This window comes from Prunus avium, chromosome 2, assembly GCF_965620075.1.
Source record: "Prunus avium chromosome 2, drPruAviu1.hap1.1, whole genome shotgun sequence".
NCBI classification, from domain to species: domain Eukaryota; kingdom Viridiplantae; phylum Streptophyta; class Magnoliopsida; order Rosales; family Rosaceae; genus Prunus; species Prunus avium.
In genome coordinates, this window is record NC_142285.1 from 2,638,211 (window position 1) to 2,709,408 (window position 71,198).

A 71,198-nucleotide genomic window follows, 5' to 3' on the forward strand; every position below is an offset into this window, starting at 1 on the left:
TATTCTTATTTTCTTATTTAAAGAATAAGTGCCATAAACTTTCAAGAGAAATGCTAACGGGATTTACTCAAAAGAGAATTTTTACATGGACTTACTAATTTGACCCGGTTTACACAATAAATATGGGATGACAACAACTCCAATGTGTGATTCTCTTTTGAGCAAGATGGTTTATCATTTGGAACTTTCAATTATTAGACTATACTTTTGGTCCACAAAAAATGTCTTCAGAACATTCATCAAAACCAAAAAGAAATAAAAATAAAACAGGAAGAAGACCAAGACCAGTTGGAGAGAGAGAGAGAGAGAGAGAGAGAGAGAGCATATGTGAGGACAGGAAGAGTCTGTTAAGGCTCGTGTGATCGATCATCTACTCCATTCTTCCTTCCCCAACCAAAATCACACCAACCCAATTCTCTGAATTAAATTCTCACTCGCCCCTACTCTTCTCACTTCAACATTCCCTCTCTGCTTCTTGAAAGAGAGAGAGAGAGGGATAAACTGAAAGCAAGCAAGCAAGAACCAACAATGGCAGCAGTCACCAGCTTCTCCAACTTCTCCACTACCCAAACTCTCTTTCTCCCTTCACCAAACAACCCTCAGCATTTCTCTATATCCCCAAAAAGCCTCACTCCCACTCTCATTTCCCGCAGTAAAGTCACCATAACTCCCTCCGTCTCATTCACCACCTCCCGCCTCACCCGCTTCTCCTTCATCGCCAGCTCATCCGCCGCATACGGCGGTGGCCCCCCTGCTGGCGGCGGGGTAGGCGGCGGAGGTAACGACAATAACAATCAGGACAACGGTGGCGGTGATGACGGCGGTGAGGACCGGGAGCGGAACAAGGTGGAGGCCGTGGCGGCAATAGCGGAGGCGGGGCGGTCGTCGGAGAGCCTGCCCAAGGACTTGGCGGCGGCGATAGAGGCGGGCCGTGTGCCGGGGTCTATTGTGAGAAGGTTCTTTGAGCTGGAGAAGTCGGCGGTGTTCAGGTGGCTGCTTGGGTTTGATGGGTTTAAGGAGCGGTTGCTTGCGGATGACTTGTTCTTGACTAAGGTTGCTATAGAGTGTGGTGTTGGAATATTCACCAAGGTCTGTGCTGCTTCTAATTTGATAACTTCTAATCTGATAAAGTTATAGAAAAGGTGAAATCTTGACCGTTGATCCATACTTTGGCATCTACAATTCTTATTTGGCGCCTCAATGGAAATGGTGGCTCTGTTATGCATCGGATATCTTTTAACTTTTGAATATCGAATACAGATCAGAGTATCTGCTATGTATAGGTAGGTGTAAGCTGAGCTCTTTCAATGTTGCTCATTTTTCAGACTGCTGCAGAGTTGGAGCGGCGCCGCGAAAATTTTACCAAAGAGCTGGATTTTGTTTTTGCAGATGTGGTACGCCTCTCATATAAATAAGATCTTTGATTTTGTTGTGCTGCAGAATGGAAAACTATTGCCTCCAAACTAAGTAATTTTCATCAGCTTCATAGATGAGCAGCTTATACAACTGATGTTTGTATAATTGGGCTGAGCGACAGTGTAACAGTAAGAAACACTGTCGGAATCTGGGATATGTCATATGATATAAATATTAAAATTAAATAAGTTAAACTCGGAAAATCTGCCTTTCAGTTGAGTTTTGGGTTGTGAATTGGAATGGATGCAGAAAACTATCTTTGGGTTGTGAAATGGTATTCGTGTCTTTGGTCATTTTCCTTTGAATAGGAGTTGCTTGATTGTAGGATCCTCAGTTTCCACTCTTGTGTTTTTCTTTCCTTGCATCCTTGCAACTTGATTCTAGGTGTCTTTTTATATTCGTATGATCCTTTTATTTATTTTTGGTTGGCATTTCTGCTATCTGTGCTCTAAATTGTTTGCTTCAATTGGAAATTGGACTTAGAATTTGTTAATGGGGTTGCAATGACAATATCAACTGTGTTTCTGAAGTAGAGTTATAAATTGCAGGGATTACTTATCATTTAATTGCATTTTACTAGTAGGACGTGGTGCAATGTACATCATTTAAATTTGTTTACTCATTTGATTACTCCCCCATACTTTCAGAAGTCTTATTAATCTCAAAGGAAAGTTCCTTTTCTAGTCATAAGCTTTCATATATGTTAAACTTTGTGTTGCTTGGAGTGCAAAAGATCTGCAGCACTTCTTCAACTTTGTAACAACTGGAAGTTTTCCTCAATTTTGATGATAGCTGATGTGTTCCGTTTACCATTTCATGCTATCTATTTTTGCCTTTTTTATCTGTTGGGTTTCTGGTTTCTATTTGTTGCACCTTTTTGCAGCCTTACTGTTAATATATTTGTTTTTAAATCTCAGGTGATGGCCATTATAGCCGATTTTATGCTTGTTTGGCTTCCTGCTCCTACTGTTTCACTTCGACCTCCTCTTACAGTCAGTGCAGGGCGTCTTGCTAAGTTCTTCTATGGGTGTCCTGATAATGCTTTTCAGGTTAGTGCTTGCTTCATTAGTTTTGGCCTTTTAAGTTGCCACTTTGTCATATGACTATAACAAGTGAGTCATCACTCCTGTCTGCAGGTAGCTTTGGCTGGAACATCTTACTCACTCTTACAGAGAATAGGTGCAATAGTGGTATGTGCTATCTAACAGTTTAGCAGTCATGTTCATGTCTCTAGTGGTACGTGCATTGGAGTTTATAGTATTTTGATCTTATATTCAGAGAAATGGAGCTAAACTATTTGCAGTCGGGACTGGTGCATCTCTGGTGAGTGAAATTTTCAGCAATAACCAAATACTTTCCATACCTATTTAACCCTCTGTAACTAACTCATTATATTATAGAGCATGTACGCTTTAATTTAACGTTGCATCAACCATTACAACATTGATGAAAAATTCTATACAGGCCTGGGCTCTTTATATTCTTGTCATATTATAGGGTCTCCAATACTAACCCTAAAGTATCTTCTGCATGTTGTATTGGAACACTTATACAACATGCATCATAAGCAAGGCTGGATTGTCCTTTTACTTAGCCATAAAAAAAATATATAATTAATGAGAATATTGTATTTAAAGCCCTGAAGCATCATGCTATGCAGGAAAAACTACATCAACTTTTGCTCAGCCACATAAACTAACTCTGATAGCAAATTGTATTGAACACATAGGATACTTATGTAGTATATGTCTATCAAAATGATTCTTTACTGAGCATTATAATCCTCGACTGTTTTTAATTTAATGATAGTGTACCTTTGGTTGTTTGAGCTTGGCTTATCTAAATTTCAACCTATACATTGTGGCAAAAGGAAACTACACCATTGGTAGAGCTCCACTGATTTGAATTTTGTATCAACATTCAACAATAATAGAGATGTAAATTTTTTTCTCCAAATAATATACAAAGGCACAAGCTTCTCCAACCAGTCTTATAAATAAATTCTGAGGCTCTAGTGTGCTTTATTGCCATTGAAAGTACATTTCATTTTCAATTGCTGTCTACAATGTTATATGTATTTAGTGAAAGAAATGGGAGTATTGGTACATTACTAGATTGTTTTTGTCTCGTGTTATAAGTTTTTCATTGCAGAAAGCACATATGAAATCTGCTTCCCACTCATGTAATGGCTATACATGTGTCATGATGTTATGTGGTTCCAGTTTGTTATATGGTTGACAGTTTCAGTAGGCTAGTAGCCGTTTGGTGTCATATGACTGATTACAATTTTTCAATTTCTTTTAGGTTGGTACGGGTGTAACAAATGCATTGATTAATGCACGAAAAGCTATCGATAAATCTTTTGCTGGTGAAGCAGAGGATGTTCCCATATTATCAACCAGTGTAGCCTATGGAGTTTATATGGCAGTTTCTAGCAATCTAAGGTACACAGGTTTTCTGCAGATTTAAGTAATCTATTTATTATTTACTCTAACCTTCATGAACTGACAGCATAAACCATTAACAAACTTTTCAAGACTGACTGAAGAAACTTGGTATTTTAAAGAGTTACTATCATATCCATGGAGAATAGTATCTATCCAAAAAAACCATTTGTGGCATTTCTGGATGGAACTGGGCCTTTCTAGTTATCGAGAAGCTTTTTATCTTAAGAGCACATGGGGAAAAGAGAAACAAGCTCTTCTAACTATTTGAATCCATATATAGTCTCCAGAACATGTTGACAGAAGAAACCCTTTATAAAAATCATACACCAGTTATTCCTATGCAAAGACACGTGCCACCATAAACATGTCTTAAAAAGAAACTCTTTAACCTCTCAAAATAGAACAGTTATTTATGTGAAAGGACACATGCTTTCCATTATTCTAACAATGGATACAAGATGTGCTGCAGCAAAGGAAGGATCTGCAGAAGACACCTTGAAGAAGGAAATCTTCTGTTTACCATTATTTAGCTTTTTGATTGAGGGAAAAAAAAGAAGACCAATGCTATGATAATTGATGTTGGTTGGATAGGGGGGATTAAAGAAACATGCATCTCATCTTTAAGAGAAGGACTAAGAGATATCCTGATTATTTCATTGACTTATTATTTTATTTGGCAATGACACTACTATTTAATCATTGCTCATAAAGAGTTGAGGCTAGTCGGAAATGATAATAATTTATTTTTGTTATTATTGGAAACGTGCATAATGATATACCTTTTGTTTTAAAGGTACCAAGTTCTCGCTGGAGTAATCGAACAACGAATTCTAGAACCCTTGCTACACAAACACAAGATTATACTGAGTGCAATTTGCTTTGTTGTTCGAACAGGCAACACATTCTTGGGGTCCTTGATGTAAGATCTGAGTTCTCCTTTAATCTCATTATGTTAGTTGGTTGTGTTTTCCTCTACAATTCTCATGATTCTTTATATTGTGGAACAGGTGGGTTGATTATGCACGGTGGGTTGGAATTCAAAAGATACGAGATTAGAGCATAGGGTAGATTACATGATTATTGTAAGTAATTTTATTTTTGTGTGGATATTGATTTTGTTTATGGAATTACAGTGCGGTAACCTTCCGATAAAAATGCAAGAGATGGGCATTTAGAAAATAAACTAGCAACCAAGAGATATCGCCTATATATGCTTGCATCGTGGTGGGGTGGACAATCAGACCAAGCATGATCTTTGCCAATTAACCCATCTGTTTTCTTTATTTCATTTTTGTTTAAATATTGGCATATATAGATTATAATAGTTTAGACAGATAATTGAACTCTTAGAATGTCATATATATCCCCATTTGTAATCCAAATGGCTGTAAATTCATCCATCATATATAGAATCTCTTATTGATGAACTGTTTAACATATAAAAATGGTAAGGACATGCAATTCAACATATAATCCAATAGAGAACAAAAATTCAGAATCGGCTAAGAGTCTAAGACCTAACACAATTGAGATGACATGCAAACACCAAAGAATATAAGTTATTCCTAATGAACCAAAAGAAACAAAGAAAACAACAAACAATGTAGATGTCAGCACAACCATATTGGTCATCAACAATTCAGTGCCAAACCAAGGGTGCATATCTTATTTGATTGATGATGCAATAAGAATTCTGTATATGAATATGTAATATCTCATTGCTTGCTGGAGAGGCGGGTTAAGCCCGGGCAGTGAGCCTGCCTCATTGCACCAAAGTTCAAATTCCCCTCCCCGTAGATTATATTAATTTAGAGTATATTTTTGTTTGTAAAATTTGTATAAAAAAAACTATCTCATTGTTTGCTGTTCCTTCTCACTGTTTACAAATGCCTAGTGAATTGACATGACCCAATAAACAATCCTTCTTGCTTTGATAGGCAGAAAATTTAAAGCAAATGGTTGTCCAAAGAACTGACGAAACTCTATCATAGATATCTTTCTGAGTCCTTTCTGCACCACTGTCACCAGCTGCTGCAGAGGAAGAGGATTCTTTTCTTGAAATTTTGAGTTTGGGCCTATTTAACTCCCATTGCTGCTGAAAGTAGCAATGGATGGTTTCAACTCTTTCTGCAAAGAGGACAATACCATTGTAGGCGTCACACTCGAATCAAGGAGCAAACAAAACATCTGGAGAGAAAAAGAGCATGGCCATACGAGTTTACTATTCCCCTGCTGCGGTTTCTTGAGAAGCTTGAAGGGATGGGAGTTTGAAGACTATTCTGGCACAACACAACATCCACTTCCGTAATCTGTATATAGCATCTGGATATTGGAAGCGTTCCTGCCAATGCAGAAGCACATTCTTTAAAAAAAACACGGTAATCTGTATATAGCATCTGTATTTTTCAGCATGATTCAAAAGATAATTTGGTATTGTCCTTTACTATTATTGCTACAGATATTTGCGTCACACTCCTTTTCTGTCATATTATTGAGACTCCTTTTCTGTTATATTATTGCGAGTAGTTGCAAATATAATATCTCAGTGCAAATATCAAGAATTTGTCATAAGTATCTGGCAGGTTGAGTCGATATTTCTGTTCAAAAGAACAAAGAACAACATTTGGTTACATGATGTCCTTTAAAAACTGAAGTTGTCCCAACATTTGGTTACAAGTCCTCTAAAGATTGTAGCCAAGCAAACAAAAGAAAGAAAAATATGGGTAAAAGTTTTCTCAGTACAGAGATGACAAAATATTATAAGGCAAACCAAATGGCAAAATATTAAACATCTGAAACTTGCAACAGAAAGTTAGTGATTTACCATCTTCAGTTGATGTTACCACGATATGAAATGACCTTGTTGCTATCCAGTCCTTTCACAGCTCTTCACCCTGCAGCTCCGAAAGCAAGAGAGGCAGTCCCTTCTTTCAACCCTCTCACACTGGACCAGACATCATACGAGGACTGGGTCATGAAGATTGAAGAAGTCAAGAGGGTACAATAGCACAAAGAAAGAGCCAGAACCAGAAAATCAGTAAATTACTTATTTTTTTGAAATGAAACTAAGGTAAACTACTCGCAATAATATGACAGAAAAGGAGTCTCACCATAAAGAGTACAGGGAAAGTGTTGATAATGTTTGAAATTTGAAGTACCTGGGGACAGTGAGAGTCGGAGTTGACCATGTCCATGTCCTCCCATGTGTGGGTGTGGGTTCTCATCATCTTCAAACCGTCTTCTAATCCATTATTTCTATGCAGGGGATGTGGGATATTTTGGGCAGGTATCGTCCTTTACTACCAGGCTGGCATTTATCTTTTAGCAGAGGACACCGACTGATATAAAGTTGCCTCAGTGAAATAGGCAACCCCTCCGCTGGAATATGTGCCAGCTTTGGACAATTCTGGAGTTGAAGAGATCGAAGAGAGGTGAGGAATTGAAAGCCCTTGCTCCTCAGTTTCTTCAGATTTGGGAAGCCCCCAATTGAGAGACGAGTGAGAGTTTTGGGGAGCAGCATCTCCATATCCATCTCCCTGTAACTGTCGGGTGGAAATGAAACCACACTTGGGTCTACACCACTGATGGACAATTTTGTAAGAGAGGTGATTCCATCTCCCTGTAACTGTCGGGTGCAACAGCTCCCACAGCGGCTTACAATTCTTGATTCCTCCAATATTCAATTCCTGAAGACAGTTGAGATTGCGCATGTCCGGTAACATCTCCAATTTGTTGCAATTTTCGATTTTGATTTGTCTCAGGCTGGAGGCGGCTGTTGTTGTTGGCGAAAGCAAACCCTCACCACTCGGCTCGGGATGGAAACCAGACTCCCACAACCAAAAATCTCTAAAGTTTGAAGATTGGTGAGGTGGCATAGGCCCTCTGGTAACGATTTCAGATTTGGGCATAATTTGATGCTAATACGTTCAAGACAATAATTAGTGTTGTCGTGGGCTAACCCATTTAACTGCAGCTCTCTACAATAGAATATTTCAAGGCTTTTAAGCGCCCTGGGAAACAACTGGCCTCTCAATGATAACGACGTTAGAGATTCACATCTCGATATTCCCAAGTGCTCAAGAGAAATATGAGAAGAAGACGAAGACGAAGAACTATCCTCCTCTTTCTCTACTAATGATTTCAAACTTTTACACTGAAATATCTCTATTCTTCTTAGATTTGGGGGAATCCGGTATTTTGCGAAATACAGCAACGAATGACACCCCAGAATCCATATGACTTCAAGGGAAGGAGGCAGACCAACATCTGGGAAAGAAACCAGATTTGAGCATCCAACAATTTGAAGGTGTTGAAGAGCCGTTAGGTGATGCAACCCTTCTGGTACCTTCGAAAGACTTGCACACTTGTTTAAATGTAGATATTTAAGCTTGCAAGTCAATATTTGCAATTGCAGCAACTCCTCTGCTTCTTTTCCCAGCTTTTCAAGGAGGGAAGAGTTGCTTTTAATAACCAAATGATCAAGAGAAATCAAGTATTGCAATACTCTATCCTCATTCTTCAGTGAAGATGTCAGCTCCTCACATCCGCCAATCCTCAATTTTGCAACCTTCCTTAATCCTTTGGTGAATTCCCCTCTTTGGAACCTCACCTCTGAAATATATGAAAGTCCCAAGGACTCTAATAACTCAAACTCAACCCCACTTGTCTTCACCACCGCTTTGCAGCCTTCAATCCATAATCGACCAATTTGTTTATAGTTGGAAATTGAAATCACCAATTCCTCGCATTTAATAATTGTAAGTGTTTCTAATGAATCAAGGTTCTCGAGCAACTTACCCTCCAATTGAGGACAATTGCTGATTGAAAGAAACTTCAAGCAAGGGAAAACCTGATCTTGTGCGAAAGGAAGCCATTTCTTCCAGTGTTGCATATCCTCAAACACAAGAGTCTCTAGTACTGGAAAAGGCAAGCTACCCTCCCCATAAAACTCAGGACCAACACTTTTCACTGCAGCCATTCCTGTAATATAAAGTTCTTTGAGCAAAGGCAGTTGCCCAAGTGGTGGCAAGATTTGACAATTTTTACATTTGTCTAAGCGTACATGCACCATAGTGGAGAATAAACGATCTCCAATCCATGTTGAAAATTCTAATCCAGCATAACCCCTGATGATGAGTTTTTCAAGCATTCTATGAGGTTCTAATCTGTCAAGCACACCTAATTGAGTTTCTCGTGTGTTATCCGACCATTCTAGCACCAATTCATCTACTCTCTCCTTGGATTTTAAGTCAGCCTTCCGTGCATCCTCAGCATCAATCACATTCTCCAACTTTGAGAGCGATAATGTCCCTCGGAGATGGGATAGGGATCCAATCTCTCTTATCCCTGATTCATCACTACCTTTACCCACCACAAAATTAGGCAAAGATTGTAGATTTGTCAACCGACCTAGTTGCAGAGGCATTGCTTTTAGTGAAACTACATTTGAATTGTTGAGATGACGCAGATTCACTAGATTCCTCATGTTTCTAGGTAGTGCCTTCAAATAACGACAATCTTCAAGTATCAATGTCTGTAAGTTGTAAAGAGTGGTTGTTGATTCAGGCAAACTTGTTATCCTTGTGTGAGAAAGATCAAGATACCGCAGATACTTCAAATTACCAATTGAATCTGGCAGCTCATGAGCTATTTCATAGCCATTCAAAGAAAGCACCCGTAAGTATTGCATCTGAGTTAATAAATCAAAAATTACCTTACGAGCCAGATATCTAGTCTGCCAAGTATTTGATAGTGAAAGTGGCAGGAATGTTCGCAAACGTTCAACTTCGCGAAAGGCCTCGAACTTTTGAACTCCATCATAGTCACCAATCATGAAAGACGAATGACGAAAGCATTCAGATTGGAAGTTATCACCTTTCTTGTCCTCCAATCTTTTTTTTTTTGAAATAAACCGATTCATTGCAGTGAAGATTAGCTGAGGCAACAGTCTTGGGTGAGGAGTTCCTGAACAAGCTCAGGGGCCTCACCAAACCAAAAACAATCTTGGTGCAAATGAAAAGCAAACAAGGCAAGCCTGTTAGCGACACGGTTACAAAGCCTAGGCACATTGGCCACGGAAGATGACTGGAAGTGAGAGAGGAGCACACAACAGTCATCAATCAAAACCCCCCCACTAGAAGCAACAGAGGTATCTTGCGAGACAGCTATAGCAAGCTTGGCGGAGCCGCACTCGAAACAAACCCGTTGGAGATTCAACTCCACAGCCAACCGGATGCCCGCCAGCAAAGACACAGCGTGAAGATGATCAAGAGACCCAATATTCCTAATTTTTTTAGAACAAGCCGCCAGAACGCTCCCTGACTCGTTGCGGATCACCACCCCAATACCCCCACAACGATCGGCAGCAAGCCACGCCCCACCGACGTTGACTTTGGCAAAACCGTCCCTAGGCGCAATCCATCTGTGAATAGGCTAAAGGGGGACTGAAGGTGATTGACCCAAGAGCAGACTATGAAACTCCTGCAACCACGAAGAGGCCTGAAACACTAAACCCGTGGGACTAGTACCCACACACTCCCAGATACGAGAATTACGGTCTTTCCAAAGAGCCCAAAGAAGCATAAGAGCTAGAGCAAACGACTGCTTAGAGAGAAGGATAGAAGCAGCCTTTAACCAATCTGACATGCTCGACGCACGGAGACGAGACAATGTTGTTAATTATTATGTTAACTCGCAATTGTACGGGGCAATTAGTAGTATAGCAAGACAAGTACGAGGTCGTACCCACGAAGACTGAGAAGTTCAAATTAGTTATGTACGTAGATTACCGAATTCAAGAAGTTAGGAAGTTAAGTCTAAAACAGAAATTAAAGTGAGAGTGATTGTGATTGTGAAAGGAAGTGAGCAAACTGAAATTGCAAATGAAAGCAAATAAACAAGTGTAACAAAGAGTGGTTTTAAGAGTTGGAAAACAGATTTGGAGACTAGGGCATTCGAATCACCATAACAATTCAATTCTGGGTTATATGGAGTCAAGTAACAAGTCTAATTCAAATTCAAAGATTGATTCTAGCTAAAGTATGATTAGGCCATGGTGTTTGGTCCTAACCTTGTGTTCCTAATTCCCTAATTTGATCATTTGTTGTCTAACCTAAAATTAAGCATTAGGAACCCATTAAGCATAGAAGAACAATTTAAACAACCAAGCATGTATCTAATCCCTGTTGTCGAATGTCCATACATACTCTTCCTATTCATAGTTCAATTCGAATTAAAGCATGGTGTCTACTCTTAATTCAAACCAATATAGTTAACAAACAAGTTCTAATGGTGATCAATCATTCAAACAAGCATGTTAACTTATAAGCATAATGAATAAGAACATGAATCATGAATCAAACTTGAAACTCCAAACTTATAAACCCAGAATATTCATGTTAGGTTACATCGAAGCCCTAGTTATGGATTTAGCTACTCATAATGGAAAAGAAACTAAAATAGAAATGGGAAAACATAATGAATGCCATAAGAGTAGAAAAACCCTTTTCTGAAGTTCTTGTAGTGTCCAATGCTTCTCCAAGAGCTTCTCCACGTCTAGAAGGATGTATGAAGGATATGGAGGTGATTTGAGATGAGCTTGAGTGAGTGGTGATGGCTGAGAAAGAGGAAATTCGTAGGGAAATGGAAGGGAGGTTTTCTGGAGCTGTTTTGGTGATTTTGGGGCAGTTTAGAGTATTGGGTTGATTGCTTGAGTGTTTGGGGTTGTGGGAATGTATGAGGATGATTTCTGGATGATGGAAGTGTGGAGGATGGCTGAAGTGAATTTTGTAGCTTGAAGACTCCTCTATTTATAGGGCTAAGAGGGAGGAACATCATGATGAAATCCAACACCACCATTCCTCATTTAATACAACCCATAACTCCCACTTCATCTTGTCTATGTTAGTGTGGTTGGAATCAATCCCATCCCATACTTCTTTTGCTGCACCTCAAGCTTTCTTCACATGGGATCAAAGGTGATCAATTGTGGCTGCCTTTTGCTGCCAACCCATGTGGTCTTCTTTTGGTTGTTGAACAAAAACGAGTCTTCTGAACCAGACTTGGTGTAGGAAGGCCAGAGGTTTCAAAACTTATCCAATGGGGCTCAAATTTGGATATGTTATAGTAGACACCCATTGGAACAACTTCTATGAAGAAAGTATTCCCATCGGAGCAGTAGAAGTATGCGTTTTGGGACTTACAATTTGGCTGCCGAACAGAGACTGGAGTTGACTTCATTTCATTTATGCTTTACATGCATGCACATGCTTTCTCTATAATAACTCCAGCATGTACCAACTTGATCCTTTAGACTTTCATAGCTGGAATGCCTCCCCACTTCACTCATTATGTTGGATCCAAAGTCAGTTGCAGCATGGGTGAGGCACATGGAGGCACATGACAAAGCTGGCAGCTGCAAATCCTCCTGAGCAGGGTTGAGTGTTGGGTGGGCTGAGCACTCCACAAATGTCCAATTGGGCTGAACTTTGGATATGTTGTACTAGACACCCATTGGAACAAGTTTCATGAAGATCTTCACCTCATCCAAGCCCCATAGCATGCTGATCCAAGGCCAAGAAGCTGACCTACGAAATTGGGCTGGAAAGGAGTTGTAGCCAAAATGTGTTTGTCTTTAAGCCCTTCTTCCATTCACCCAAATCAAGCCTTAACATGCATGGATTACATCATTTCCTATCCAAAGTCATCATTGTTACCTAAATGTCAATTAACTGAAAGATAAACACAAAAAGGATTAAAAGCACAAGTTTAACTCAAAAACATAACCAAATCATAAGCTAGAAGGGTACAAAATGATATACAATTATGAACCGATCAAATACCCCCAAACCTAGATTTTGCTAGTCCTCGAGCAAAACAACACAAAACAAAGTTAAAAACAAAAAGTTAACTAAACCACTTTCGTAGGTAACTCGATTGCATTGAGCGTATGCAACAAGCCTTTAAACCTCTAGGCATCCCTAGTAGGAGGAGTTGTGTCTCCTGAGGGTTTAACAGAAACGATACCCACAAACGCATTACTAACTCTACAAAACAAAGTGGTTAGTAAAACTTGAAATCAACTAATGAGAACAAAAGAAAACTTTAGTCATACCTCCAACACTGTAGAGTTGCCAAGATAGGTGATCAATCAGTGTGTAATGTGGAAGCTATAGCTCAAAGGCACACGGTTTCAAAGCAAGCACACTCAAACCTTGAATAAAGAACATGCTTCGACTCTAATTCTCACAGATAACACTCAATCACTCAGAACCAATGGTTTTATTCTCTCAAACAAGCTTAAGTGAGTATATGACATAGAAGCACAATATTTGGTTAGATCTCATGAAGGGAATCAAATACTAAGAATAGAGATACACACATACCTACCAGCACCCATGAATACATCCTCAAAGATCAGCTAGGTCTTTCACAAGGTTTGTAATGAAAGGTAAGGTTAGGGGAAATGGAAGAATTGGAAGGAAAAACAGGTAACTTAAGAACATACCAAGGTTGCATTCTTCATTGATCTGCAAGGTAGCATTGACTTATAATGGCATGGCTGCAAACTTCATGGTACCACCTGGCATAGACTTTATTTATTTATTTATTTATTTTTTATTTTTATTTTACACTTAGATCAAATCGAAACACTTTCATCTTCGTTGATTTGATCTGCATCTTCATTAACTTCATTGCACAGAATCACACCATCTTTCATTTAGGCACATGGCAGCAACTTCCTTGCTTCAAACTTTATCTTGGCACACCTTGGTATATTTCTAAGCTATAGGGTATGGCTACAATAGGTGAAGTATCTCAGATTGAGATACAAAGGTAGGGAAATGATGAGGGTGATAGAAGAAAAGGCTTTAAGTGTTTGGCTTCAAGAGGGTTGATGGAACACACATATAGGTAGGGTGAAAAGAAAGCACATCGAATGGTTATGCACACATAGCCTAGCATCACTTCAATGAGTTCATTCATGAATGAGAGCAAGCACATGATATCTGCAAAAGAGAATCATCCTTAGTATTCAATCAAAATGGAATAATGAGATCATTTAGAGTGAAATGAAGAAAATAAATTGGGATGAGAAATAGAAACACTTTAAACCCTCTCAAGAAAGCAATTGGGCTCAATATAGCTCACTAGGGTAGTCTCCACTATTCTCCTTCGAGAATTTGAGCATGGTACTTTAGCCACCAGAATTCTAGGAGCCAAAGCTTTGTGAAGTGCAAAATTCTGATATGAAAACCTCAATGGCAGCTCCATAGCATCGATTATATGACATTAAAAAAAAAAAAAAAATTAAATTAAAAAAAAAAAAAAAAAAAAAAGTGACAAATGAACGAAAATTGAAAACACAAATGAATGAAATTTGAAAACCTTCCCCCCAGACCTGAATTGAACATTGTCCTCAATGTTAAAGCAAAGTAAAGATGATTGAGAACAAGTAAATGATAAAGGGAAAAGTTAAGAAAAAGTTTAGAAGAAAAAAAAAAAAAAAACACAAATATACAAGCAACTCACGGATGACCAGTTAAGGGCCTCAGAAAACACAGCCAGGGGATCCGGGAAGGTTGGAGGGGTCACAATGGTCCCGCTTAAAACCCAAACTTCTTAGACACCGAAGGTGTCGCCTAAAGAACTCCTAGACACTGTATTGACGGAGGTGCTCACTGGGGTTACCAAAAGTTAGCTCATATGAAAAAAAAATTATTTAAAGAAACAGAAACATAAAACGACTAAAATAAAAACAAAACAAGTAAAGAGAAAGGATAGAAATGCTCCCCCTTGATGCGATTAGGTCGATTGCTACCAAGCACCTTCTTCTTGAACACATGGGTTGCCTCCCAAGAAGCGCCTTAGTTACTGTCTTGGCAAGACATTATGTGATCAGCTAAGTTGATGGTACAAAGGGAAGTTGATCCACCACATGGCCTGTTTGAATGCCAGCTGAGATTCCCTCATAGAATGGCTTTAAACGTTGTCCATTTACTTTGAAAGTTGAGCCGTCTTTAGGGTTTTGAATCTCCACAGCTCCATAGGGAGAAACATTGACCACGGTGAATGGGCCTTGCCATCTAGACTTCAATTTTCCTGGAAAGAGACGCAATCGTGAGTTAAACAAAAGAACTGACATACCTTTGGAGAACTCTTTCCGTTGAATGTTTCTGTCATGGTAACTCTTGGTTCGTTCTTTGTAAAGCTTTGCATTCTCATAAGACTCATGTCTAATTTCTTCCAATTCATTGAGCTGAAACTTTCTTGCATGGCCTGCCTTGTCTAGATCAAAATTTAACTTCTTGATGGCCCAAAAAGCATTGTGTTCAAGCTCCATTGGCAGGTGACAAGCTTTCCCAAACACAAGACGATAAGGGCTCATCCCAATGGGAGTCTTATATGCAGTCCTATAAGCCCATAATGAATCATTGAGCTTGGCTGCCCAATCTTTCCTTGTATTGTTCACCACCTTCTCCAGGATGTGCTTAATTTCTCTATTGCTTATTTCCACTTGACCAGAAGTTTGCGGATGATATGGTGTAGAGACTCGATGGGTGATGTTGTACTTCTTCATGAGTGCTTCGAATGGCTTGTTACAGAAGTGGCTGCCTCCATCACTAATGACAGCCCTTGGAGTACCAAACCTTGTGAAAATATTATCCTTCAAGAACTTGAGCACCACCTTATGATCATTGGTTTTGGTGGCTATGGCTTCCACCCATTTAGACACATAATCAACAGCAACAAGTATGTAAGTACAACCAAAGGAAGATGGGAATGGTCCCATGAAATCAATACCCCACACATCGAAGAGCTCCACAACAAGTATGCTATTCAATGGCATTTCATTCCTGCGACTTATGTTCCCCATCCTTTGACACCTATCACACTTAACACAAAAATTAAACGCATCTTTGAATAGAGTGGGCCAAAAGAAACCAGATTGGAGAATTTTAAGTGCTGTTTTCTTAGCTCCAAAGTGACCTCCACAAGCCAATTCGTGGCTATGCCTAAGTATGCTTTCTTGCTCTTCTTCTGGAACACATCTTCTAATGAGTTGATCTGGGCAATGCTTGAATAAGAAAGGTTCATCCCAGACATAATGTTTCACCATGGAAAAGAACTTCTTCTTGTCCTGAGAAGTTAGATCATTTCTAAGAACACCACAAGCAAGATAATTAACAAAATCAGCATACCATGGTTCTTTGACTTGGGCAGCATATAGTTGTTCATCAGGGAAAGTCTCATTCAAGGGTAGCACAGCTTCTCCTTTTTCTTCAACCACAATTCTGCTCAAATGATCAGCTACCACATTCTCACATCCCTTCTTGTCTCGAATTTCCAAATCGAACTCTTGCAGCAAGAGAATCCATCTAATCAAGCGTGGTTTTGCGTCCTTCTTAGTGAGCAAGTATCTAAGAGCTGCATGGTCAGAATAAACAATTACTTTAGAACCAACAAGATAAGAACGAAATTTTTCTAAAGCAAAAACCACAGCAAGGAACTCCTTCTCTGTTGTGGAGTAGTTGATTTGAGCATCATTCAAGGTCCGGCTAGCATAATGAATCACATGGGGGAGCTTGTTCTTCTTTTGACCTAAAACTGCACCAATAGCAAAGTCAGAGGCATCACACATTATTTCAAATGGTAAAGACCAATCTGGAGCTATGATAATAGGGGCTGAAGTTAGCTCCCTCTTCAAGGTAGTAAAGGCTTCCATGCAAGCTTCATTAAACTCAAAAACAGCATCCTTAGCAAGGAGATTACACAATGGCCTTGTAATGCTTGAGAAATTTTTGATGAACCTTCTATAGAATCCAGCATGACCTAGAAAGCTTCTAATTCCTTTCACAGAGGTAGGGGGTGGCAGATTTGAGATGAGATCGATCTTGGCTTTATCCACTTCAATTCCCTTGCTTGAAATCACATGGCCTAGCACAATGCCTTGTCTCACCATGAAGTGACACTTCTCCCAATTCAAAATCAGGTTTGTTTCCTGGCATCTTTTAAGCACTAGAGACAAGTGGTGAAGACAATTATCAAAAGAGGAACCAAAAACTGAAAAATCATCCATAAATACCTCAATGAATCGTTCCACCATATCTGAAAAGATTGACATCATGCATCTTTGGAAAGTTGCTGGGGCATTGCACAAACCGAATGGCATCCTTCTATAAGCAAACGTACCAAATGGGCATGTGAATGTGGTTTTCTCTTGGTCTTCCGGAGCAATGGGAATTTGATTATAACCTGAAAAACCATCAAGAAAACAATAGTAAGCATGGCCAGATAAACGTTCAAGCATTTGATCAATAAAAGGCAAGGGGAAATGATCTTTTCTAGTGGATGTGTTCAACTTCCTGTAATCAATGCAAACTCTCCAACCAGTGATAGTTCGTGTAGGAACTATCTCATTCTTCTCATTCTTCACAACTGTGATTCCGGACTTCTTCGGAACAACTTGTACAGGGCTCACCCACTTAGAATCTGAAATTGGATAGATGATTCCTACATCGAGTAGCTTTAAAACTTCAGCTCTAACCACCTCTTTCATGTTGGGATTTAGCCTCCTTTGGGCATCACGGGATGGTTTGCTGTCTTCTTCCATTAGAATCCGGTGCATGCACATGCTTGGACTAATTCCTTTGATGTCTGCTATGGTCCACCCAATGGCTGTTTTATGCTCTTTTAGAACCTTAATTAAGCTCTCTTCTTCATGTGAGGTGAGACCTGCAGCAATTATAACAGGGAGAGTTTCGTTAGCACCCAAATAAGTATATTTAAGATGATTGGGCAGTGGTTTAAGTTCTAGCTTTGGTGGGGTGATAATGGATGGCTCCAATTTCGTGGATGATGGTCCAAGAGGCTCGAGTGGTGGCCTAAAGGATGGTGGGTATGGTTGAAACACTTCTAAGGCAGCCACCACTTCTTGGAACTCCGGTTCACAAAGATCTTCCTCTTCTTGTGTTAAGACAGCTTCTAGAGCATCATTAGACTTTCTCTGCAAAATTTTGGAAGAAACCTCATGATCCACAACATCAATTGAAAAGCAAGAATCAAGAGAGATAGAAGGTTGAGATAGAGCATTAAGCATTTTAAATTCAACAGTTTCACCCAGAACAGTCATGGAAAGGGTGCTATCTTTCACTTTGATAACTGTGTCTGCAGTGGCCATGAATGGCCTGCCTAGGAGAATGCGATCAACATGATCTCCATTTGGATTGTCTTCCATGTCCATCACTACAAAATCAGCAGGGAGAATTAGTGTATTAACTTGAACTAAAATATCTTCTACAATACCTTTTGGATATTTTATAGAATGATCAGCTAGTTCAAGTCGTATTGAAGTCTTCTTCATCCCTTCTAAGCCAAGCTTTTGATACAATGAATATGGCATTAGGTTGACACTTGCTCCCAAGTCCAACATGGCTCTTCCAACCTTATTGCCTCCAATGTTAATGGGAATGTCAAAGCTGCCAGGATCAACTAGTTTTGGTGGAAGCTTCCTTTGCAACACAGCACTTACATTCTGGTCAAGCTTTACATCTTCATTTGGAGCGAAATTGAGCTTGTGAGTTTTCAAGTCCTTGATGAACTTTCCATATGCAGGAATCTGTTCAATAACATCAAGCAAAGGCAAATTGATATTAACTTTACTCAAAATATCATAAATCTCTTTAAAAGCCTTATCTTGCTTTGCTTTCTTAAGACGGCCTGGAAATGGAATCGGTGGAACATATGGAGCGGGTGGCACGTATCTATCTTCTTGAAGATGTGGTGGCACAAATTTGTCATCTCTCTTATGCAATTGGAATTGTTTGGATTCCTGAGAATCTGATTTGGCATTAGGAGCAGATTGAGAAGTTTTGAGATGTTCCCCTTCTGTAGCCGTGGTCTCCTCCTCTTCATCTTCTACAATCACAACATCATTTGAAAGATTAGAATCAACTTTACTATCAATGATCTTACCTGATCTGAGCACATGAATGGCCTTGGCTTCTTGGTTCTTTGGATTGATCTCGGTTTGGCTTGGCCATTTCCCAGGTGCTCTTTGAGTTATTTCAGCAGCTAATTGGCCTATTTGAACTTCCAATTTGGCAATGGTAGCTTGTGTAGTTTGCTGGAAATTGGATTGGTTGATTGCCATCTGCTTAACTATATCCTCCAATGATGATGTTTGTTGTGGCTTTTGGAATGAAGGGGGATTGGCTTGATTCTGAGTATTCCTCCATGAAAAGTTTGGATGATTCCTCCAACCTGGATTATAACTTTGAGAGTATGGATCATTTCTTGGACCTTGGTTGTAGGAATTTACCAACTTAGCTTGCTCTTGCACAAATTCTGGATATCCAGCCCCAAGTGGACAAGCTATGGTAGCATGGTCAGGAGTTTCGCAAATACTACACACTTCCTTCGGAGGGCTTCTTGAGTTTAATGCAAGAAGAGCATCTAGCTTTTGTTCCAGTTTTGAAATCTGCACACTAGAAGCATCATTAGAACCACTAATAACACGTTTACCTCTTGTATCCGTATGTTGGGTCTCCATTGCTATCTCCTCAAAGAGTTCGTATGTTTCTTCTGGAGTTTTGGTTTTAAAAGAACCACCTGCAAAATTGGTGACTATATTATGACTAGAAGGGGTTAGTCCTTTATAAAACATACGCATTTGAAGCTTCAATGGAATCCCATGATGAGGACATTGGTTGAGCAGCCCATTGAATCTCTCCCATGCTTCACAAAACGATTCATCATCTTGCTGTGCAAATAACAAGATCTTATCCCTAAGCATGTCGGTCTTTTGCGTGGAGAAGTATTTCTCCAAGAACTTCTTTTGAATGGCAGCCCATGTAGTGAGTGAACCAGGCTTCAAAGAATTCAACCAATATTTCGCCTTATCCTTCAAAGTGTATGGAAACACTCTCATTCGAAGTTGATCTTCTGTCACACCTGTCAAGGGAAAAGAACTCACAACATTAAAAATATCCTTTATATGAGTTAATGGATCTTCATTAGGTAAACCATAAAAGGAAGGCAGCATATTAAGATGAGAAGATTTAAGCTCATAATTTCGAGCTACAGTGGGCAGCAAAATGCTTGAAGGAGATGCTGGAATTGTTGGGATATCAAGTTCTCCCATGAACTCATTGGCAGCCATCTCTTCTTCTTCTTCTTCTTGGTCTGAACTTGCTTCCGAATTTGAAGGTGAAGAACCAGGAAGTTCAGTGTGGAGAGCAATACTTGTAAATGTGGCAAGAGCTTGCTCTTTTGCAGTTGACAACTCTCTTTCTAGACGATTATGAACTTCAGAGATCACCCGGTTGGGTTGCAACGATGGTCCTGCGTTCAAAGATCTGGAGCGTTGGAACGAAGACCTCACTTGTTCAAGGAACGGTCTTTTAGACATAAACTACCTGAAACAGAAAATTAGATTAATTAGAAACACTAAAAAGAATAAGGTAACCTTGGGCACATAACCAGGGAAGAACTTTCGTTCAGTCCCCGGCAACGGCGCCAAAATTTGTTGTTAATTATTATGTTAACTCGCAATTGTACGGGGCAATTAGTAGTATAGCAAGACAAGTACGAGGTCGTACCCACGAAGACTGAGAAGTTCAAATTAGTTATGTACGTAGATTACCGAATTCAAGAAGTTAGGAAGTTAAGTCTAAAACAGAAATTAAAGTGAGAGTGATTGTGATTGTGAAAGGAAGTGAGCAAACTGAAATTGCAAATGAAAGCAAATAAACAAGTGTAACAAAGAGTGGTTTTAAGAGTTGGAAAACAGATTTGGAGACTAGGGCATTCGAATCACCATAACAATTCAATTCTGGGTTATATGGAGTCAAGTAACAAGTCTAATTCAAATTCAAAGATTGATTCTAGCTAAAGTATGATTAGGCCATGGTGTTTGGTCCTAACCTTGTGTTCCTAATTCCCTAATTTGATCATTTGTTGTCTAACCTAAAATTAAGCATTAGGAACCCATTAAGCATAGAAGAACAATTTAAACAACCAAGCATGTATCTAATCCCTGTTGTCGAATGTCCATACATACTCTTCCTATTCATAGTTCAATTCGAATTAAAGCATGGTGTCTACTCTTAATTCAAACCAATATAGTTAACAAACAAGTTCTAATGGTGATCAATCATTCAAACAAGCATGTTAACTTATAAGCATAATGAATAAGAACATGAATCATGAATCAAACTTGAAACTCCAAACTTATAAACCCAGAATATTCATGTTAGGTTACATCGAAGCCCTAGTTATGGATTTAGCTACTCATAATGGAAAAGAAACTAAAATAGAAATGGGAAAACATAATGAATGCCATAAGAGTAGAAAAACCCTTTTCTGAAGTTCTTGTAGTGTCCAATGCTTCTCCAAGAGCTTCTCCACGTCTAGAAGGATGTATGAAGGATATGGAGGTGATTTGAGATGAGCTTGAGTGAGTGGTGATGGCTGAGAAAGAGGAAATTCGTAGGGAAATGGAAGGGAGGTTTTCTGGAGCTGTTTTGGTGATTTTGGGGCAGTTTAGAGTATTGGGTTGATTGCTTGAGTGTTTGGGGTTGTGGGAATGTATGAGGATGATTTCTGGATGATGGAAGTGTGGAGGATGGCTGAAGTGAATTTTGTAGCTTGAAGACTCCTCTATTTATAGGGCTAAGAGGGAGGAACATCATGATGAAATCCAACACCACCATTCCTCATTTAATACAACCCATAACTCCCACTTCATCTTGTCTATGTTAGTGTGGTTGGAATCAATCCCATCCCATACTTCTTTTGCTGCACCTCAAGCTTTCTTCACATGGGATCAAAGGTGATCAATTGTGGCTGCCTTTTGCTGCCAACCCATGTGGTCTTCTTTTGGTTGTTGAACAAAAACGAGTCTTCTGAACCAGACTTGGTGTAGGAAGGCCAGAGGTTTCAAAACTTATCCAATGGGGCTCAAATTTGGATATGTTATAGTAGACACCCATTGGAACAACTTCTATGAAGAAAGTATTCCCATCGGAGCAGTAGAAGTATGCGTTTTGGGACTTACAATTTGGCTGCCGAACAGAGACTGGAGTTGACTTCATTTCATTTATGCTTTACATGCATGCACATGCTTTCTCTATAATAACTCCAGCATGTACCAACTTGATCCTTTAGACTTTCATAGCTGGAATGCCTCCCCACTTCACTCATTATGTTGGATCCAAAGTCAGTTGCAGCATGGGTGAGGCACATGGAGGCACATGACAAAGCTGGCAGCTGCAAATCCTCCTGAGCAGGGTTGAGTGTTGGGTGGGCTGAGCACTCCACAAATGTCCAATTGGGCTGAACTTTGGATATGTTGTACTAGACACCCATTGGAACAAGTTTCATGAAGATCTTCACCTTATCCAAGCCCCATAGCATGCTGATCCAAGGCCAAGAAGCTGACCTACGAAATTGGGCTGGAAAGGAGTTGTAGCCAAAATGTGTTTGTCTTTAAGCCCTTCTTCCATTCACCCAAATCAAGCCTTAACATGCATGGATTACATCATTTCCTATCCAAAGTCATCATTGTTACCTAAATGTCAATTAACTGAAAGATAAACACAAAAAGGATTAAAAGCACAAGTTTAACTCAAAAACATAACCAAATCATAAGCTAGAAGGGTACAAAATGATATACAATTATGAACCGATCAGACAACTTCGGGCCCAGAGGAGAAGCCGACCAGACAGCGGTAGCAAAAGGGCATTGGACAAAAAGATGCAGGGAAGATTCCTCAGAAGAGATACACCTCACACAGTCTGTACCAATATCCACTTTCCGATGATACAACCTTACTCGGGTAGGAATAATGTCCCAAGCAACTTTCCAAGCACAAATTTTAACTTTCGGAGGGATCTTGGCACGCCAGATCGCAGACCAAAACTTCTTATCAGTCTCAACAACAGCAACAGGAAATTGAGGGAGGGTCACCTCCCCACTTATCAGCCAATCCCGGGCAACACCATAGGCACTGCGAACGGTGAAACAACCATTTGGCACGTGGTGCCAAATCCGACGATCTTGAGGCTTGCGAAAGCTCAAAGGGATCGAACTAATAGCCTCCACCTCCCCCACCGGGAAAAGATCATGGAGGAGTCGAAAATTCCAGTTTCCGTCAGCCTCAAGGAGGGCATCCACTCTCAGATTTCGGAAAGAGTCATGGGGTGGGGGGGAGAGGACTTGGAAAGAAGGAAGTCTAGGGATCCACTTATCAAACCACACCCTAATGGAAGACCCATTGCCGACTTGCCAACGCATCCCTCTCTCCAGAACCTGTTTGGCAGCAAAGATGCTACGCCAACAAAAGGAAGGGTTATTTCCTTCTGGGGCCAATAAGAAGTCAGAACCAGGGTAGTACTTAGCCCGGAATAAGCGAGCCACCAAAGAGTTTGGCTGTTGACAAAGCCGCCATCCTTGTTTGGCCAAAAGAGCTAAATTGAAAGCACGGAGTTCACGGAAGTTCAGACCACCTTCCAACTTGAAGTTGCACAACTTCTTCCAAGGCAGCCAATGAATCTTACGTTTGTCTTTATCCCCACTCCACCAAAATTTGGCAACAGCACTATTTAATTCATCACAAAAGCCTTTAGGAAGCAAAAAGCAGTTCATGGTGTAAGTTGGCAGAGATTGAGCCACTGCCTTAATCAAAATCTCCCTACCAGCCCCACTCAAAAGCTTACCTTTCCACCCTTTAAGCTTATTCCACAACTTTTCTTTGAGGGAAGCAAAGACCATGCGTTTGGCCCGACCCACAAAAGTAGGCAAACCAAGGTACTTTTCATGGACCGAGACACAGAGCACCCCCAAAATACTAGAAAGCACAGCACGAGTGTGTTCCTTCACATTTTTGCTGAAGACCACGCTGCTTTTTAGGAGATTGACAACCTGACCTGAGGCTAGTTCATAAGACCGCAGAATTTTCATCACTTGAGAACATTCATCCCTAGAAGCTCTAGCAAAAATGAAGCTGTCATCTGCAAAGAGTAAATGATGTATACTTGGGGCGTTCCTGCAAATTTTAACCCCCTGGATTAAACCATCCCGCTCTCTACTAGAAATCAGAGCAGACAACCCTTCCACACACATAAGGAACAAATACGGGGATATGGGATCCCCTTGTCTCAACCCGCGAGAGGGAACCACAAAGCCTGTTGGGACTCCATTAATCAAAAAGTAATAAGAGACAGAAGTAACACATCTCATGATCATATCAACCCACTGGAGATTCAGACCCAGCCGCAACATCATAGCCCTTAAAAAAGACCATTCAACCCGGTCGTAAGCCTTGCTCATATCTAGTTTAATAGCCATGGAACCTGAATTCCCACCACGCTTGCCATGCAAATGGTGCGCAACCTCTGCCGCAACAAGAGAGTTATCAGAAATCAAACGCCCAGGGACAAAGGCACTATGAAAGGGAGATATAATAGAATCCATCATTGGTTTCAGTCGGTTCGTCAAAACCTTAGCAGCAATCTTATAAAGCACGTTACAGAGACTGATAGGGCGGATTTGCGACATATCCTGAGGAGACTGAGTTTTAGGAATCAGGGCCACATGAGTGAAGCAGATTTGTTTAAGAAAACCATTCCCCAACAAGAAAGAGCGAACTGCACAGACCACATCATCACCGACGATATTCCAGAATTTTTGAAAGAAGACTGGAGCCATACCATCAGGGCCAGGGGCAGTGGAGGGGGCCATGGAAAACAGAGCCAACCTAATCTCTTCGGCTGAAAATTCTACACACAAAGCATCATTCATTGTACTAGTGAATTTGGGCTCAACCACCTCTAACACCTCATGAACAGCGGAAGTATTCTCTCCCTGCGCCAAGAAAATCTTCCTGAAATGATCCAGAACGATGACCTTAATGCCTTTTTCATCGTCGTGCCAAACTCCTTGAGCATCTTTAAGCCCCTTTAAGCAATTCCTACGTTTCCGATTTGAGGCTTGCTGGTGAAAGTACCGAGTATTCCGATCCCCATTCTTAAGCCACAGAGAGCGAGAGCGTTGTCGCCAGTAAATTTCCTCGCAAGAAAGGAGGGAATCGAGCTGCCCCATCAAGGCCTTCTGCTGAGCATGCACCAGACTAGAAGGGGGCAAATTCCAAAGGACCTCAAGAGAGTTCTGGATTCCTTCCAATTCAGCCTTAAAATGACCGAAGGTGTGCCTGTTCCAGTGAAGTAAAGCAAACCTGGTTGCTTTGAGTTTCTCACACACTTGAGCCATAGGCACTCCGGGAGCAGCTGTGCTCCAGCCAGACCGAACTATCTGCTCACATTCCGAATGCTGGAGCCAAAACTCCTCAAAACGGAATCTGCGCCTTGATTGAGAAGCAGTCCGAGAGACTCCAGTTCGCACCTCGATAAGGACGGGCAAGTGATCAGATTTACTAGGAGCCAAATGCACCACACGATGATGGGGGAACTTGTCCCGCCAAGGAAAGTTAGCAACAGCACGATCCAACCTGCAAGAAATCCCACCAGACCTGGATGAAGACCAAGTGAAAGGACTCCCTACGAAGCCAAGGTCAGAAAGATCACTATCAGCGAGGGCATCTCTGAAGTTATCCATCTGCCATTCAGATCTTAAGAGACCACCGCACTTCTCCTGATTACTTAGGATTTCGTTGAAATCCCCAAAGCACAACCACGGTAAGGAGGACTGCTGACCCAAACGAGATAGGATATTCCAAGAGAAAGAACGATCAGACACTTGGGGGCAGCCGTAGAACCCAGTCAGTCTCCAAACTCCTACCGAGTCACCCGAATCGCACTCAGCATCAATATGATTGAGAGAGGAAGATTTGATGACAATATTCACTTCCTCCCTCCACAGGAGGCAAAGGCCACCAGCACTGCCCCTGCTTGGAACAACGAACAAATTCGAGAACCCCAACCGGAATTTAATTTGCTCCATCTTCGCCATGCTACATCTTGTTTCACTAAGAAAAATCACTTTTGGCCTTTTTTGGTGAATGAGGTTCACCACCGCCTGAACAGTCGGAGGGTTCCCAAGCCCCTGACAATTCCAGCTCAAAAGGTTCATGAAGCTCGACGAGAGGGGGCCTTCCCAAAATAGAGCACAGACCACAGCCAATAGAGGCTAACGAGAAAGAACCAAAAAGGTTCCTCACGAGTTGGACAAGAGTCAGAAAACATGCATCAGCTACTTGACAGAGGAACAAACACCTGGCGTGCTTCTTCACTAGCCACACTGCACAGACCGACTTAGGAAAAAACCTTGAAGCCCGTCGCAAGCAGATAACCCAATTGCAAAAAGCAAAGGGAAAATAGCATCAAACTAGTAACAATGTAGAAAAATTTACTACACACAGAGCCGACAAAGCGGGAGTGCAGACAGAAAAGGGGGCAACCAAAGAAAAAGAAGAAAAAAAAGGGGGGGTAGGGGTTAGATGGTGGATCTGGCAGAGGAAAAGCAGAAAGGGTGAAAGAGTTGAAAAAGAGGGGAAGGGCCCGCCAGTAAAGGAGGTTAAAAGAGATGGGGAGCGAGTCTGGGTTAGGGAGGGGGGGAAAAGTGGGATTGAGAAAAGGAAGAGAAGTTGGGTGTGGGGTAGGTCTGGAATAGTGAATAGCAAAACAGGGGGAGGCGTTGGATAGGGGAAGGAGGCCCGCTAGAAAAGAAGGGAAGCTGCCTGAGGGGGGGTGAGCCAGAGAGAACTCTTAGTGCCCACAGTAAGTACGATAGTGCTTATCCAGAAGGATAGAAGCAGCCTTTCTTCTTGTCCTCCAATCTAAAACAAGTATTTCCTGCTGCCCATTGTGCCAAATCAGTAACAAGGTCATGCATTACATATCGTGAATTGTTTTCACTTGCCTTTTGAAATAATGACCTACATAATAGCTCTTGAAAATAGTCGTGCCCTAAATCCTCCATTTGTCTATTGGCTTCTGGTGGTTGTTGAATCAAACCCTCTGCCATCCATAAAAGGATCAATTGCTTCTCCCCAAATTCATAGTCATTTGGAAATATTGAGCAATAGGCAAAACACCTCTTCAAGTTGGAAGGAAGATAGTGATAGCTCAACTTTAATACCGGAAGAATGTCACTCTTACCTGATAAATTCCACAATTTGTTGTTCAATATTTCTTCCCATTCGTTTATTTCTTTCTGACGTAAAAGCCCACCAAGAGTTCTTGCTGCTAAGGGCAATCCACTGCATTTTTCAGCAATTTTTTTCTGAAGCAACTCAAAATTTGGTGGTCTATCATTGTTAATGTTCACAAATGCATGCTGCTCAAATATTTCCAAACAATTATCATCTGACATATACTCCAAGTTATGAACTTCGGTGGCTCCCATAATCTTTGCAACATTTAGGTCACGTGTTGTCACAATTATCTTACTTCCTTGTGCTCCAACACTAAAAGGGGATTGAAGTCTTGTCCACAGATCATATAAATCACCTTTGTTCCAAATATCATCTAAAACAATTAAAAACTTTTTGCCTCTTAACTGCTCATTCAAATCATGCTGCATTTTACTGAACTCCTCTACTTTAACGGGTTGAGATGTGACTGATTCAAGAATTGCCTTCGTCACTCTTACAACGTTGAAGTCACCGGACACAGACACCCACACCTTCAGCTCGAACTCCTTCATGACATCACTGTTGTTGTTGAAAGCAAATTGAGCAAGTGTTGTCTTCCCAAGGCCAGGCATGCCAACAATGGCAACAACATCAAAGCTGACATTACTATGCTCATCGCTCGACAACATTTCTAATATTTTTGCTTTCTCTCCATCTCTTCCAACAACGGTTAGTCCACCCAACACGCCCGAAGTTGGTGGCCTTGACCATGCTTTACTAGACGTCCCAGTGTCCTTTAAACCAAACTCATCTTTCCGTTCAGAGATCCCTTGCAACCGCTCTGTAATCTTCTTTATTTCAGAGTTCATATCGACATTGAGTGTCAGTTTAGAGAATGATCTCCGCACCTTTTTACTTGTCCAGCACCTTTTTACTTGATCACGTCCCTCTATCTGGCGCTTCAATATTTTAGTAGCAAATTTGTCCAGCACGTCTTCTACATCATAAGCCAAGTCTCTGAGTTCATCCAGCCACAATTTCACACCATGATCTGTCAGTTGCTTCTCCTCCGCATCATTCAGTACCGCTACGATTACAGACAAATTGTCACTCCATTTATTCAGCTTTTTGTCGACGCCCTTTACGAGACCAAAGTTGTTGAGGATCTCGCGAGGCCCCAACCTGTCGAGCAGCACCTGAAGGAACGCCCCAAGAAAAATCTCTCCCACTGCCATACTTGTTGATAATTAAGACTGAAGAGACACACACAAGCAGCCAAAAAAGTAAGGAAGTTTTCTTCAACAATATGAACACGCACAACTGCACAAATTACGTTAAAAAAAAAATACTAGTTTTAGCTGGGGGAACAAGAATAACGCAGGAAGCCAAATATAAAACAAAATGAAATAATTACTTAGGATATTTCAGTTCAGAATAAGCACTTACATGGAAATTTTGATATCTGATTTTGCTTGAGATCCAAAAATCCACACTGAACAAATTAAGACGCACAACTGCAGAAATTAAGTGAAAACTTAGTTTTACTTAGGATGTGTAGGTCTCATTGATGAATGTATGTATGGCATATAAAAACATAAATATAAAAGATTGAAATAATTATTATGCTTGCAAGAAGCACTTACATGGAAGCTCAAATCTGATTCTGCTTGTGAGCAACAAATCTGGACTGAAGAAGTAGAAAAACAGAGCTTGAGTCTTCCTATAGTTTTGTTCCACTCTACTTTTGGTGGGTCGTTTTGTTTTTGTTTGTTCTGTTCTATTTCCATCAAAGTGACTTTTTGGTTGATATTTTTCATTTTTCTTTTCTGCTTGTATTGTATCAAGCAGGAAAAGTCACTTTGATCGAAATAGAACAGAACAAAAAAAACAAAAAACAAAAACGACTCCACCAAAGGTAGAGTGGAACAAAACTAGGAAGACTCCAGCTCAGTTCCACTTCTTCAGTCCAGATTTGTTGCGCACAAGCAGAATCAGATTTATTGTATCATTAACGTTGAGATTAACGTTATTTTATTATATCATTTTGATCCATTTGAAGATTAAAGTCAAGATTTTCATGAGGATCAAAGATTTTTATTAGCTTGAAATTACCGATTAAGGGTTCGTTAGAGCTTGCCTTTGAAATGACTACAAGCTAAAAATGCTTCTAACTGCGCTTACAAAAACATTACGCTTATAACAAAATTTCTTATATATGAACAAAATGAGTAAAAATAATTCTTTTAAGAAACAGTACCAAATGAGACAATAATGTGAAAAAAGAAGAAGGAAATAGTATATATATAAGTCCCCTTTTATTGAGAGATCACTCAAATAAATTTATATATATTTATGATTCTGGTTTGCTTCTGGCTCCAAGATAAAAACCTAAAAATATTCCTTTAACTGCTGCCACCAGCACGTTACATAGAAAAGTAGAAGCTGATAATTGAGTTTTGAATCAATCGTGTGTCTAGTCTATTTTAAGAGCAGTTCTTGAATATCGCTTGTATAAAAAAAATATATATATTACATAACTTTGGCAGTGGCTTGGGGCCTTTATGTTGCCTCGCCACCGTCGATGACAGCGAGCCTTTTTTTATTTAATAAAAATCATAAATCAGTTTTGAAAAAATGAATAAAAAATTCTTCAAAGTTTCTATTGTTGTATCTTACGAAATAGATAAAGAAAACAGGAAGTCTGAGCAGATAAATACAGTCGCTCTTTCTTTGATAAAAAAAAATTATTATTATTATATTGCGCAAAACAAATAAAATACAAGAAACTAAAAGAAACAAAAAATAAAAGGCCCCGAACAGAATAAATCAAAAGTACCTGCAGTTTAAGTATCAGCAGCAGATTTCTTCACGAATTACCAAATACCGAAGGTGTCGCAGTGAACAAGAAGGAAAATTCAAAGGCAATACACAGTTACACACTTTTAGAACAAAAGAGATCAAGAAAGCCAGAACCAAGACATAATATATATGAAGATGGATGAGTGTAGAAGCTGATAATTGAGTTTTGAATCAATAGTGTCTAGTCTATTCTAATGGTCCAGCTCCAGCTCATGCCGCGTCCTTCTGTCAGATTATGTTTGATCCTAACATGGTTTTTTTTTAAACTCACTCACATCACACTTGCTTTTGTCCAGCCACATATTATGATTAATTTCACCAATAAATTTTGATGAGGTTGGTCACATATTGGTTCTCCCTCACTCTCATTTCATGGAAGTTCAAACGGGCCCTATGAGCCAAGTGCATGAATTTCCTCATGATTAATATCATTTCAATCGCTCTCTTGACCTTCGCTGGCCACCGTCGTCGTCCGATCCAAAGATATTGCAAAATTAATGCATCCAACTAACTCAATCAAAAAAGTTGCATCCAATTAATGATGTTCTTAGAATATTGATACAAAATAAATTAGGTGTTAAAAAGATATTTATTTTTACAAAAATAATGCATCCAACTAACTCAACCAAACAAGACACGTCAAATTAATGATGTTCTTGGAATATTGATACAAAATAAATTAGGTGTTAAAAAATATTTAATATATCTATTACGACAAAGACTCATTCACAATCATGGTGATTATTCAAAAGGTGTAACATCCCTGATACAATTTAATCGATTTAATCAAATTTAATTCTTTTGTGAATTTTCAATTTTTGCCCTTGGGAGTAGGGGTACTTTGGTCACTTTAAGAAAAAAAAAACATTTATTGTATGACATTACGTAATGGTGTAAGTTTGTGTTATCTTATATGAGGCCCCAGTTTAAGGTTAGCACAGGGCCCTCAAAATCTCAAGACCAGCCCTGTGAACAACTCTTTATTTACGTATCCGGAATTAAATATATTTCATCTTAAACCAGTCTTATAAATTTATTCTTCCACTCTGAGGCTCTAGTGTGCTTTATTGCCATTGAAAGTACATTTCATCTTAAACTCTACAATTTTGTATGCATTCAGTGATAGAAGTGGGAGTATTGTTAGTTCATTACTAGACTGTTTGTCTCGTGTCATAAGTTTTGCAATGCAGAATGTACAGTATGGAGATTCTTTTTAAGAGAAGATACGAGATTAGAGCATAAGGTAGATGACCACAGTTCATGATTGTTGTAAGTAATTTTATTTTTGTGTGGATGTTGATTTCGTTTATAAAATTACATATTATATATATTTATGCGGTAATCTTTTGGGTGTTGATGATAAAAATGCAAGAAAGAACATTGAGAAAATAAAGTAGCATCCAAGAGGCATCGCCCGTGTGACATGTGATGGGAGCTATGCTAAGCTGGAGAATTTGAGCAGTGGTGGCGTTTTGTGGCTTGGGAAGTGACAAGTATTTATAGTGGCAGCTGTAGGATTTGTAGCGGGTTACACGTCGCCACGTAGCCATCAGATAAAACTCAGATGTGTAGAAGTCATAATAACCATTTTATTTGCAGGATTATGGGATAAGGGTAGAACAATTTATGTCAAAAATGTAGAATTTTATGTATACAGATAAGTCTTAGGGAAAAAATATAGCATTATTGGCAAAAATAATTTTAGATTTGTCAACATTTCATAAGTTTGAAAATGTTCCCTAATATATATATATATATTTTATACAAACATTATTAATTCTAATGCAGAGGGAAACACATCCGCTCTAGTCAATTTGATTAAGTCTATGTATGCATGAACATCTTAGATTAGGCTACAAAGGTCTGTGGTAGATTAGTCATATTCAATTTAGATTTTATCTGTCATATACTTCACTACGAGTTTGTAAGACCGAATCGAATTTTTGACCTATCCTAGTAATTATTATTATTATTTTATTTCTAAAGAATTGACTCGAGACGATGTTACTAAAGTTCGGTTCTTCACAAATAAGTCCTTTAAAAAGCATTTGCAATTCACACTGGAAATAAATTTGGTAGTGATATTTGTGTTAGGTGTGTGATATATGACAATGATTTTTGCCTTACGAACGACCACTATTTTGCATAGCATAGCTCCCGTCGCATTCTATATCCTTCCATCATGATCTATGCCAAATTAACCCACAACCATTGCAAGGGTGAGAAATCATTTGAAATCCTTTTATTTTTTTCGCATTTCCTCTTTTTTGTTTAAATCTTGACACATAAGGACTGTAATAGTCCAAAAGACCAATCCAACTCTTAGATTTGTAATCGGTACCCCATATATGACCTTACTCTACAAGATGGGGCAGCGCTGGAAGGTACTTATAATGTATCCAGCTGTGAGATTATATTGTATAAACCTGTCAACTCAACTGAACATAGAATCCTCTAGGCAACAAAAGTTAAGAGTCTAACAAGACCTAAAAACAATGGGATGCCAACACCAAAAGGTACTAAAAAATTCAGAGTTGAAAGAAATAAAAAGAAAACAAACGATGAAGATGTCAGCGCAACCAAATTGGTATATACAATTCAGTGCCTAACCAACTGAGGATGAAGGTAAAAAAATAAAACATAAAAAAATAAGAATAATAATAATAATGTATATGAATATGTAATATCTCACTTCTTGCGGTTCCTTATTTACAAATGCCTAGTGCATTGACATGACCCCAAAAAAAAAACGCAATCTTCTCTGAAAGACATAATGCTTCAAGTAAATGGTTGTCCAAAAACTGGTAAGGGATCTATGTAAAGATTGTCTTTCTTTCACATGCCAGGATGCAACTGCAAAAGCAAGAGATATCTGCTCTTAAACTAACCCTGTAACTAACTCATTATATCTTAGAGCAAGTAACGCTTTAATTTAACGTTGCATCAACCATTACAACATTGATGAATAATTCTATACAGGCCTGGGTTCTTTATATTCTTGTCATATGATTGTTTTTGTCTCGTGTTATAAGTTTTTCATTGCAGAATGCACATATGAAATCTGCTTCCCACCCATTGTAATGGCTACACAGGTGTCATGATGTTATGTGGTTCCCAGTTTTTTATATGTTTGACAGTTTCAATAGGCTAGTAGCCGTTTGGTGTCATATGACTGATTACAATTTTTCAATTTCTTTTAGATTGGTACGGGTGTAACAAATGCATTGATTAATGCACGAAAAGCTATCGATAAATCTTTTGCTGGTGAAGCAGAGGATGTTCCCATATTATCAACTAGTGTAGCCTATGGAGTTTATATGGCAGTTTCTAGCAATCTAAGGTACACAGGTTTTCTGCAGATTTAAGTAATCTATTTATTATTTACTCTAACCTTCATGAACTGACAGCATAAACCATTAACAAACTTTTCAAGACTGACTGAAGAAACTTGGTATTTTAAAGAGTTACTATCATATCCATGGAGAATAGTATCTATCCAAAAAAACCATTTGTGGCATTTCTGGATGGAACTGGGCCTTTCTAGTTATCGAGAAGCTTTTTATCTTAAGAGCACATGGGGAAAAGAGAAACAAGCTCTTCTAACTATTTGAATCCATATATAGTCTCCAGAACATGTTGACAGAAGAAACCCTTTATAAAAATCATACACCAGTTATTCCTATGCAAAGACACGTGCCACCATAAACATGTCTTAAAAAGAAACTCTTTAACCTCTCAAAATAGAACAGTTATTTATGTGAAAGGACACATGCTTTCCATTATTCTAACAATGGATACAAGATGTGCTGCAGCAAAGGAAGGATCTGCAGAAGACACCTTGAAGAAGGAAATCTTCTGTTTACCATTATTTAGCTTTTTGATTGAGGGAAAAAAAAGAAGACCAATGCTATGATAATTGATGTTGGTTGGATAGGGGGGATTAAAGAAACATGCATCTCATCTTTAAGAGAAGGACTAAGAGATATCCTGATTATTTCATTGACTTATTATTTTATTTGGCAATGACACTACTATTTAATCATTGCTCATAAAGAGTTGAGGCTAGTCGGAAATGATAATAATTTATTTTTGTTATTATTGGAAACGTGCATAATGATATACCTTTTGTTTTAAAGGTACCAAGTTCTCGCTGGAGTAATCGAACAACGAATTCTAGAACCCTTGCTACACAAACACAAGATTATACTGAGTGCAATTTGCTTTGTTGTTCGAACAGGCAACACATTCTTGGGGTCCTTGATGTAAGATCTGAGTTCTCCTTTAATCTCATTATGTTAGTTGGTTGTGTTTTCCTCTACAATTCTCATGATTCTTTATATTGTGGAACAGGTGGGTTGATTATGCACGGTGGGTTGGAATTCAAAAGATACGAGATTAGAGCATAGGGTAGATTACATGATTATTGTAAGTAATTTTATTTTTGTGTGGATATTGATTTTGTTTATGGAATTACAGTGCGGTAACCTTCCGATAAAAATGCAAGAGATGGGCATTTAGAAAATAAACTAGCAACCAAGAGATATCGCCTATATATGCTTGCATCGTGGTGGGGTGGACAATCAGACCAAGCATGATCTTTGCCAATTAACCCATCTGTTTTCTTTATTTCATTTTTGTTTAAATATTGGCATATATAGATTATAATAGTTTAGACAGATAATTGAACTCTTAGAATGTCATATATATCCCCATTTGTAATCCAAATGGCTGTAAATTCATCCATCATATATAGAATCTCTTATTGATGAACTGTTTAACATATAAAAATGGTAAGGACATGCAATTCAACATATAATCCAATAGAGAACAAAATTTCAGAATCGGCTAAGAGTCTAAGACCTAACACAATTGAGATGACATGCAAACACCAAAGAATATAAGTTATTCCTAATGAACCAAAAGAAACAAAGAAAACAACAAACAATGTAGATGTCAGCACAACCATATTGGTCATCAACAATTCAGTGCCAAACCAAGGGTGCATATCTTATTTGATTGATGATGCAATAAGAATTCTGTATATGAATATGTAATATCTCATTGCTTGCTGGAGAGGCGGGTTAAGCCCGGGCAGTGAGCCTGCCTCATTGCACCAAAGTTCAAATTCCCCTCCCCGTAGATTATATTAATTTAGAGTATATTTTTGTTTGTAAAATTTGTATAAAAAAAACTATCTCATTGTTTGCTGTTCCTTCTCACTGTTTACAAATGCCTAGTGAATTGACATGACCCAATAAACAATCCTTCTTGCTTTGATAGGCAGAAAATTTAAAGCAAATGGTTGTCCAAAGAACTGACGAAACTCTATCATAAATATCTTTCTGAGTCCTTTCTGCACCACTGTCACCAGCTGCTGCAGAGGAAGAGGATTCTTTTCTTGAAATTTTGAGTTTGGGCCTATTTAACTCCCATTGCTGCTGAAAGTAGCAATGGATGGTTTCAACTCTTTCTGCAAAGAGGACAATACCATTGTAGGCGTCACACTCGAATCAAGGAGCAAACAAAACATCTGGAGAGAAAAAGAGCATGGCCATACGAGTTTACTATTCCCCTGCTGCGGTTTCTTGAGAAGCTTGAAGGGATGGGAGTTTGAAGACTATTCTGGCACAACACAACATCCACTTCCGTAATCTGTATATAGCATCTGGATATTGGAAGCGTTCCTGCCAATGCAGAAGCACATTCTTTAAAAAAAACACGGTAATCTGTATATAGCATCTGTATTTTTCAGCATGATTCAAAAGATAATTTGGTAAATCATTAAAGTAAAGATGAAGCTTAGTTGCAAATATAATATCTCAGTGCAAATATCAAGAATTTGTCATAAGTATCTGGCAGGTTGAGTCGATATTTCTGTTCAAAAGAACAAAGAACAACATTTGGTTACATGATGTCCTTTAAAAACTGAAGTTGTCCCAACATTTGGTTACAAGTCCTCTAAAGATTGTAGCCAAGCAAACAAAAGAAAGAAAAATATGGGTAAAAGTTTTCTCAGTACAGAGATGACAAAATATTATAAGGCAAACCAAATGGCAAAATATTAAACATCTGAAACTTGCAACAGAAAGTTAGTGATTTACCATCTTCAGTTGATGTTACCACGATATGAAATGACCTTGTTGCTATCCAGTCCTTTCACAGCTCTTCACCCTGCAGCTCCGAAAGCAAGAGAGGCAGTCCCTTCTTTCAACCCTCTCACACTGGACCAGACATCATACGAGGACTGGGTCATGAAGATTGAAGAAGTCAAGAGGGTACAATAGCACAAAGAAAGAGCCAGAACCAGAAAATCAGTAAATTACTTATTTTTTTGAAATGAAACTAAGGTAAACTACTCGCAATAATATGACAGAAAAGGAGTCTCACCATAAAGAGTACAGGGAAAGTGTTGATAATGTTTGAAATTTGAAGTACCTGGGGACAGTGAGAGTCGGAGTTGACCATGTCCATGTCCTCCCATGTGTGGGTGTGGGTTCTCATCATCTTCAAACCGTCTTCTAATCCATTATTTCTATGCAGGGGATGTGGGATATTTTGGGCAGGTATCGTCCTTTACTACCAGGCTGGCATTTATCTTTTAGCAGAGGACACCGACTGATATAAAGTTGCCTCAGTGAAATAGGCAACCCCTCCGCTGGAATATGTGCCAGCTTTGGACAATTCTGGAGTTGAAGAGATCGAAGAGAGGTGAGGAATTGAAAGCCCTTGCTCCTCAGTTTCTTCAGATTTGGGAAGCCCCCAATTGAGAGACGAGTGAGAGTTTTGGGGAGCAGCATCTCCATATCCATCTCCCTGTAACTGTCGGGTGGAAATGAAACCACACTTGGGTCTACACCACTGATGGACAATTTTGTAAGAGAGGTGAGCCTGTGCAACAGCTCCGACAGCGGCTTACAATTCTTGATTCCTCCAATATTCAATTCCTAAAGACAGTTGAGATTGCGCATGTCCGGTAACATCTCCAATTTGTTGCAATTTTCGATTTTGATTTGTCTCAGGCTGGAGGCGGCTGTTGTTGTTGGCGAAAGCAAACCCTCACCACTCAGGCTCGGGATGGAAACCAGACTCCCACAACCAAAAATCTCTAAAGTTTGAAGATTGGTGAGGTGGCATAGGCCCTCTGGTAACGATTTCAGATTTGGGCATAATTTGATGCTAATACGTTCAAGACAATAATTAGTGTTGTCGTGGGCTAACCCATTTAACTGCAGCTCTCTACAATAGAATATTTCAAGGCTTTTAAGCGCCCTGGGAAACAACTGGCCTCTCAATGATAACGACGTTAGAGATTCACATCTCGATATTCCCAAGTGCTCAAGAGAAATATGAGAAGAAGACGAAGACGAAGAACTATCCTCCTCTTTCTCTACTAATGATTTCAAACTTTTACACTGAAATATCTCTATTCTTCTTAGATTTGGGGGAATCCGGTATTTTGCGAAATACAGCAACGAATGACACCCCAGAATCCATATGACTTCAAGGGAAGGAGGCAGACCAACATCTGGGAAAGAAACCAGATTTGAGCATCCAACAATTTGAAGGTGTTGAAGAGCCGTTAGGTGATGCAACCCTTCTGGTACCTTCGAAAGACTTGCACACTTGTTTAAATGTAGATATTTAAGCTTGCAAGTCAATATTTGCAATTGCAGCAACTCCTCTGCTTCTTTTCCCAGCTTTTCAAGGAGGGAAGAGTTGCTTTTAATAACCAAATGATCAAGAGAAATCAAGTATTGCAATACTCTATCCTCATTCTTCAGTGAAGATGTCAGCTCCTCACATCCGCCAATCCTCAATTTTGCAACCTTCCTTAATCCTTTGGTGAATTCCCCTCTTTGGAACCTCACCTCTGAAATATATGAAAGTCCCAAGGACTCTAATAACTCAAACTCAACCCCACTTGTCTTCACCACCGCTTTGCAGCCTTCAATCCATAATCGACCAATTTGTTTATAGTTGGAAATTGAAATCACCAATTCCTCGCATTTAATAATTGTAAGTGTTTCTAATGAATCAAGGTTCTCGAGCAACTTACCCTCCAATTGAGGACAATTGCTGATTGAAAGAAACTTCAAGCAAGGGAAAACCTGATCCTCAAACACAAGAGTCTCTAGTACTGGAAAAGGCAAGCTACCCTCCCCATAAAACTCAGGACCAACACTTTTCACTGCAGCCATTCCTGTAATATAAAGTTCTTTGAGCAAAGGCAGTTGCCCAAGTGGTGGCAAGATTTGACAATTTTTACATTTGTCTAAGCGTACATGCACCATAGTGGAGAATAAACGATCTCCAATCCATGTTGAAAATTCTAATCCAGCATAACCCCTGATGATGAGTTTTTCAAGCATTCTATGAGGTTCTAATCTGTCAAGCACACCTAATTGAGTTTCTCGTGTGTTATCCGACCATTCTAGCACCAATTCATCTACTCTCTCCTTGGATTTTAAGTCAGCCTTCCGTGCATCCTCAGCATCAATCACATTCTCCAACTTTGAGAGCGATAATGTCCCTCGGAGATGGGATAGGGATCCTATCTCTCTTATCCCTGATTCATCACTACCTTTACCCACCACAAAATTAGGCAAAGATTGTAGATTCGTCAATCGACCTAGTTGCGGAGGCATTGCTTTTAGTGAATCTACTTTTGAATTGTTGAGATGACGCAGATTCACTAGATTCCTCAAGTTGATAGGTAGTGCCTTCAAATAACGACAATCTTCAAGTATCAATGTCTGTAAGTTGTAAAGAGTGGTTGTTGATTCAGGCAAACTTGTTATCCTTGTGTGAGAAAGATCAAGATACCGCAGATACTTCAAATTACCAATTGAATCTGGCAGCTCATGAGCTATTTCATAGCCATTCAAAGAAAGCACCCGTAATTATTGCATCTGAGTTAATAAATCAAAAATTACCTTACGAGCCAGATATCTAGTCTGCCAAGTATTTGATAGTGAAAGTGGCAGGAATGTTCGCAAACGTTCAACTTCGCGAAAGGCCTCGAACTTTTGAACTCCATCATAGTCACCAATCATGAAAGACGAATGACGAAAGCATTCAGATTGGAAGTTATCACCTTTCTTGTCCTCCAATCTAAAACAAGTATTTCCTGCTGCCCATTGTGCCAAATCAGTAACAAGGTCATGCATTACATATCGTGAATTGTTTTCACTGGCCTTTTGAAATAATGACCTACATAATAGCTCTTGAAAATAGTCGTGCCCTAAATCCTCCATTTGTCTATTGGCTTCTGGTGGTTGTTGAATCAAACCCTCTGCCATCCATAAAAGGATCAATTGCTTCTCCCCAAATTCATAGTCATTTGGAAATATTGAGCAATAGGCAAAACACCTCTTCAAGTTGGAAGGAAGGTGGTGATAGCTCAACTTTAATACCCGAAGAATATTGTCACTCTCACCTGATAAATTCCACAATTTGTCGTTCAATATTCCTTCCCATTCGTTTATTTCTTTCAGACGTAAAAGCCCACCAAGAGTTCTTGCAGCTAAGGGCAATCCTCTGCATTTTTCAGCAATTTTTTTCTGAAGCAACTCAAAATTTGGTGGTCTATCATTGTTAACAAATGCATGCTGCTCAAATATTTCCAAACAATTATCATCTGACATAGGCTCCAAGTTATGAATTTCGGTGGCTCTCATAATCTCTGCAACATTTTGGTCACGTGTTGTCACAATTATCTTACTTCCTTGTGCTCCAACACTAAAAGGGGATTGAAGTCTTGTCCACAGATCATCTAAATCACGGTCACCTTTGTTCCAAATATCATCTAAAACAATTAAAAACTTTTTACCTCTTAACTGCTCATTCAAATCATGCTGCATTTTACTGAACTCCTCTACTTCAACGCGTTTAGATGTGACTGATTCAAGAATTGCCTTCGTCAATCTTACAACGTCGAAGTCATCGGACACAGACACCCACACCCTCGGCTCGAACTCCTTCATGACATCACTGTTGTTGTTGAATGCAAATTGAGCAAGTGTAGTCTTCCCAAGGCCAGCCATGCCAACAATGGCAACAACATGAAAGTTGACATTATCTCTCGACAACATGTCTAATATTTTTGCTTTATCTCCATCTCTTCCAACAACGGTTAGTCCACCCAACACGCCCGAAGTTGGTGGCCTTGACCATGCTTGACTAGACGCCCCAGTGTCCTTTAAACCAAACTTATCTTTCCGTTCAGAGATCTCTTGCAACCGCTCTGTAATCTTCTTTATTTCAGAGTTCATATCGAAATTGAGTTTCAGTTTAGAGAATGAACTCCGCACCTTTTTACTTGTGCTGGCTTGATCACGTCCCTCTATCTGGCGCTTCAATCTTTTAGTAGCAAATTTGTCCAGCACGTCTTCTACATCATAAGCCAAGTCTCTGAGGTCACCCAGCCACAATTTCAGTTCCACACCATGCCCTGTCAGTTGCTTGTCCTCCGCATCATTCAGCACCGCTACGATTGCAGACAAATTGTCACTCCATTTCTTCAGCTTTTTGTCGACGCCCTTTACGAGACCAAAGTTGAGGATCTCGCGAGGCGCCAACCTGTCGAGCAGCAACTGAAGGAACGCCCCAAGAAAAATCTCTCCCACTGCCATACTTGTTGATAATTAAGTGTGAAGAGACACACACAAGAAGCCAAAGAAGTTTTCTTCAACAATATGAACACGCACAACTGCACAAATTACGTGAAAAAAAAAATACTAGTTTTAGCTGGGGGAACAAGAATAACGCAGGCAGCCAAATGTAAAACAGAATGAAATAATTTCAGTTCAGAATAAGCACTTACATGGAAATTTTGAGATCTGATTTTGCTTGAGATCCTTAAATCCGGACTGAACAAATTAAGATGCACAACTGCAGAAATTAAGTGAAAAATTAGTTTTACTTAGAATGTGTAAGTCTCATTGATGAATGTGTGTATGGCATATAAAAACATAAATATAAAAGATTGAAATAATTATTATGCTTGCAAGAAGCACTTACATGGAAGTTCAAATCTGATTCTGCTTGTGAGCAACAAATCTGGACTGAAGAAGTAGAACAACAGAGCTTGAGTCTTCCTATAGTTTTGTTCCACTCTACTTTTGGTGGGTCGTTTTGTTTTTGTTTGTTCTCTTCTATTTCTATCGAAGTGACTTTTTGGTTGATATTTTTCATTTTCTTTTCTGCTTGTATTGTATCAAGCAGAAAAGTCACTCTGATCGAAATAGAACAGAACAGAACCAAAAGTAAAGTGGAACAGAATATAGGAAGACTCCAGCTCAGCTCCACTTCTTTTCTGCTTCCATTTGTTGCTCACAAGCAGAATCAGATTTATTACATCATTAACGTTGAGATTAACGTTGTTTTATTATATCATTTTGATCAATTTGAAGATTACGAACAAGATTTTCATGACGATAAAAGATTTTTATTAGCTTGGAATTACCGACTAAGGGTCGATTAGAGCTTAAATGACTACAAGCTAAAAATGCTTTTAACTGCACTTGACAAAAACATTACGCTTATAACAAAATTTCTTATATATGAACAAAATGAGTCAAAATAATTATTATAAAAAACAGTACCAAATGAGACAATAGTGTGAAAAAAGAATGAAATAGTATATATTTCAGTCCCCTCTATTGAGAGATCACTCAAATAAATTTATATATATTTATAATTCTGGTTTGCTTCTGGATCAAAGATAAAAACCTAAAAAGATTCCTTTAACTGCTGCCACCAGCACGTTATATAGAAAAGTAGAAGCTGATAATTGAGTTTTGAATCAATCGTGTGTTGCTTGTATAAAAAAAAAAATAATAACAAAAAAATAACAATATGTAACTAAGCCTGACCCAAATAATAACTTTGGCAGTGGCTTGGGGCCTTTATATTGCCTTGCCACCGTAACCGTTGATGACAGCAAGCCTTTTTTTATTTAATAAAAATCATAAATCAGTTTTGAAAAAAAGAATAAAAAATTCTTCAAAGTTTCTATTGTTGTATCTTTACGAAATAGATGAAGAAAACAGGAAGTCTGAGCAGATAACTACATTCGCTCTTTCTTTGATTAAAAAAAATAACAATAATTACATTGCGCAAAACAAATAAAATACAAGAAACTAAAAGAAACAAAAAACAAAAGGCACCAAACAGAATAAATCAAAAGTACCTGCAGTTTAAGTATCAACAGCAGATTTCTTCACGAATTACCAAATACCGAAGGTGTCACAGTGAACAAGAAGGAAAATTCAAAGGCAATACACAATTACACACTTTTAGAACAAAAGAGATCAAGAGAGCCAGAACCAAGACATAATATATATGAAGATGGATGAGTGTAGAAGCTGATAATTGAGTTTTGAATCAATAGAGAGTGTCTAGTCTATTCTAATGGCCCAGCTCCAGCTCATGCCGCGTCCTTCTGTCAGATTATGTTTGATTAAGAGACATGAGGAAAAGAGAAACAAAAAAAAAACAAAAAAAAAAAAACAACCTCCTTTAGCCCTCGTTTAATTCCCTTGTAATTTTTTGTTTCTTTGTTTGGGCTTCAGCCCTCCTTAGCACCCAAAAAAAAAAGGAAAACACGCAATGCAAATTCCCCAAGACTTTTTATCCTGCCGACACCAAAGTTACAGAAATTACTGTGTTTGATTTTTGGATTCCTTTAACTGCTGCCACCAGCACGTTACATAGAAAAAGTAGAGAGCTTTTTTTCTTTTTCTGTCAAAAGGCAAAGTGAAGCTGGTAATTGAGTTTTGAATAGTGTGTCGGGCTCCAGCTCATGCTGCGTCCTTTGTCTGATTATGTTTGATTCTGACATGGACTTTTTTAAACTCACTCCCATTACACTTGCTTTTGTCCAACCCCGTTATGAATTCACCAATAAAATTTATTGCTGAATATATGAACCCTTTCTTTGGACGACGAACATAAGTAAATCAAACTAAAATAATTTTTTAACTTTTTTTTTAATACAAAAGTTCTAACTATTGTGCAAGTTCAAGCAACTGTAACATAGAAAAGTAGAAGCTGATAATTGAGTTTTGACTCAATAGTTTGTCTAGTCTATTCTAATGGCCCAGCTCCAGCTCATGCTACGTCCTTTCTGTCTGATTTTGTTTGATCCTGAAATGATGTTTTTTACTCTCATTCACATCACACTTGCTCTTGTCCAGCCACATATAATTATGATTAATTTCACCAATAAATTTTGATGAGGTTGGTCTCATTCTCATCTCACTCATGGAAGTTCCTTTTTTTTTTTGGTCAAGCTCACTCATGGAAGTTCAAACCGGCCCTATGAGCCAAGTGCATGAATTTCCTAATAATTAATATCATTTTAGTCCACCAACCAAGTCTCCTCCAAAGCACGTATGGAGAACACAAATAAGTAACAACAGATAAATAGATGCTTTGTTATATATATGGTGCCTCCAGTGTTAATATTAGTAGCCTTTTGGTGTCAATACGACTGATTACAATTTCTGGGTACGGACATAGCATAAAACATGCCCTATTTTATGGTTTAAAGCATGACGGTTGCAGTTGAAGTAGAACTAAGATAAATACATCGATGGCTATAAATTCACCCTTGATTAGTTTAGATATTTATGATAAAGTGATATTCTAAATTAACCAAATGTAAATATTTGAGTGCAAGGGAATAATGATCGAACTTGGGTGCCAGGCTAAACTAACCTTAGCAGACCCAAATAACAACTTTGCCAACAATGGCTATAAATTCCCTTACAATGGCTATAAATTCACATTCGGTTAGTTTCAGATATTTATGACAAAGTGATATTCATGAGATAAATACATCAAGTGCTATAAATTCATCATTCCCTTACATTTGGTTAGTTTAGATATTATGACCCATTTGGAAATTAGGAGCAATATTTTCATGAGGGCTTGTGGTTCACGGCTGCTTTCAACGGCGTCTGTTTCATCACACGTACAGTGTGGAATACGGCGGCACGATTGTTCAAGCGGGGTTTGGGTGTTGCCTTCGGCGTACAGAGGGAAGCACTATTGTTCAAGCGGGGTTTGGGTGTTGCCTTTGGCTTATAGAGGGAAGCATTGAGTGGATGATGGCGGCTGTTGATGAACAGGTATCAGGTCTCACCTCTTCCTTGGCAATTTCAGAATCTGAATCAGTGGAGGTTGTCGGGTTAGAGGATCTGGGAAACTTGAAGGCTGAACGGTTCTTGCTTGTTGGGAAATTGCTCACTTCAAAGGCGTTTCATAAGGAGGCTTTATTTGGCACGTTGAAGAGGATTTGGCATACCAGGGAGGAGTTCACTGCGGTGTCTCTGGACGACCCCAAGAGGTTCCTGTTCTCTTTCAAAACAAATTTCGATAGGAAGAAGGTGATGAGGGGCTCCCCTTGGACTTTTGATAGGGCGTTGTTGCTACTGGCGAGCACTGATGGTGAAGTGGATCCTATGTCCGTTTCGGTGGATTCGCAAAGTTTTTGGGTGCGTGTGCGCCGTATTCCGCCGATTTTTCTGACCCCGGCCATGGGAGAAAAACTAGGTAATTTTTTGGGTACGTTCTACATGGTGGATCGTGGCTTAAATGGAGAATGCTTGGGGAGCTTTCTACGTATCAGGGTGAGTTTGAAAATCAATGAGCCGCTAAAACGATGTGTCACACTGCGTTTGTCGGCAGATGAACCGGCAAAACAGTATGAAATCGAATATGAGCGGCTCCCGTATTTCTGCTTATATTGTGGGCGACTGGACCACGTGGGTGCTGCATGTAATGTCAAGGCCTCAGGGGCTATTGAAGTTGAACAATACAGACTGTGGAAAACGATAATGAAGGATGTGTATAGTATCCGGGTAGAGAATCATTTAACAGGCCAGCGGATAGGTTTGTTTGATGACGAACCTCAAAAGGATGACACGGCTTCGATGCCGTCCAAGCATACGGGGGTGGTTCGATCCTTTGACGAGGCCTTTGACGGGCAAGGAATGATGGAGATGGATAGTGGGATGGATTGCCCCTTGGCGCAAGTCTTTAAAAGGCGTCGAGTGCACAAGGAAAAGGAGGTCACGGTCTCCTCACAAGAGGCCGATGCTGATGTGGTTGGCCACAGGGAAGGTACGGTGCATCTGAACCAAGGGGTCGCTGAGGCTGCGAGGTCGGATATGGGGCCCCTGCGGCTGGATGGGGATATCTCACAGATTCTTCCTACTGCTCCAAGGTGTTCGGACAAGGGCAAAACAGTTTTGGGGGAAGATATCACTGCGGCTTCTGCTATCTTGGGGCCGCCAACCTCATTCTGCAAAGGTAGTATACGACGTGGCTTTCAGCGGGGCCGTGCCAGGCCCCGGGGGAGTCCGGTGATGACTGATAATACATCTGGTGCTAAGCGCACACCCGTGATGGGTCCCGGGGGTCGGGCCCATCACGAGCAATGACAATCTTATGCTGGAATGTTCGGGGTCTGGGCAACCCACGAACATTCCGAGCTCTGAGATTCCTTCTCAGAGATAAAAAGCCTCGTATCATCTTTTTTGTCGGAGACCAAAAAGACGGTGCGCCAGATGGAGTGTGTGCAACGGCAGTTGGGTATGATGGGGTGCTTCAGTGTGGGAAGAGAAGGAAGGGCGGGGTTTAGCTTTGTTATGGCAACACGGAGTGGAAGTATCTATTCTTTCTTCTTCTCCAGGGCATATTGACGCTATTTTAAAGGGTGTGGATATGGAGACTTTCCGTTTTACTGGGTTTTATGGTAATCCTGAAACGAGGTTACGACGACACTCTTGGGATTTGCTACGACGAATTGCAGGGACTGTTCAAGGGCCATGGCTTGTAGGTGGGGATTTCAATGAAATACTTGAGGCTCATGAGTACTTGGGTCGCCGTTTCCGACCAATGTCACAAATGAGGGCCTTTCGGGAAGCTTTGGAAGAGTGTGGTTTGACAACTATTCGGTTTCAGGGGTATAAGTTTACATGGTCTAACCGGTGGCAAGGTGATGGGAATGTAAAGCTTCGATTGGATAGAATGGTGGCTAATGGTGACTTTGTTAGGACCTTTCCTGAGGTCACAACGCATCATCTGAATTCTATGGTGTCTGACCATCTCCCTTTGTTGTCATATTTGAGACCACGTACTTGGCCACTGAAGCATAAGCGGTTTTTGTTCGAGGAAATGTGGACTACTGTTGAGGGTTGCCAAGACGTCATTACGCATGCTTGGGAGTCTGAGACTGGAACTGTCGTAGAGAAATTGAAGGCATGTCAAGTGCCTCTGCGGATGTGGAATAATGATCATGTAGGCCGAATACTCACAAAGCTCCGAAGTCTGCAACGGAAGTTAGATGACACCCAAAGCAGAAGGTCTTCTCCAGTAGTTGAGGCTCAACAGAGAGATATTTGTAGGGAAATGGATGTGTTACTGGAACGAGAAGAAATGTTGTGGAGGCAGAGATCGCGGGTCTCATGGATGAAATATGGGGACAAAAATACTAGATTTTTCCATGAACATGCAAAAATGCGGGGACGATGGAATCTAATTAAGACTATTGTAGATGATCAGGGGATATGGCGTACATCTACGGAAAGTATTGGCATTGTTTTTTGCAATTATTTTCAAGGCTTGTTTGCTTCCAATGGACTTCATGAGGCAGGGGCAGTCACTGAGGTGGTCAAACCGATACTCACTCCATCTCAAAATTTACGCTTCAACCAAGTTTTCTTAAGGGAGGAGATCAAAACTTCTTTGGGTCAAATGTTTCCTACTAAGTCTCCAGGAGTGGATGGTATGTCGGCACTGTTTTATCAGAAGTATTGGGGGGTGGTAGGCAATGATTTGGTAGGGTACTGCCTTAATGTATTGAATGGGGGTGCCAGTGTGAAAGCAATTAATCACACACTTTTGACGCTCATTCCTAAGGTTGACAATCCGGTAAAAGTTACAGAGTTTCGGCCGATTAGTTTGTGTACAGTAATCTATAAGATGATTTCCAAGACTATAGTTAACAGGTTGAAGCCTATTATGCCGCTTATCATCTCTGAGTTTCAGAGCGCGTTTGTCCCTACACGGCTGATTACGGACAACATTCTTGCTGCTTTTGAAAGCATCCATGCTATTAAACGGCGTGGTGGGAGTAAGCTGAAGAAAATGGTACTAAAGCTGGATATGTCTAAAGCTTATGACAGGGTGGAATGGACATTTATTGAGGCTATGCTTAAGCGTTTGAGCTTTACCGATAGGTGAGTGGAGCTAATCATGGATTGTATATCCACTGTTACATACTCTGTTCAAGTTCGGGGGGTGGCGTCGGGACTGATTGTGCCATCAAGGGGGCTGCGTCAGGGAGATCCTCTCTCTCCTTATCTGTTTTTAATTTGTGCGGAGGGACTGTTTGCTTTGCTTTCTAACGCACTCAGAATCAAGCGTATTAGCGGCATTTCCGTGGCTCAGGGAGCACCTACTATTTCTCATTTATTTTTTGCAGATGATAGCCTATTTTTTTGTAATGCCCATCTTGCTGATTGTGCTTATTTGCTTCAGATTCTCAGCATGTATGAGAGAGCATCTGGTCAGAAAATAAATTTTGATAAGTGTTAAGCTCATAATTTCATACATATACATGCCCAATTTACTTACTTCTTTTGCTTAGTTTCCTATAATTCTGAGTTATTTGCCTCTATTTGTGTGTTTTGTAGGCCAATAGAGTAAGAGAGCATAATTCATGCAATTCAAGCATGTTTAGGCCTGATTTGGATGAATGGAAGAAGAGCTTAAAGACAAACTCATTTTGGCTACAGCCCCCTGCCAGTCCAGTTCCGTAGGTCACATTGCAAGATCTGTTTCAGCAACCTACACAGCTCGGATGAGGCCGCATTCTTCATGAAAGTTGTTCCAATGGGTGTGTACTATAACATATCCAAAATTCGGCCCCATTGGATAAATATGGAGTCCGTCACCTAGCAAACACAGAACCATGCTCAGGATGGATTTTTGTCAGCGAGCAAACTGAGTTAGAATTTCATTTCGGACTTATCTTCTTCATCCGAGCTTGGATTGGGCCAATACTTGTGTGGTTGGATCAGACACATTCTGAACTTCACAATGGACATCTTAAAGTCGTCATGTGCTTAAGAGAAGCCCAAGTTGTAAGCCCTTGAAGTTGCTTGGTCATGGTGAGCTAGGCATGAGCTATTGTAGCTGGTTGGAAGCTTGGTCATGGTGACATGAAGATGAGCTAGGGCTGCTGGTGGGATTTATTAGTGAAGTGCATCAACCAATTCAGATTTTATAATGCAAGTGTTGTATGCATTAGTGAAGTGCATCAACCAATTCATCTTTTATAATGCAAGTGTTGTATGCATTAGCCATATTGAATTCAGATTTATCACTCCCCTCTCCCTATAAATACCACATCCATTCCACATTCAAGACACAACAAATCCTGGGATTCACAACCCCACAATTCACTCCAGCCATCCTCAAACACTCTCAAAATCCCAAACACTCCAACAATCACCAAAACAACTCCAGCAAACCTCTCTTCCATTTCCCTACGAATTTCATCTTCCTTAGCCATCACCACTCACTCAAACTCATCCCAAATCACCTCCATATCCTTCATACATCTTTCTAGAAGTGGGGAAGCTCTTGGAGAAGCATTAGAAGTGGAGAAGCACTTGGAGAAGCCTTGGACACCACAAGAACTTCAGAAAAAGGGTTTTTCTACTCTTATTGCATTCATTATGTTTTCTCATTTCTGTTCAAGTCTCTTTTCCATTATGAGTAGCTAAATCCATAACTAGGGCTTCGATGTAACCTAACATGAATATTCTGGGTTTATAAGTTTGGAGTTTCAAGTTTGATTCATGATTCATGTTCTTATTCATTATGCTTATAAGTTAACATGCTTGTTTGAATGATTGATCACCATTAGAACTTGTTTGTTAACTATCTTGGTTTGAATTAAGAGTATACACCATGCTTTAATTCGAATTGAACTATGAATAGGAAGAGTATGTATGGACATTCGAAAACAGGGATTAGATACATACTTGGTTGTTTAAAATGTTCTTCTATGCTTAATGGGTTCCTAATGCTTAATTTTAGGTTAGACAACAAATGATCAAATTAGGGAATTAGGAACACAAGGTTAGGACCAAACACCATGGCCTAATCATATTTTAGCTAGAATCAATCTTTGAATCTGAATTAGACTTGTTACTTGAATCTTTATAACCCAGAATTGAATTGTTATGGTGATTCGAATGCCCTAGTCTCAAAATCTGTTTTCCAACTCTTAAAACCACTCTTTGTTACATTTGTTTACTTGTTTTTGTTTGCAATTTCATTTTGCTTCTTTTGTTCAGCAATCACAACCACTCTTGTTTTAAAATTCTGTTTTAGACATAACCTCCTACTTTCTTGAATTTGGTAATCTAAGTACATAACTAGTTTTAACTTCTCAGTCTTCGTGGGTACGACCTCGTACTTGTCTTGCTATACTACTAATTGCCCCGTACAATTGCGAGTTAACATAATATTAACAACAAATTTTGGCGCCGTTGCCGGGGACTGAACGAAAGTTCTTCCCTGGTTATGTGCCCAAGGTTACCCTATTCTTTTTAGTGTTTCTAATTAATCTAATTTTCTGTTTCAGGTAGTTTATGTCTAAAAAGCCATTACTTGAACAAGTGAGGTCTTCGTTCCAACGTTCTAGATCTTTGAACGCAGGACCATCATTGCAACCCAGACGAGTGACCTCTGAAATTCAGAATCGTCTAGAAAGGGAGTTGTCAACTGCAAAAGAGCAAGCTCTTGCTACATTTACAAGTCTTGCTCTCCACACTGAACTTCCTGGTTCTTCACTTTCAAATTCGGAAGCAAGTTCAGACCAAGAAGAAGAAGAAATGATGGCTGCCATTGAGTTCATGGGAGAACTTGATATCCCAACAATTCCAGCATCTCCTTCAAGCATTTTGCTGCCCACTGTAGCTCGAAATTATGAGCTTAAATCTTCTCATCTTAATATGCTGCCTTCCTTTTATGGTTTACCTAATGAAGATCCATTAACCCATATAAAGGATAGGGTATACTGGTGAAATACCCCCTAAACTTGCACCTTAGTTTCAATTAGCCCCCTATCCTTTTTTTTTAGAAATGTAAGGACCCGATCTATTTTTTTTCGCCAATGTTCCCCTCGACGTTAGAATCTAGCACTTCCCATCCATTGTGCCGTTAAGATGGAGGTTAGTTGTGTCATTTCGCGTCTCCATTGAACTGAACCAATGCTTCAGCTATTAATTCCTTCGTTTTGGCACGATTTTTACCCAAATGCATTTCCCTCCATTTTTGCCAACCTCCATTTTCGTACCCTAAACCAAAGGGGGATTTAGGGTTTAGGAGAAAACCCAATATTAAGAGATGAGGAGGTCCTTACCTGGCAGAGGTCATGGAGGTCATGGGTCACAGAGGTGGAATTCACAAGGTGAAGAGGGTAGTTCATGGATGGTGCCTTCAGTCGTCTGCTACTGTGGGAAGACTGCGAAAATCCAAACATCTTGGACTGCTGCACATCCGGGGAGGAGGTTTTACATCTGTGGGAGGGTAAGTTTGTTGTTGAAATTTGGTTTGCACATTTGAAATTTGGGTTGCCGATTAGAAATTTGGACTGATGCACAACGTTTTTTTTTCTTCTGTTTTTTATGTATCAATTTGTTGTGACAAATGTACAGAATAGATGTAGATTTTGGGAATGGGGTGACCCACAAATGTGTGAGAGGTCAAAGCAAATTATACCTGGGCTGCTACGGAAAATAAACATGATGGAAGATGCAAAAAAGTCTCGGCCAGAGAATCTGAAAAAAAACCCTTGGTTTTGGGTGTCTTGTTTATTTTTTGTGATAGTTTTGTGGTTGATATATGGGAAAGGCAAAGACATGAAGGATATTTGAAGTTGCCGATGTAATATGAAGTAGAAATCAAGGGGAGTAGGAAAGGCAAAGACAATGAAAGAAAAATGAAATGCCCTGTATTAGTTGTGTGGCAGAGGTGTAATAGATGGACTTTTGGTCTTTTTGTTGAAAGTAATGGCATGTGTTGTGTTTTGACTTCATATTCTAGCAGTAATCCAACAAAGATGTCCATTACATATCCATTGAAGGCAAATATATCCATTACAAAACATATGTTCCAACACTAATCCAAGGAAAACATATGTGTTCTAGCAGTAATCCAACAAAAAACATTTGTGTTCCAATAGTAATCTATTGGAATAAGTCTGAGAATCCTAGGACCATATTAGCTACAAATTCAACAAAATAAAATGTTCCAAAACGCATCCATTACAATACATTAAGCAGTCCTAATGTTTTGGTGTTCCAAAAAACCAAAATCAGCCCGATGACCACGTATGACCAAGCTGCAAATCTCAACTACACTCTCCATGGCCTTGTTCTTTTTGGTAGAGGTGCATATTCTGAGTTTGGTTGAGAAGCATGCCCAATTTGATTTCCCTGTAAGGTAGCAACAGTTTGAGCAAGCTGCCTTGTTAGTTCAGACACTTGCCCCCCTCTTCTTGCCTATTTGAATCACCAAAATCAGCAAATAAGTCAAAATTTGGTTTAAACATTTAATTGATGCAGTTAAAGGAATCAGTACATATGGTATTTACCCCAAGCTTTGTTCTTCTAAAAGGTCTAGCTTGGATTGAAGTCTCAGCTTGATCTGGTTGTGTGACAGGAACACTTGGCATACTTGTTCCCCTTCCCCTGCCTTGATCTGGTTGTCTGACAGGAACACTTGGCATACTTGTTCCTCTTCCCCTGCCTTGAACTCTTATTGCCCTTCCCCTGCCTGTAGCTTGTTCCTTGAACAAAAAATTAAAAAAACAAGTTCATATAAAATAAAGGACCAAAATTATACCTTCAACAAAAATAATCACAATCTTCATACCTGTCTTTCGCCTCTTTGTCCATTGTTGCCACAAGTTGCAGAATTGTGACCTTCACCTCCACAAGTTTTACAACTAATGACAATCCCATATCTCCTCAACTTTGTTGCATTTTTTGGTATCTCATCAGGTTCCTTTTGTCTACTTGTTCTAGGCCTCCCTGGTTGTCTGCGGTAAAGAGGTGGGTGGATGGGTCTATGACCTGTTTTTCTCCAGTATTCTTGACTAGGCATTGGAGATATATAACTCTCATAAGCCCTGTCATATGCAGCTCTTTTGTACAGTGAATGCACAAAGTCATAAGGGCTTTTCTCTGTTTTGGCAATTGCAGCCATAGAATGTGAACAAGGGATTCCACATAAGTCCCACTTTCGGCAAGTGCACGTGTGCCTCTCCAAATCCACCACATACATCCCACCATGGATGTTATTAACTTGATATTTCCCCCCACCAGCATATGATGCTATGCATTGAGCACTCTCAGTTGTTAGCTTCTCAACAATTCCAAAAATCCTAGGACCAACATCATGTGTCCAAATACTTTCTCTAAGTCTAGCCATTCTTAGCATCAAATAACTTCGAATTCTCTCTAGGAGTGTTAGAATTGGCTTATCCCTTGCTTCAATAATAGCTGAGTTAAAAGACTCACACAAGTTGTTAAGCAGCATATCACACTTAGAATGAGTTGTGAAGTGTGACCTACTCCAATGATTTGCTGGCCTGTCTTGAAGCCATATGTAAGCTGCACCTGATTGAGATAACATCTTCTCCATTTCAGCTTCAAATGTAGGTATTGTAGTTGATCTAGCTGCTGCCCATAATCTTTGCTTCAATGCTAGACCACTATGACCAGCAGTCTTGAAATTATTGTGGAGGTGCCTAACACAATGTCTGTGTTCAGCAGTAGGCATCAAATCCCTAATGGCTTGCCCCAAACCCTTTTGCTTATCTGACATGAACACCCAACCGTTACCATTTTCACACCCAACATCAGCAAAGAAAATCTCCATAAACCATGTCCAAGTCTCGGTATTTTCTACTTCAACCACAGCAAATGCGACAGGGTACATCCCATTATTCCCATCAATACCAACTGCAGATAAAATCTGTCCTGGATGAGTTCCCTTCACATGACAACCATCGAAACCCACAACTGGCCTGCATCCTGCTATAAAGCCCTTCTTCAATGCACCAAAACAGATATATATTCTTTTAAATACTGGGTTGTCCCCTCGCAGATCAGTCTTGATTAATACAGTGCTGCCTGGATTGTTTGCCTTCAACTCTTCACAATAATCCCACAATTTTGCGTACTGTTCTTCAATACTTCCATGTATTCTCTCTTTAGCTATGCTCTTGGCTTTGTAAAACTGGTTTGCAGTGATATCTATGCCATAATTCTTCCTCACAATCTTCATGAAATCCGACAGAGACATATTAGGATTATCTCTCAAGTCCTCATCAAACCTTTGAGCAAGCCAAGAAGAAGTGGCAAACTTGGTCTTCTGCATCCTTCCACATACATGCTTAGGTTGATATGTCTTGATCCTAGTAGTAGGCCCTTTGCCCACATAAGATGCATATAGCAACCACTCACACTTGACATCCTTCTTTTCTTTACCCTTTTCTCCACCCTTTTCTCCATTTTCTTCTCCACCATCCTCTCCAGCATTTTGTACAGGTTTTTCTCTATTTTTAACACAATGTCTTTGTCCTAAACCCTTTTTTTCAGCCTTTCCTCCACTTCCACACACCACCCTAACCCTGTGAGGGTCATTCTTGACCCATCTAAGTGGCCGAGCACTTGAAACTGCATAGAATCTTATGGCCTCCCTACATTGTTCCATGTTAGCAAACTCCATTCCAATATGAAATACAGGATTAAATAAATCAGTATCCCTTTTGAATTGCTTGAATCTAGGAGCTTTTCTTCTCCGACTAACCTTTTTCACACCTGTATTTTCATCAGCTTCATCTTCTGAATTTGAAACACTTACAAGGTCCTCTGAATCGTAATCATCACTTGGAACATCACCAGGTTCTTGATCTGGTTCTTCAACAGGTTCATCCACTACATGCCTATCAAAAGTTGTGTCATCTTCTGCTCTCTTTTGTCTCTCTAGTTCTTCATCTGTTTGCTCGTAGTCACTATCTATGAACTGCAGGCGCTCTTCGTCATCATCCTCTCCATCAACATTTACATCTTCTTCCTCATCTACCTGCTGCTCCTCATCTTCCTCATCTACCTGCAGCTCCTCATCTTCCTCTTCAGCTTCATCATCGGCATCATCAGCAATGTTCACATCACCTTGTACTTCTACATGTATCAATTGTGGTTGAAGCAAATTCTGAAAGTTAAATACAGCTGCAGAGGCTTCATTATCTAACAAGGTCGGTTCTGGCTTTGCTGTGATGTACAAACCGTGAACCCTTGATGCAGGTATCTCACGCACAAAGTCAAGCACATCCAAGTCTCCTCGAATTGCCAAATAACCCAATGCTGTGGACCTATAGCGATAATCGACTTTTATGTGGTTGTATCCTAGTGATTCAGCAACATCATATAAGTCTAGCATTGACAATTGATCTGTATTACAGTTGTCTGCCCATTGGACAATACCTCCCACATACTTCCCCTTTTTAAAATACCCCCCATGGTGAATTTCAATCGTAAATAACTCTGGATCACCTACAAACAACAAAATTTAATTTAATTAACTCAGCAACTTCATTTTACCACTACAACAAACCTACCAATCGGCACCAGCCTTTACTAATATCAGCCACACACAGACAAAGCAACGCACATGCCTTAGTTTGGGACCACACTTTTCTATTCAAATAGGAATCTTATAGAAAGGCAATAAGATAGAAGATGACAATTCTACCGACAACCTATGGACCACAACCACTTAAACAATGAACAAAGAAAGGGAAAGTTGAAGACTTACTATACTTGGGAGGCTTCCCACTGCTACAGACTTCGACATGCATCTTTCTTGGTCAATACAAGTGTGTTGCTTCGAGATTCTTATGACAACCACTCCGATTTGTCAACATCAACCACTATGCAGCTCGATTTCGTGAAATCCCCAATTCCCCCAAACTTTCGAACCCTACATCTACAGCTCTGACTGTCTTTTTCTTTTCTTTTTTTTGTCAAAACTGACCTAGCCTCCTTCTAATTTTCGACTTACATTGGGTTGACTTGCGTGTAGACGCGAAATGACACAACTAACCTCCATCTTGACGGCACAATGGATGGGAAGTGCCAGATTCTAACGTCGAGGGGAACATTGGCGAAAAAAAATAGATCGGGTCCTTACATTTCTAAAAAAAAAGGATAGGGGGCTAATTGAAACTAAGGTACAAGTTTAGGGGGTATTTCACCAGTATACCCTAAAGGATATTTTTAATGTTGTGAGTTCTTTTCCCTTGACAGGTGTGACAGAAGATCAACTTCGAATGAGAGTGTTTCCATACACTTTAAAGGATAAGGCGAAGTATTGGTTGAATTCTTTGAAGCCTGGTTCACTCACTACATGGTCTGCCATTCAAAAGAAGTTCCTGGAAAAATACTTCTTCACGCAAAAGACCGACATGCTTAGGGACAAGATCTTGTTATTTGCACAGCAAGATGATGAATCGTTTTGTGAAGCATGGGAGAGATTCAATGGGTTGCTCAACCAATGTCCTCATCATGGGATTCCATTGAAGCTTCAAATGCGTATGTTTTATAAAGGACTAACCCCTTCTAGTCATAATATAGTCACCAATTTTGCAGGTGGTTCTTTTAAAACCAAAACTCCAGAAGAAACGTACGAACTCTTTGAGGAGATAGCAATGGAGACCCAACATACGGATACAAGAGGTAAACGTGTTATTAGTGGTTCTAATGATGCTTCTAGTGTGCAAATTTCAAAACTGGAACAAAAGCTAGATGCTCTTCTTGCATTAAACTCAAGAAGCCCTCCGAAGGAAGTGTGTAGCATTTGTGAATCTCATGACCATGCTACCACAGCTTGTCCACTTGGGGCTGGATATCCAGAATTTGTGCAAGAACAAGCTAAGTTGGTAAATTCCTACAACCAAGGTCCAAGAAATGATCCATACTCTCAAAGTTATAATCCAGGTTGGAGAAATCATCCAAACTTTTCATGGAGAAATACCCAGAATCAAGCAAATCCCCCTTCATTCCAAAGGCCACAACAATCATCATCATCATTGAAAGATATAGTGAAGCAGCTGGCAATCAACCAATCCAATTTTCAGCAAACTACACAAGCTGCCATCTCCAAATTGGAAGTCCAATTAGGCCAAATAGCTGCTGAAATAACTCAAAGAGTGCCTGGGAAATGGCCAAGCCAAACTGAGATCAATCCAAAGAACCCAGAAGCCAAGGCCATTCATGTGCTCAGATCAGGTAAGATCATTGATAATAAAGATGATTCTAATCTTTCAAATGATGTTGTGATTGTAGAAGATGAAGAGGAGGAGACCATGGCCACGGAAGGAGAACAACTCAAAACTTCTCAATCTGCTCCTAAGGCCAAATCAGATTCTCAGAAATCCGATCAATTCCAATTGCATAAAAGGGATGACAAATTTGTGCCACCACATCTTCAAGAAGATAGATACGTGCCACCCGCTCCATATGTTCCACAGATTCCATTTCCAGGCCGTCTTAAGAAAGCAAAGCAAGATAAGGCTTTTAAAGAGATTTATGATATTTTGAGTAAAGTTAATATCAATTTGCCTTTGCTTGATCTTATTGAACAGATTCCTGCATATGGAAAATTCATCAAGGACTTGAAAACTCACAAGCTCAATTTCGCTCCAAATGAAGGAGTAAAGCTCGACCAGAATGTAAGTGCTGTATTGCAAAGGAAGCTTCCACCAAAACTAGATGATCCTGGCAGCTTTGACATTCCCATTAACATTGGAGGCAAGAAGGTTGGAAGAGCCATGTTGAACTTGGGAGCAAGCATCAATGTTTTGCCATATTCAGTTTATCAAGAGCTTGGCTTAGAAGGGATGAAGAAGACTTCAATGCGACTTGAACTAGCTGATCATTCTATAAAATATCCAAAAGGTATTGTAGAAGATATTCTAGTTCAAGTTAATACACTAATTCTCCCTGCTGATTTTGTAGTGATGGACATGGAAGACAATCCAAATGGAGATCGTGTTGATCCCATTCTCCTATGCAGGCCATTCATGGCCACTGCAGACACAATCATCAAAGTGAAAGATAGCACCCTCTCCATGACTGTTTTGGGTGAAACTGTTGAATTTAAAATGCTTAATGCTCTATCTCAACCTTCTATCTCTCTTGATTCTTGCTTTTCAATTGATGTTGTGGATCATGAGGTTTCTTCCAAAATTTTGCAGAGAAAGTCTAATGATGCTCTAGAAGCTGTCTTAACACAAGAAGAGGAAGATCTTTGTGAACTGGAGTTCCAAGAAGTGGTGGCTGCCTTAGAAGTATTTCCGCCATACCCACCATCCTTTAGGCCACCAATCGAGCCTCTTGGACCATCATCCACGAAATTGGAGCCATCCATTGTCATCCCACCAAAGCTAGAACTTAAACCTCTTCCCAATAATCTTAAATATACATATTTGAGTGCTAACGAAACTCTCCCTGTTATAATTGCTGCAGGTCTCTCCTCACATGAAGAAGAGAGCTTAATTAAAGTTCTAAAAGAGCATAAAACAGCCATTGGGTGGACCATAGCAGACATCAAAGGAATTAGTCCAAGCATGTGCATGCACCGGATTTTAATGGAAGAAGACAGCAAACCATCTCGTGATGCCCAAAGGAGGCTAAATCCCAACATGAAAGAGGTGGTTAGAGCTGAAGTTTTAAAGCTACTCGATGTAGGAATCATCTACCCAATTTCAGATTCTAAGTGGGTGAGCCCTGTGCAAGTTGTTCCAAAGAAGTCCGGAATCACCGTTGTGAAGAATGAGAAGAATGAGCTAGTTCCTACACGAACTGTCACTGGTTGGAGAGTTTGCATTGATTACAGGAAGTTGAACACATCCACTAGAAAAGATCATTTCCCCTTGCCTTTTATTGATCAAATGCTTGAACGTTTATCTGGCCATGCTTACTATTGTTTTCTTGATGGTTTTTCAGGTTATAATCAAATTCCCATTGCTCCGGAAGACCAAGAGAAAACCATATTCACATGCCCATTTGGTACGTTTGCTTATAGAAGGATGCCATTCGGTTTGTGCAATGCCCCAGCAACTTTCCAAAGATGCATGATGTCAATCTTTTCAGATATGGTGGAACGATTCATTGAGGTATTTATGGATGATTTTTCAGTTTTTGGTTCCTCTTTTGATAATTGTCTTCACCACTTGTCTCTAGTGCTTAAAAGATGCCAGGAAACAAATCTGATTTTGAATTGGGAGAAGTGTCACTTCATGGTGAGACAAGGCATTGTACTAGGCCATGTGATTTCAAGCAAGGGAATCGAAGTGGATAAAGCCAAGATCGACCTCATCTCAAATCTTCCACCCCCTACCTCTGTTAAAGGAATTAGAAGCTTTCTAGGTCATGCTGGATTCTATAGAAGGTTCATCAAAAATTTCTCAAGCATTACAAGGCCATTGTGTAATCTCCTTGCTAAGGATGCTGTTTTTTAGTTTAATGAAGCTTGCATGGAAGCTTTTACTACCTTGAAGAGGGAGCTAACTTCAGCCCCTATTATCATAGCTCCGGATTGGTCTTTACCATTTGAAATAATGTGTGATGCCTCTGACTTTGCTATTGGTGCAGTTTTAGGTCAAAAGAAGAACAAGCTGCCCCATGTGATTCATTATGCTAGCCGGACCTTGAATGATGCTCAAATCAACTACTCCACAACAGAGAAGGAGTTGCTTGCTGTGGTTTTTGCTTTAGAAAAATTTCGTTCTTACCTTGTTGGTTCTAAAGTAATTGTTTATTCTGACCATGCAGCTCTTAGATACTTGCTCACTAAGAAGGATGCCAAACCACGCTTGATTAGATGGATTCTTGTTGTGTAGATACAGCTGCACCAAAATGGATTAAGCTGCATCCTCAACTTGTGATACTCGCAAGTGCACGAGCCGTTCGGTAGTATAGCGTATGTAAGTGCGAGGTCGATCCCACGAGGATTGGTGATTGAATGATCCATTTCATTTCTCCTACACAAAACAGAAATGAAAAAGAAAGGAAATAAATAAAACAAGGAAGAAAGAAAATAACTAACTCAAGTAGATAAGTTCCCAAGTTCAATTAGATTAACGGATTGATTCTAGCTAATGTATGATTAAGCCATGGTGTTTGGTCATAACCTTGTGTTCCTAATTCCCTAATTTGATCATTTGTTGTCTAACCTAAAATTAAGCATTAGGAACCCATTAAGCATAGAAGAACAATTTAAACAACCAAGCATGTATCTAATCCCTGTTGTCGAATGTCCATACATACTCTTCCTATTCATAGTTCAATTCGAATTAAAGCATGGTGTATACTCTTAATTCAAACCAAGATAGCTAACACGCAAGCCTAAATGGTGATCAATCATTCAAACTAGCATATTAACTTATAAGCATAATGAATAAGAACAAAAATCATAATTGAAACTTGGAAACTAATCAAACTTGAAACTAAAGAAAAGAATTTACATAACAATGAAAATTAAGTAGAACTTGGAAAAACTTAAGGAGAATTTCAGCACAAAGATCTCATTATAACAATTGAAAACTAGAAAGAGAAACTAAGAGAATTTGAGGGAGAGAAGGGAAGGGAGCTCTAGAGAAGTGTTTGAGAGCTCCCCCCCTTGGGGTGTGTTTACAAGCTTAGAGAACTTCCCTATTTATAGGCCTAGGGGAAGTGAAAATCTGAATTCAATATGGCTAATGCATACAACACTTGTTTTATAAAATCTGAAATGTTTGATGCACTTGTATTAGAAAATCTAAATTGGGTGATGCACTTGTATTAGAAAATCTTGAATTGGTTGATGCACTTCACCAATAGATCCCACCAGCAGCCCTAGCTCATCTTCATGTCACCATGACCAAGCTTCCAACAAGAACTGATAGCTCATACCTAGCTCACCATGACCAAGCATCCAACCAGCACATGCTGAGGTCAGCATGACCAGAAACTTCAAGGGCTTACAACTTGGGCTTCTCTTAATCAAATTAGGACTTTAAGCACTTGAAATTGAAGTTCAGAATGTCTTCTTTCCAGCCATATGTTATTTGGGCCAATCAAAGGTCGGAGGAAGAAGTTAAGGCAGAAACAAATTGCTAACTCATTTTTCGCGCTGATAAGATCCATCCTGAGCATGGTTCTGTGTTTGCTAGGTAACAGACTCCAGATTTATCCAATGGGGCTGAATTTTGGATATGGTATAGTACACACCAATTGGAACAACTTTCATGAAGAATGTGGTCTCATTCGAGCTATGTAGGTTGTTGAAACAAAGCTTGCAATATGACCTACGGAACTGGACTGGCAGGGGGCTGTAGCCAAAATGAGTTTGTCTTTAAGCTCTTCATCCATTCATCCAAATTAGGCCTTAACATGCTTGAATTGCATGAATTATGCTCTCTAAAGCCATCATTATTACCTAAAGCTCAATGAACTGAAAGATAAACACAAAAAGGATTAAAAGCACAAGTTTAACTCAAAAACATAACCAAATCATAAGCTAGAAGGGTACAAAATGATATACAATTATGAACCGATCAATTCTCTTGCTGCAAGAATTCGATTTGGAGATTCGAGATAAGAAGGGATGTGAGAATGTGGTAGCTGATCATTTGAGCAGAATTGTGGTTGAAGAAAAAGGAGCAGCTATGCTACCCTTGAATGAGACTTTCCCTGATGAACAACTATATGCTGCCCAAGTCAAAGAGCCATGGTATGCTGATTTTGTTAATTATCTTGCTTGTGGTGTTCTTAGAAATGATCTAACTTCTCAGGACAAGAAGAAGTTCTTTTCCATGGTGAAACATTATGTCTGGGATGAACCTTTCTTATTCAAGCATTGCCCGGATCAACTCATCAGAAGATGTGTTCCAGAAGAAGAGCAAGAAAGCATACTTAGGCATAGCCACGAATTGGCTTGTGGAGGTCACTTTGGAGCTAAGAAAACAGCACTTAAAATTCTGCAATCTGGTTTCTTTTGGCCCACTCTATTCAAAGATGCGTTTAATTTTTGTGTTAAGTGTGATAGGTGCCAAAGGATGGGGAACATAAGTCGCAGGAATGAAATGCCATTGAATAACATACTTGTTGTGGAGCTCTTCGATGTGTGGGGTATTGATTTCATGGGACCATTCCCATCTTCCTTTGGTTATACTTACATACTTGTTGCTGTTGATTATGTGTCTAAATGGGTGGAAGCCATAGCCACCAAAACCAATGATTATAAGGTGGTGCTGAAGTTCTTGAAGGATAATATTTTCACAAGGTTTGGTACTCCAAGGGCTGTCATTAGTGATGGAGGCAGCCACTTCTGTAACAAGCCATTCGAAGCACTCATGAAAAAGTACAACATCACCCATCGAGTCTCTACACCATATCATCCGCAAACTTCTGGTCAAGTGGAAATAAGCAATAGAGAAATTAAGCACATCCTGGAGAAGGTGGTGAACAATACAAGGAAAGATTGGGCAGCCAAGCTCAATGATGCATTATAGGCTTATAGGACTGCATATAAGACTCCCATTGGAATGAGCCCTTATCGTCTTGTGTTTGGGAAAGCTTGTCACCTGCCAATGGAGCTTGAACACAATGCTTTTTGGGCCATCAAGAAGTTGAATTTTGATCTAGACAAGGCAGGCCATGCAAGAAAGTTTCAGCTCAATGAATTGGAAGAAATTAGACATGAGTCTTATGAGAATGCAAAGCTTTACAAAGAACGGACCAAGAGTTACCATGACAGAAACATTCAACGGAAAGAGTTCTCCAAAGGTATGTCAGTTCTTTTGTTTAACTCACGTTTGCGTCTCTTTCCAGGAAAATTGAAGTCTAGATGGCAAGGCCCATTCACCGTGGTCAATGTTTCTCCCTATGGAGCTGTGGAGATTCAAAACCCTAAAGATGGCTCGACTTTCAAAGTAAATGGACAACGTTTAAAGCCATTCTATGAGGGAGTTTCAGCTGGCATCCAAACTGGCCATGTGGTAGATCAACTTCCCTTCGTACCATCAACTTAGCTGATTGCACAATGTCTTGCCAAGACAGTAACTAAGGCGCTTCTTGGGAGGCAACCCATGTGTTCAAGAAGAAGGTGCTTGGTAGCAATCGACCTAATTGCATCAAGGGGAAGCATTTCAATCCTTTCTCTTTACTTGTTTTGTTTTTATTTTAGTCATTTTAAGTTTCTGTTCCTTTTTATAAATAAATAAATTTAAAAAAAAAAAAAAATTTCATATAAGCTAACTTTTGGTAACCCCAGTGAGCACCTCCGTCAATACAGTGTCTAGGAGTTCTTTAGGCGACACCTTCGGTGTCTAAGAAGTTTGGGTTTTAAGCGGGACCATTGTGACCCCTCCAACCTTCCCGGATCCCCTGGCTGTGTTTTCTGAGGCCCTTAACTGGTCATCCGTGAGTTGCTTATATATTCATTTTTTTTATTTTTTATTTTTCCTAAACCTTCTTCTAAACTTTTCCCTTTATCATTTGTTTGTTCTCAATCATCTTTTGTATGCTTTCACATTGAGGACAATGTTCAATTCAGGTCTGGGGGGAAGGTTTTCAATTTCAATTTTCTTATCCATTTGTGTTTTCAATTTTCTTATCCATTTGTGTTTTCAATTTTCGTTCTCTTGTCACTTTTTTTTAATTATTTTTTTTATTTTTTTTAAGAATGTCATACAATCAATGCTATGGAGCTGCTATTTGAGGTTTTCATATCAGAATTTTGCACTTCACAAAGCTTTTGCTCTTAGAATTCTGGTGGCTAAAGTACCATGCTCAAATTCTTGAAGGAAAATAGTGGAGACTACCCTAGTGAGCTATATCGAGCCTAATTGCTTTCTTGAGAGGGTTTAAAGTGTTCTATTTCTCATCCATACTTATTTTCTTCAATTCACTCTAATTGATCTCATCATTTCATTTTGATTGAATACTAAGGATGATTCTCTTTTGCAGATATCATGTGCTTGCTCTCATTCATGAATGAACTCATTGAAGTGATGCTAGGCTATGTTTGTATAACTATTCTATGTGCTTTCTTTTCACCCTACCCATATGTGTGTTCCATTAGCCCTCTTGAAGCCAAACACTTAAAGCCTTTTTCTTCTATCACCCTCATCATTTCCCTACCTTTGTATCTCAATATGAGATACTTGACCTATTGTAGCCATACCCTATAGCTTAGAAATATACTAAGGTGTGCCAAGATAAAGTTTGAAGCAAGGAAGTTGCTGCCATGTGCCTAAATGAAAGATGATGTGAATCTGTGCAATGAAGTTAAAGAAGAAGCATATCAAATCAGCAAATAAGAAAGATAAAGAGAAAGTGTGTCGATTTGATCTAAGTGTGAAATATAAGGTCTATGCCAGGTGGTACCATGAAGTTTGCAGCCATGCCATTATAAATCAATGATACCTTGCAGATCAATGAAGAATACAACCTTGGTATGTTCTTAAGTTACTTGTTTTTCCTTCCAATTCTTCCATTTCCCCTAACCTTAGCCTTTCATTACAACCTTGTGAAAGACCTAGCTGATCTTTGAGGATGTATTCATGGGTGCTAGTAAGTATGTGTGTATCTCTATTCATAGTATTTAATTCCTTTCATGAGATCTAACCAAATTTGTGCTTCTATTTTCATACACTCACTTATGCTTTCTTGAGAGAATTAAACCATAGGTTCTGAGTGATTGAGTGTTATCTGTGAGAATTAGAGTCAAAGCATGTTCTCTATTCAAGGTTTGAGTGTGCTTGCTTTGAAACCGTGTGCCTTTGAGCTATAGCTTCCACTTGTACACACTGATTGATGACCTATCTTGGCAACTCTATGGTGTTGGAGGTATGACTAAAACTTTCTTTCATTTTCATTAGTTGATTTCAAAGTTGTTTTTCTAACCATTTTGTTTTGTAGAGTTAGAAAAACGTTTGTGGGTATCGTATCTGTTAAACCCTCAGGAGACACAACTCCTCCTACTAGGGATGCCTAGAGGTTTAAAGGCTTGTTGCATACGCTCAATGCAATCGAGTTACCTACGAAAGTGGTCTAGTTAACTTCTTGTTTTGTTTTTACCTTTGTTTTTCTTTTGTTTTGCTCGAGGACTAGCAAAATCTAGGTTTGGGGGTGTGTTAAGCTCATAATTTCATACATATACATGCCCAATTTACTTACTTCTTTTGCTTAGTTTCCTATAATTCTGAGTTATTTGCCTCTATTTGTGTGTTTGTAGGCCAATAGAGTAAGAGAGCATAATTCATGCAATTCAAGCATGTTTAGGCCTGATTTGGATGAATGGAAGAAGAGCTTAAAGACAAACTCATTTTGGCTACAGCCCCCTGCCAGTCCAGTTCCGTAGGTCACATTGCAAGATCTGTTTCAGCAACCTACACAGCCCGGATGAGGCCGCATTCTTCATGAAAGTTGTTCCAATGGGTGTGTACTATAACATATCCAAAATTCGGCCCCATTGGATAAATATGGAGTCCGTCACCTAGCAAACACAGAACCATGCTCAGGATGGATTTTTGTCAGCGAGCAAACTGAGTTAGAATTTCATTTCGGACTTATCTTCTTCATCCGAGCTTGGATTGGGCCAATACTTGTGTGGTTGGATCAGACACATTCTGAACTTCACAATGGACATCTTAAAGTCGTCATTTGCTTAAGAGAAGCCCAAGTTGTAAGCCCTTGAAGTTGCTTGGTCATGGTGAGCTAGGCATGAGCTATTGTAGCTGGTTGGAAGCTTGGTCATGGTGACATGAAGATGAGCTAGGGCTGCTGGTGGGATTTATTAGTGAAGTGCATCAACCAATTCAGATTTTATAATGCAAGTGTTGTATGCATTAGTGAAGTGCATCAACCAATTCATCTTTTATAATGCCAGTGTTGTATGCATTAGCCATATTGAATTCAGATTTATCACTCCCCTCTCCCTATAAATACCACATCCATTCCACATTCAAGACACAACAGATCCTGGGATTCACAACCCCACAATTCACTCCAGCCATCCTCAAACACTCTCAAAATCCCAAACACTCCAACAATCACCAAAACAACTCCAGCAAACCTCTCTTCCATTTCCATACGAATTTCATCTTCCTTAGCCATCACCACTCACTCAAACTCATCCCAAATCACCTCCATATCCTTCATACATCTTTCTAGAAGTGGGGAAGCTCTTGGAGAAGCATTAGAAGTGGAGAAGCACTTGGAGAAGCCTTGGACACCACAAGAACTTCATAAAAAGGGTTTTTCTACTCTTATTGCATTCATTATGTTTTCTCATTTCTGTTCAAGTCTCTTTTCCATTATGAGTAGCTAAATCCATAACTAGGGCTTCGATGTAACCTAACATGAATATTCTGGGTTTATAAGTTTGGAGTTTCAAGTTTGATTCATGATTCATGTTCTTATTCATTATGCTTATAAGTTAACATGCTTGTTTGAATGATTGATCACCATTAGAACTTGTTTGTTAACTATCTTGGTTTGAATTAAGAGTATACACCATGCTTTAATTCGAATTGAACTATGAATAGGAAGAGTATGTATGGACATTCGACAACAGGGATTAGATACATACTTGGTTGTTTAAAATGTTCTTCTATGCTTAATGGGTTCCTAATGCTTAATTTTAGGTTAGACAATAAATGATCAAATTAGGGAATTAGGAACACAAGGTTAGGACCAAACACCATGGCCTAATCATACTTTAGCTAGAATCAATCTTTGAATCTAAATTAGACTTGTTACTTGAATCTTTATAACCCAGAATTGAATTGTTATGGTGATTCGAATGCCCTAGTCTCAAAATCTGTTTTCCAACTCTTAAAACCACTCTTTGTTACATTTGTTTACTTGTTTTTGTTTGCAATTTCATTTTGCTTCTTTTGTTCAACAATCACAACCACTCTTGTTTTAAAATTCTGTTTTAGACATAACCTCCTACTTTCTTGAATTTGGTAATCTAAGTACATAACTAGTTTTAACTTCTCAGTCTTCGTGGGTACGACCTCGTACTTGTCTTGCTATACTACTAATTGCCCCGTACAATTGCGAGTTAACATAATATTAACAACAATAAGTCTGCAGTTTGTTTTAGCCCCAACACTGATCCGGTGATGAAGCAACTGATTGCTGAAATGCTTGGAGTGCCGATTGTTACATGTCATGAACGCTACCTTGGGCTGCCCACCTTAGCTCAACGCAGCAAATCCCGGATGTTTAATCATGTGCGAGAACAACTGTGGCGCAAGCTTAATACTTGGGATACGAAGTTGTTGTCAGCGGCGGGCAAGGAGGTCTTAATTAAGGTGGTTGGTCAGGCACTACCTACTTATACAATGGGAGTATTTCAGCTGCCAAAATCTTTGTGTCAGGAATTATCTGCTATGATTGCAAGGTACTGGTGGGGGAAGAGTGGTAGGAAAGGAATTCATTGGTTGGGTTGGAGGAAATTGTGTAAACCAAAATGGCTGGGAGGCCTTGGTTTCAGACACTTTGAAGCTTTTAATAAAGCCATGGTCGCAAAACAAGCTTGGCGTATTTTAGAGAACCCCACCTCTCTGGTGGCTAAGATGCTTAAAGCCCGATATTTTCCGGAGGATGATTTTATGCATGCTAGTTTGGGGAGTTCGCCGTCACTGATATGGAGATCTATTCTGTGGGGACGTGAGGTTATTGAGGATGGCTTGCTTTGGAGGGTGGGCAATGGAGCTTCTATCCGTGTTCTCCAAGATAGGTGGATTCCAAAATCATTTACGTTTAAACCGTTGATGACTAGAGGGCTGGAGCAAACGTCTATGGTCTCTGACCTTCTAACTGCTTCTGGCTCTTGGAATTTGCCACTGTTAGAGCAACATTTTAGCTTGGAAGATCGGGATATCATTTCTGGCATCGCTTTGGGATCAATTTCACAGCTGGGTGATAGCAAATATTGGTTTTTCTCAAAGAACGGAAAATATTCGGTTAAAACTGGGTATCGTGTGGCGGTAAGTGTTCGCACCACTTTGCAAAACCCAAGGGAGGTGTCGTATAGCAGTGTAGCTCGGAAGTCCGAGTGTCGTATCCACAGAGAGCAGTGTAAAGAAAATAACAGAGATGAAAAAGAACAAGTGTGATTGAGAGGTTGATTTATGCAAGATTTGATTTAGAGAAAATTTAATTGATTAAAACACTAAGGCATTGGGGTTCCACTTTTAACATAAGCATGCAACTCTTAATAATTTGATCCACAAAATATTTTCCAATGTAGTTGTTCAAAATAATTAAAGCTCTTTTTAATTTCCTTTAGAAGTATTCTAAGCATAACTTGTACCATTGGCAACAAACTATCAAAAAATAATCTTCATCAAAATTCTATTAATCTTTAGTAATTCTCTTCTCTTTTAAAAGCATGAAAGTTTTTACTACACAATGGGAAAAACATGATTGAACCCATGAAATAGATTATCAAACATTCATCAATTAATTAAAAAGAAAACTACAAATTCACATTAAAGCTTAAGTTTGGATCAAACTAATAAAAATTACACACTTATATTAAAAGCTTTCCCCCTAGCCTTAGCTAGGGAGTTAGTTCCCCATAAAATAAAACTAAAACAGAAATTTAGAACTAGAAGAATTGGAGGAAGGAGAGAGAGCTCAAGAGAAGATTGTGAGCTTGGTGTGGTTTTTACAATGCCATAGCTCCTCCTATTTATAGGAAAATGGGAGCAATTCTAAATTCATTAAATCCCTCCATTCATAAATTTAATATGTATTCCACTTGCCATCAAACCAATTGCCAATTTGCTTCCATTACTTATTCTATAGTGTTGATGACTCCATTCTCCAAATTCTTCATCTTCTTCAATGCACAACCGTAACCCATCTCTTCATTATTTCTTCTTTTGGCATGGGTGTGGCACTTCATGCATTCTTTTCAATTCTTTTCTTCTTGGTTGCTCCATCCATTGCTTCTTTTCCTTTCTTTTATGCCGAAGGCTGATGGCCGAAGGCTGAAGCTGATGGCCGAAGGCTGATGGCCGAAGGCTGATGGCCGAAGGCTGAAGCTGATGGCCGAAGCTGATGGCCGAAGCTGATGGCCGAAGCTGATGGCCGAAGGCTGATGGCCGAAGCTGATGGCCGAAGGCTGATGGCCGAAGGCTGAAGCTGATGGCCGAAGGCTGATGGACGAAGGGTGATGGCCGAAGGCTGAAGCTGATGGCCGAAGCTGATGGCCGAAGGCTGATGGCCGAAGCTGATGGCCGAAGCTGATGGCTTTGAGAAAAGGCGCTGGAGAAGTGTCTCCTAGATGGTGCCGTTCGGCATGGCTGAAGGCTGATGCTGATGGCCGAAGGCTGAAGCTGATGGCCGAAGGCTGATGGCGCCGTCAGGGAGAAGTGTCTCCTAGAAGGTGCCGTTCGGCATGGCTGAAGGCTGATGCTGATGCTCAAGGCTGATGGCCGAAGGCTGAAGCTGATGGCCGAAGCTGATGGCCGAAGGCTGATGGCCGAAGGCTGAAGCTGATGGCCGAAGGCTGATGGCTGAAGCTGATGGCCGAAGGCTGAAGCTGATGGCCGAAGCTGATGGCCGAAGGCTGATGGCCGAAGGCTGAAGCTGATGGCCGAAGCTGATGGCTGAAGGCTGATGGCCGAAGGTTGAAGCTGATGGCCGAAGCTGATGGCCGAGGGCTAATGGCCGAAGCTGATGGCTTTGAGAAAAGGCGCTGGAGAAGTGTCTCCTAGAAGGTGCCGTTCGGCATGGCTGAAGGCTGATGCTGATGGACGAAGGCTGATGGCCGAAGGCTGAAGCTGATGGCCGAAGGCTGATGGCCGAAGGCTGAAGCTGATGGCCGAAGCTGATGGCCGAAGGCTGATGGCCGAAGGCTGAAGCTGATGGCCGAAGCTGATGGCCGAAGGCTGATGGCCGAAGGCTGATGGCCGAAGGCTGAAGCTGATGGCCGAAGCTGATGGCTGAAGGCTGATGGCCGAAGGCTGAAGCTGATGGCCGAAGCTGATGGCCGAGGGCTAATGGCCGAAGCTGATGGCTTTGAGAAAAGGCGCTGGAGAAGTGTCTCCTAGAAGGTGCCGTTCGGCATGGCTGAAGGCTGATGCTGATGGACGAAGGCTGATGGCCGAAGGCTGAAGCTGATGGCCGAAGCTGATGGCCGAAGCTGATGGCCGAAGGCTGATGGTCGAAGCTGATGGCCGAAGGCTGAAGCTGATGGCCGAAGCTGATGGCCGAAGGCTGAAGCTGATGGCCGAGGCTGATGGCCGAAGGCTGATGGCCGAGGCTGATGGCCGAAGGCTGATGGCCGAAGGCTGAAGCTGATGGCTTTGAGAAAAGGCGCTGGAGAAGTGTCTCCTAGAAGGTGCCGTTCGGCATGGCTGAAGCTGATGCTGATGGCCGAAGGCTGATGCCGAATCATTGGGGGGATGTGAAGACATCGCACGCGCCGAATGATGATGTGTGCCGAAGGCCGAAGGCTGATGCCGAATCATTGGGGGGATGTGAAGACATCGCACGCGCCGAATAATGATGGGTGCCGAAGGCCAAAGGCAGATGCCGAATCATTGGGGGGATGTGAAGACATCTTACGCGCCAAATGAGGATGGATGCCGAAGACCAAAGGCAGATGCCGAATCATTGGGGGGATGTGAAGACATCGCACGCGCAAAATGAGGATGGATGCCGAAGGCCAAAGGCAGATGCTGAATCATTGGGGGGATTTGAAAACATCGCACGCGCCGAATGATGATGGGTGCCGAAGGCCAAAGGCAGATGCCGAATCATTGGGGGGGTGTGAAGACATCGCACGCGCCAAATGAAAATGGATGCCGAAGGCCAAAGGCAGATGCCGAATCATTGGGGGGATGTGAAGACATCGCACGCGCCAAATGATGATGGATGCCGAAGGCCAAAGGCAGATGCCGAATCATTGGGGGGATGTGAAGACATCGCATGCGCCGAATTATGATGGGTGCCGAAGGCCAAAGGCAGATGCCGAATCATTGGGGGGATGTGAAGACATCGCACGTGCCAAATGATGATGGATGCCGAAGGCCAAAGGCAGATGCCGAATCATTGGGGGGATGTGAAGACATCGCACGCGCCAAATGATGATGGATGCCGAAGGCCAAAGGCAGATGCCGAATCATTGGGGGGATGTGAAAACATCTCACGCGCCGAATGATGATGGGTGCCGAAGGCCAAAGGCAGATGCCAATTTGTTCGCACCACTTTGCAAAACCCAAGGGAGGTGTCATATAGCAGTGTAGCTCGGAAGTCCGAGTGTCGTATCCACAGAGAGCAGTGTAAAGAAAATAACAGAGATGAAAAAGAACAAGTGTGATTGAGAGGTTGATTTATGCAAGATTTGATTTAGAGAAAATTTAATTGATTAAAACACTAAGGCATTGGGGTTCCACTTTTAACATAAGCATGCAACTCTTAATAATTTGATCCACAAAATATTTTCCAATGTAGTTGTTCAAAATAATTAAAGCTCTTTTTAATTTCCTTTAGAAGTATTCTAAGCATAACTTGTACCATTGGCAACAAACTATCAAAAAATAATCTTCATCAAAATTCTATTAATCTTTAGTAATTCTCTTCTCTTTTAAAAGCATGAAAGTTTTTACTACACAATGGGACAAACATGATTGAACCCATGAAATAGATTATCAAACATTCATCAATTAATTAAAAAGAAAACTACAAATTCCATTTGAACAAAAACTACAAATTCACATTAAATCTTAAGTTTGGATCAAACTAATAAAAATTATACACTTATATTAAAAGCTTTCCCCCTAGCCTTAGCTAGGGAGTTAGTTCCCCATAAAATAAAACTAAAACAGAAATTTAGAACTAGAAGAATTGGAGGAAGGAGAGAGAGCTCAAGAGAAGATTGTGAGCTTGGTGTGGTTTTTACAATGCCATAGCTCCTCCTATTTATAGGAAAATGGGAGCAATTCTAAATTCATTAAATCCCTCCATTCATAAATTTAATATGTATTCCACTTGCCATCAAACCAATTGCCAATTTGCTTCCATTACTTATTCTATAGTGTTGATGACTCCATTCTCCAAATTCTTCATCTTCTTCAATGCACAACCGTAACCCATCTCTTCATTATTTCTTCTTTTGGCATGGGTGTGGCACTTCATGCATTCTTTTCAATTCTTTTCTTCTTGGTTGCTCCATCCATTGCTTCTTTTCCTTTCTTTTATGCCTTGGTGTGGCACTAATCTTCATC

At 39.9% G+C, this 71,198-nt stretch overlaps 3 protein-coding genes, 1 long non-coding RNA gene, 2 other non-coding genes and 2 pseudogenes across 11 annotated transcripts; 3 read left to right on the plus strand and 5 right to left on the minus strand.

Moving 5' to 3' along the window:
- The first annotated feature begins 243 nt into the window (after nt 1–243).
- Nucleotides 244–5,046, plus strand: LOC110774491 (protein RETICULATA-RELATED 4, chloroplastic-like). Its single transcript, XM_021979036.2, has 8 exons — nt 244–1,089; nt 1,326–1,394; nt 2,334–2,465; nt 2,553–2,606; nt 2,695–2,739; nt 3,721–3,860; nt 4,657–4,782; nt 4,871–5,046. The coding sequence occupies exons 1-8, from the start codon at nt 529–531 to the stop codon at nt 4,917–4,919; spliced, it is 1,176 nt and encodes a 391-aa protein (XP_021834728.2). The 5' UTR covers nt 244–528; the 3' UTR covers nt 4,920–5,046.
- A 650-nt stretch (nt 5,047–5,696) lies between these two features.
- Nucleotides 5,697–9,773, minus strand: LOC148296245 (putative disease resistance protein At3g14460; annotated as a pseudogene). The gene is made up of 4 exons (XR_015833629.1): nt 7,713–9,773; nt 7,022–7,614; nt 6,688–6,830; nt 5,697–6,204 (listed from the first exon to the last, which is right to left on the minus strand). The product of XR_015833629.1 is annotated as a putative disease resistance protein At3g14460 (transcript).
- A 9,776-nt stretch (nt 9,774–19,549) lies between these two features.
- Nucleotides 19,550–19,656, plus strand: LOC148296246 (small nucleolar RNA R71). The gene has a single exon (XR_015834265.1). It is a non-coding gene; the product is annotated as a small nucleolar RNA R71 (small nucleolar RNA).
- Nucleotides 19,657–26,082: 6,426 nt separating this feature from the next.
- LOC110763238 (putative disease resistance RPP13-like protein 1) lies at nt 26,083–30,084 on the minus strand. 4 transcript variants are annotated; one of them, XM_088248265.1, is made up of 3 exons: nt 29,790–30,084; nt 28,400–28,467; nt 26,083–28,273 (listed from the first exon to the last, which is right to left on the minus strand). In XM_088248265.1, exon 3 carries the CDS (start codon nt 28,186–28,188, stop codon nt 26,614–26,616), a length of 1,575 nt encoding a protein of 524 aa, XP_088104391.1. In that variant the 5' UTR covers nt 28,189–28,273; nt 28,400–28,467; nt 29,790–30,084; the 3' UTR covers nt 26,083–26,613. The 4 variants fall into 4 exon arrangements, with proteins under 4 accessions (XP_088104391.1, XP_088104390.1, XP_088104392.1 ...); XM_088248264.1 differs by having other exon boundaries at nt 26,083–28,206; nt 29,790–30,083; XM_088248266.1 differs by lacking the exon at nt 29,790–30,084 and adding an exon at nt 28,597–28,837 and having other exon boundaries at nt 26,083–28,206.
- A 2,935-nt stretch (nt 30,085–33,019) lies between these two features.
- LOC148296247 (uncharacterized) lies at nt 33,020–34,338 on the plus strand. The gene is made up of 3 exons (XR_015833380.1): nt 33,020–33,152; nt 33,949–34,074; nt 34,163–34,338. It is a non-coding gene; the product is annotated as an uncharacterized LOC148296247 (long non-coding RNA).
- A 635-nt stretch (nt 34,339–34,973) lies between these two features.
- Nucleotides 34,974–40,443, minus strand: LOC110774492 (putative disease resistance RPP13-like protein 1; annotated as a pseudogene). Its single transcript, XR_015833379.1, has 3 exons — nt 36,200–40,443; nt 35,914–36,056; nt 34,974–35,496 (listed from the first exon to the last, which is right to left on the minus strand). The product of XR_015833379.1 is annotated as a putative disease resistance RPP13-like protein 1 (transcript).
- A 10,656-nt stretch (nt 40,444–51,099) lies between these two features.
- LOC148296248 (uncharacterized) lies at nt 51,100–54,358 on the minus strand. Its single transcript, XM_088247776.1, has 3 exons — nt 51,770–54,358; nt 51,489–51,683; nt 51,100–51,396 (listed from the first exon to the last, which is right to left on the minus strand). The coding sequence occupies exons 1-3, from the start codon at nt 54,341–54,343 to the stop codon at nt 51,250–51,252; spliced, it is 2,916 nt and encodes a 971-aa protein (XP_088103902.1). The 5' UTR covers nt 54,344–54,358; the 3' UTR covers nt 51,100–51,249.
- Nucleotides 54,359–55,367: 1,009 nt separating this feature from the next.
- LOC148296249 (small nucleolar RNA R71) lies at nt 55,368–55,474 on the minus strand. Its single transcript, XR_015834263.1, has one exon. It is a non-coding gene; the product is annotated as a small nucleolar RNA R71 (small nucleolar RNA).
- Between the last annotated feature and the right edge of the window lie 15,724 nt (nt 55,475–71,198).

Excerpts from the sequence above, each read along its gene's own strand:
- LOC148296248 (XM_088247776.1), bottom strand. The coding sequence starts at position 54,343 with ATGCTAGACTTATATGATGTTGCTGAATCACTAGGATACAACCACATA. Across the intron at positions 51,684-51,769 it reads GACAAAGAGGCGAAAGACAG|GAACAAGCTACAGGCAGGGG; the intron begins GTATGAAGATTG and ends TTTTTGTTCAAG. Across the intron at positions 51,397-51,488 it reads TTAGAAGAACAAAGCTTGGG|GCAAGAAGAGGGGGGCAAGT; the intron begins GTAAATACCATA and ends TGATTCAAATAG.
- LOC110763238 (XM_088248265.1), bottom strand. The coding sequence starts at position 28,188 with ATGGCAGTGGGAGAGATTTTTCTTGGGGCGTTCCTTCAGGTGCTGCTC.
- LOC110774491 (XM_021979036.2), top strand. The coding sequence starts at position 529 with ATGGCAGCAGTCACCAGCTTCTCCAACTTCTCCACTACCCAAACTCTC. Across the intron at positions 1,395-2,333 it reads ATTTTGTTTTTGCAGATGTG|GTGATGGCCATTATAGCCGA; the intron begins GTACGCCTCTCA and ends TTTAAATCTCAG. Across the intron at positions 2,740-3,720 it reads TCGGGACTGGTGCATCTCTG|GTTGGTACGGGTGTAACAAA; the intron begins GTGAGTGAAATT and ends AATTTCTTTTAG.